The 63857-nt window shown below is 48.2% G+C and overlaps 2 protein-coding genes across 3 annotated transcripts; one reads left to right on the top strand and one right to left on the bottom strand.

Moving 5' to 3' along the window:
- Positions 1 to 4654: 4654 nt before the first annotated feature.
- Positions 4655 to 17692, bottom strand: HEMK1 (HemK methyltransferase 1, mitochondrial release factors N(5)-glutamine). 2 transcript variants are annotated; one of them, XM_075287734.1, is made up of 11 exons: positions 17422 to 17692; positions 12912 to 13106; positions 11543 to 11634; positions 11086 to 11179; positions 9189 to 9311; positions 9004 to 9068; positions 8878 to 8927; positions 8026 to 8131; positions 7831 to 7926; positions 7637 to 7750; positions 4655 to 4942 (listed from the first exon to the last, which is right to left on the bottom strand). In XM_075287734.1, exons 2-11 carry the CDS (start codon positions 13101 to 13103, stop codon positions 4909 to 4911), a joined length of 966 nt encoding a protein of 321 aa, XP_075143835.1. In that variant the 5' UTR covers positions 13104 to 13106; positions 17422 to 17692; the 3' UTR covers positions 4655 to 4908. The 2 variants fall into 2 exon arrangements, with proteins under 2 accessions (XP_075143835.1, XP_075143836.1); XM_075287735.1 differs by lacking the exon at positions 17422 to 17692 and adding an exon at positions 17289 to 17378.
- Positions 17693 to 17843: 151 nt separating this feature from the next.
- Positions 17844 to 30986, top strand: C9H3orf18 (chromosome 9 C3orf18 homolog). The gene is made up of 5 exons (XM_075287575.1): positions 17844 to 18013; positions 18218 to 18429; positions 25248 to 25273; positions 27479 to 27596; positions 28989 to 30986. The coding sequence occupies exons 2-5, from the start codon at positions 18253 to 18255 to the stop codon at positions 29067 to 29069; spliced, it is 402 nt and encodes a 133-aa protein (XP_075143676.1). The 5' UTR covers positions 17844 to 18013; positions 18218 to 18252; the 3' UTR covers positions 29070 to 30986.
- The last annotated feature ends 32871 nt before the right edge of the window (positions 30987 to 63857 follow it).

Below are 63857 nucleotides of genomic sequence, written 5' to 3'. Positions count from 1 at the left end.
AGAATCTACAGCTACAGATACAATGTATCCAGAGAATCTATAGCTACAGATACAATGTATCCAGAGAATCTATAGCTACAGATACAATGTAACCAGAGAATCTATAGCTACAGATACAATGTATCCAGAGAATCTATAGCTACAGATACAATGTAACCAGAGAATCTACAGCTACAGATACAATGTATCCAGAGAATCTATAGCTACAGATACAATGTATCCAGAGAATCTATAGCTACAGATACAATGTAACCAGAGAATCTATAGCTACAGATACAATGTAACTAGAGAATCTATAGCTACAGATACAATGTAACCAGAGAATCTATAGCTACAGATACAATGTAACTAGAGAATCTATAGCTACAGATACAATGTAACTAGAAAATCTATAGCTACAGATACAATGTAACCAGAGAATCTATAGCTACAGATACAATGTAACCAGAGAATCTACAGCTACAGATACAATGTAACTAGAGAATCTATAGCTACAGATACAATGTAACCAGAGAATCTACAGCTACAGATACAATGTAACTAGAGAATCTATAGCTACAGATACAATGTAACCAGAGAATCTATAGCTACAGATACAATGTAACCAGAGAATCTACAGCTACAGTGTATCCAGAGAATCTATAGCTACAGATACAATGTATCCAGAGAATCTATAGCTACAGATACAATGTAACCAGAGAATCTACAGCTACAGATACAATGTATCCAGAGAATCTATAGCTACAGATACAATGTAACCAGAGAATCTATAGCTACAGATACAATGTAACCAGAGAATCTACAGCTACAGATACAATGTAACCAGAGAATCTATAGCTACAGATACAATGTAACCAGAGAATCTACAGCTACAGATACAGTGTATCCAGAGAATCTATAGCTACAGATACAATGTATCCAGAGAATCTATAGCTACAGATACAATGTAACCAGAGAATCTATAGCTACAGATACAATGTATCCAGAGAATCTATAGCTACAGATACAATGTAACCAGAGAATCTACAGCTACAGATACAATGTATCCAGAGAATCTACAGCTACAATGTAACCAGAGAATCTATAGCTACAGATACAATGTAACCAGAGAATCTACAGCTTCAGATACAATGTATCCAGAGAATCTACAGCTACAGATACAATGTATCCAGAGAATCTACAGCTACAGATACAGTGTATCCAGGGAATCTACAGATCCAGATACTATGGGGACAATTTCTTAAGTCTGGTGTATTGTATGTGACTGGCGGAGGGAATAGGAGATTTTTGCGGATGCGGCCAGAATAGAAATCTACGCCAGTGATGAACTCACAAAACTGCCATTAGGTATAACAAATCTGTCAGACCAAGGGGCGACCGCTGAATAGGGATGAGGCTCAGGCTTGCACCAAACATGCCCCAATATCACCCCTCTATTCTGGTGTTCTAGGGTATTGGGAATGATGAATTTGCCTCAATGGTGGCAGGACACTCAGGGATATTGGAGGTTCCCCAGGCTGCGCCCACTGTTTGCCCTAAACTACCTGTCCTCAAATCCTAGATGTTCGGCTACACCCCTGTTCCCGAGCTTCACTCCTTTCATAGGGACTGTGGCAGACACCCCACTGATCCCAAGAATAGAGACACCCTGCCCGTGTCCATGGCACCTATGATTAGGGTCCTGGGGGCCACAACAGTCAGATTTCTCATGAAAGTCTCCATTAAAGGGACGGCAGTCTATTGTTCCCTGTTATCAGCCCATCTGTATCACCGGCACGAAGGTGGGTTCTCGTGTCCTAATAACACATACACAATCATTCTATACAGATCACTCGTAGAGTTATCTACTCTTGGAAAATCTGGGTGACACTGCAGCTACTACTATACGGGTGGTCAGCTTTCCCCATGCTGTTTACTAATCCAGCAGTTGACTAGTTAACACATCCCTGTATTTCTATAACTGGATAGATATGCAGGTCAGCACTCTCGGAAAGCTGGGTGATGCTTGTCAGAGCTGGGCAACATTTGTAGGCTTTGGCGGAAGAGGATGAGACGGTTTCTGGGAATTCTGTCCTGATGGTCTCTCCTCTGTAGGGTACAAGGGGCGGGCTGCAGGATGTGCGCCATTCCTTCCATGAATTTGTCTTCATCCATATTCCAGAAAATCTTCTACAACGAGCTCATAAACATTCACTGGAATCGCTGAATCCTCCGCTCAGACCCATCCCCATTCTGCATCACCTCTGCTCAGGATTCCTGGAGGCGGCACAGCTCGGGGTTTCCTAGAATCCCTGCTCAGACATTATGTGCTGCAGATCACGTAGGACCCCCTCCCAGTGCAGGTATCGCAGAAGGGGGTCCCTGTCCTCGGGGTGAGGGGGCTGCTAAATTACATACTATTGTCCAGACATACACTGCTAACCACAAGCTCAAAAGGAACAGTAAGACAGCCAGGTGGGGACCAGCAGGGGGACACCGCTGCAGCACAAAGACAGTCCGTCCCTGGACACCGCTGCAGCACAAAGACAGTCCGTCCCTGGACACCGCTGCAGCACAAAGACAGTCCATCCCTGGACACCGCTGCAGCACAAAGACAGTCCGTCCCTGGACACCGCTGCAGCACAATGACAGTCCGACCCTGGACACCGCTGCAGCACAATGACAGTCCATCCCTGGACACCGCTGCAGCACAAAGACAGTCCATCCCTGGACACCGCTGCAGCACAAAGACAGTCCGTCCCTGGACACCTCTGCAGCACAAAGACAGTCCATCCCCGGACACCGCTGCAGCACAAAGACAGTCCGACCCTGGACACCACTGCAGCACAATGACAGTCCATCCCTGGAAACTGCTGCAGCACAAAGACAGTCCGTCCCTGGACACCTCTGCAGCACAATGACAGTCCATCCCTGGACACCGCTGCAGCACAAAGACAGTCCATCCCTGGACACCTCTGCAGCACAAAGACAGTCCATCCCTGGACACCTCTGCAGCACAATGACAGTCCATCCCTGGACACCTCTGCAGCACAAAGACAGTCCATCCCTGGACACCTCTGCAGCACAAAGACAGTCCATCCCTGGACACCGCTGCAGCACAATGACAGTCCATCCCTGGACAGCGCTGCAGCACAATGACAGTCCATCCCTGGACACCGCTGCAGCACAATGACAGTCCGACCCTGGACACCTCTGCAGCACAATGACAGTCCATCCCTGGACACAACTGCAGCACAATGACAGTCCATCCCTGGACACCTCTGCAGCACAATGACAGTCCATCCCTGGACACCTCTGCAGCACAGTGACAGTCCGACCCTGGACACCGCTGCAGCACAATGACACTCCGACCCTGGACACCGCTGCAGCACAATGACAGTCCATCCCTGGACACCTCTGCAGCACAATGACAGTCCATCCCTGGACACCGCTGCAGCACAATGACCGTCCGACACTGGACACCGCTGCAGCACAATGACAGTCCGACCCTGGACACCACTGCAGCACAATGACAGTCCGACCCTGGACACCGCTGCAGCACAATGACAGTCCGACCCTGGACACCGCTGCAGCACAATGACAGTGCGACCCTGGACACCGCTGCAGCACAATGACAGTCCGACCCTGGACACCGCTGCAGCACAATGACAGTCCGACCCTGGACACCTCTGCAGCACAATGACAGTCCGACCCTGGACACCGCTGCAGCACAATGACAGTCCAACCCTGGACACCGCTGCAGCACAATGACAGTCCGACCCTGGACACCGCTGCAGCACAATGACAGTCCGACCCTGGACACCGCAATGACAGTCCGACCCTGGACACCGCTGCAGCACAAGGACAGTCCATCCCTGGACACCGCTGCAGCACAATGACAGTCCGACCCTGGACACCGCAATGACAGTCCGACCCTGGACACCGCAATGACAGTCCGACCCTGGACACCGCTGCAGCACAAGGACAGTCCATCCCTGGACACCGCTGCAGCACAATGACAGTCCGTCCATAGACAACGCTGCAGGATGTGAGGGACAAGAGATGTACAGAAGTGGAAATTTTGTCCACCAATCTGCTTGAGCACAGGGCATATACTCTTAAAGGGACGGTCCAGTCTGATATACAGAAGTTTTCATCCTATATAATGTAGAGCTCATAGATCTCTGCTCTCTGTCAGTGAATGGGAAGAATCTAATTTCTACTCTGTAAACATTCCTGCCCTAATACTTATCACATCTTGTCCACAGAGCTGACAGTCCAGCAGCATCATACATGACACACGATTACACACGGAGGGGTGGAGGAGAGTCAGGGAGCGTCTGACAACTACCGGCCCATCACTCATTGCTGAATTCCTGGAAAGCTCTCCAGGGCTATAGACGAACTTTGTCACCCCGGCTTCTAGGAAATGACAATAGTGCACGATTCCCTGGATGGTGGAGGAGGGGCCGAGCAGAGAGCGAGGAGGGGGCTATAAATGTCCAGACTTAAAATCCTTATTATTACCTCCAGGGTGCAACCTACCCAGCCAACCCACACAGCTTATATACAGCTACTCATCTATTACTACTGACAACCAGCCTGTATATATCATGTCTGAGAGGTAGTCACAGCCCCGCCCCCTGTTACTGACATCACTGATTCTCTATATGAAGCAGGAGCTCAGGATGAACAGTCCTAGAGCGCCTGTAGTTTGCGGTGTCTGGTCTCTCGGGGTGTAGTAATACACTTTAGGCCTTGTCTATATATCAGTCACACATTTTACTCTGATGCTGCAGACATTACATTGTACGTGTCTTCCCATGATGCTCTGCTCTCTCCGAGGTCGGCCTGCCAGGGGCAGTCTCTGGTTACAGGGGTTCAGTACCCAATATTGTAACCCGTGTCCACGGTGTCAGTGCAGGGAGCTCATCCGCATCTCCGTAGATGGATAAAGCGAGGCCTGAGGAGATGTACAGACAGGTCAGACACGTAAGCGGCCACAGATGTACAGACAGGTCAGACACATGAGCGGCCACAGATGTACGGACAGGTCAGAAACGCGAGCGGCCACAGATGTACGGACAGGTCAGACACGCGAGCGGCCACAGATGTACGGACAGGTCAGACACGCGAGCGGCCACAGATGTACGGACGGTCAGACACGCGAGCGGCCACAGATGTACGGACAGGTCAGACACGCGAGCGGCCACAGATGTACGGACAGGTCAGACACGCGAGCGGCCACAGATGTACGGACAGGTCAGACACGCGAGCGGCCACAGATGTACGGACAGGTCAGACACGCGAGCGGCCACAGATGTACGGACAGGTCAGACACATGAGCGGCCACAGATGTACAGACAGGTCAGACACGTAAGCGGCCACAGATGTACAGACAGGTCAGACACATGAGCGGCCGCAGATGTACAGACAGGTCAGACACGCGAGCGGCCACAGATGTACAGACAGGTCAGACACGCGAGCGGCCACAGATGTACGAACAGGTCAGACACGTAAGCGGCCACAGATGTACGGACAGGTCAGACACGCGAGCGGCCACAGATGTACGGACAGGTCAGACACGCGAGCGGCCACAGATGTACGGACAGGTCAGACACGCGAGCGGCCACAGATGTACGGACAGGTCAGACACGCGAGCGGCCACAGATGTACGGACAGGTCAGACACGCGAGCGGCCACAGATGTACGGACATGAGCGGCCACAGATGTACGGACAGGTCAGACACATGAGCGGCCACAGATGTACAGACAGGTCAGACACGTAAGCGGCCACAGATGTACAGACAGGTCAGACACATGAGCGGCCGCAGATGTACAGACAGGTCAGACACGCGAGCGGCCACAGATGTACGGACAGGTCAGACACGCGAGCGGCCACAGATGTACGGACAGGTCAGACACGCGAGCGGCCACAGATGTACGGACAGGTCAGACACATGAGCGGCCACAGATGTACGGACAGGTCAGACACATGAGCGGCCACAGATGTACGGACAGGTCAGACACGTCAGCGGCCACAGATGTACGGACAGGTCAGACACATGAACGGCCACAGATGTACAGACAGGTCAGACACATGAGCGGCCACAGATGTACAGACAGGTCAGACACATGAGCGGCCACAGATGTACGGACAGGTCAGACACATGAGCGGCCACAGATGTACGGACAGGTCAGACACATGAGCGGCCACAGATGTACAGACAGGTCAGACACGTGAGCGGCCACAGATGTACAGACAGGTCAGACATGCGAGAGGCCACAGATGTATGAACAGGTCAGACACATGAGCGGCCACAGATGTACAGACAGGTCAGACACGTAAGCGGCCACAGATGTACGGACAGGTCAGACACATGAGCGGCCACAGATGTACGGACAGGTCAGACACATGAGCGGCCACAGATGTACAGACAGGTCAGACACATGAGCGGCCACAGATGTACGGACAGGTCAGACACGTCAGTGGCCACAGATGTACGGACAGGTCAGACACATGAGCGGCCACAGATGTACAGACAGGTCAGACACGTCAGTGGCCAAAGATGTACGGATAGGTCAGACACATGAGCGGCCACAGATGTACAGGCAGGTCAGACACGTCAGCGGCCACAGATGTACTGACAGGTCAGACACATGAGCGGCCACAAATGTACTGACAGGTCAGACACGCGAGCGGCCACAGATGTACAGACAGGTCAGACACATGAGCGGCCACAGATGTACAGACAGGTCAGACACATGAGCGGCCACAGATGTACAGACAGGTCAGACATGCGAGCGGCCACAGATGTACGAACAGGTCAGACACGTCAGTGGCCACAGATGTACGAACAGGTCAGACACATGAGCGGCCACAGATGTACGGACAGGTCAGACACATGAGCGGCCACAGATGTACAGACAGGTCAGACACGTAAGCGGCCACAGATGTACGGACAGGTCAGACACGTGAGCGGCCACAGATGTACAGACAGGTCAGAAACATGAGCGGCCACAGATGTACGGACAGGTCAGACACATGAGCGGCCACAGATGTACGGACAGGTCAGACACGTAAGCGACCACAGATGTACAGACAGGTCAGACACGTCAGTGGCCACAGATGTACGGATAGGTCAGACACATGAGTGGCCACAGATGTACAGACAGGTCAGACACGTCAGCGGCCACAGATGTACGGACAGGTCAGACACATGAGCGGCCACAGATGTACAGACAGGTCAGACACGTCAGCGGCCACAGATGTACGGACCGGTCAGACACATGAGCGGCCACAGATGTACTGACAGGTCAGACACGCGAGCGGCCACAGATGTACGGACAGGTCAGACATGTCAGCGGTCACAGATGTACAGACAGGTCAGACATGTCAGCGGCCACAGATGTACGGACAGGTTAGACATGTCAGCGGTCACAGATGTACGGACAGGTCAGACACATGAGCGGCCACAGATGTACGGACAGGTCAGACACGTGAGCGACCACAGATGTACGGACAGGTCAGACACATGAGCGGCCACAGATGTACGGACAGGTCAGACACGTGAGCGACCACAGATGTACGGACAGGTCAGACACGTGAGCGACCACTGTAAGCCGATGTCCCCCAGAATCTTCCCCAGGCACCTACTTGCCACAGAAATCCTTCACAGTCTGCACGAGGTGTAGTCGTCCCTCTGACTGTTCTTCCAGCCATTTTGTCACCATCTCAGGGTGTCGCGGTTCCCCCTCCAGAAAGACGTCCCTATAGATGAAGAAAGCAGGTGACACCGGAGCTTCTGACCCCCCAGCAGTCCCAGTGGTCACTTCTTTGGGGTCACCTACCCTCTAGGCTGCAGTAGGAGGGGTGCCAGCCGCAGGATCCCCTTCATCACGTCCATCCCATCGAGACCCCCGTCTAAAGCCGAGGGATCTTCATATCTAAGAGTTTAGCAGTGAATATCACTCAAGGTAATAGTGGGGGAGGGGCAAATGTCCAAGAAGCAAAAGAGTCCCCGAAACCCTCCCTGGAGCACCTACCTGAGGATCTCCGGCTCCAGCTGGCTCATATCTTCTGAGAATATATAAGGAGGGTTACTGACCACTGCAGACACCGGCCCCAGGGCCACAAGACGCTCTATGGGATCTGTGTGGTGAGACAGGTTGTCAGAGATATGACTCCCCTCCCCCATCACTGATATAATACACGACTGCAATGCTCTGCAAGCTGGGACTCCCATACACACATGCATGCTGGGCTCAGCTGAGTGGTGCATGTACCCTGACACTGCAACTCCTCTGCCCCCTGCAGATCTATCTGCCACCTCTAGGCCTCTCTGCCCCCTCCAGACCTATCTGCCCCATCTGCTCCCTCCAGGCTTATCTGCCCCATGCAGACCTCTCTGCCCCATCTATCCCCTGCAGACCTCTCTGCCCCATCTGACCCCTCCAGACCTCTCTGCCCCATCTGCCCCCTGCAGACCTCTCTGCCCCATCTGACCCCTCCAGACCTCTCTGCCCCATCTGACCCCTCCAGACCTATCTTCCCCCTCCAGGTCTATCTGACCTATCTGCAGCCTCCAGACCTATCTGCTCCTTGTGCCCCCTCCAGGTCTATCTGCCCCCTCCAGGTCTATCTGCCCCCTGCAGACCTCTCTGCCCCATCTGCCCCCTCTATGTTTTTCTGCCTCTTCAGGCCCCTCTGGCGGCAGCTCATCTCCCTAAGAACATAATGATGGGACATGCTGACATCCATCTGCCCGCTCCTTCTCTCCCCTGTGGGGTTCTGCTGACACCTCTAAGCTTCCATCATGGTGGGGAGCCGCAGACAATACTTCAATGACAACAGTGATCCTGCCCATGACAGTCCCGTGACGCGTGTGCACATCTCACCGCTCAGTATGTCGTGCTGCAGAATGTGAATCCTGTGATGTAGGCGGAGCCTGTAGGGGGGAGGAGCAGTGTTAGGAGCCGGTACAGTATGGTGCGTCTTACCTGCGTCCTCGCCGTGTTCCTCACCTGTGGGCGTTATCCCGGGTCAGACTGATGGCGGATTCGGATTTATCAATGGCGATAACACGCACCTAAGGAACAGACACAAGGAGGTCAGCGTGGACATGGCGGAAGTCAATGAGGTGAAGGCCACTCCCCCCTGACCCTTAGACACGACTGCAGGTAGAGCCCCTCACAGAAAGTGTCATTACCTGCGGGATCCTCCGCAGCAACGCCAAGGACACGGCTCCCGACCCACAGCCAACCTCCAAAATGGCGGCCTCTGTAGAATGGCGCAGCTCCTCGCAGTCCGCCGCCACCAGGCCCACAAGCTCCTGCAGCAGAGACATCAGTATGAACGTCACCAGCACCCATGGGTGGTCAGAGAGGCCCCCCTAATTCTAACCCATTATCAACCCCCTATCTAGGATCCTCCCCTTGTAATTTATAATACTGCAGGGTAAAGTATGAGGGAAAGGAGGTGCAGACTGGAGAGACCAAGGAACTGAGCAGGCTAGAGAGACCAAGGAACTGAGCAGGCTAGAGAGACCAAGGAACTGAGCAGACCGAAGAGATCAAGGAACTGAGCAGACCAAAAAGATCAAGGAACTGAGCAGACCAAAGAGACCAAGGAGCTGAGCAGACCGAAGAGACCAAGGAACTGAGCAGACCGAAGAGACCAAGGAACTGAGCAGACCGAAGAGACCAAGGAACTGAGCAGACTGGAGAGACCAAGGAACTGAGCAGGCTAGAGAGACCAAGGAACTGAGCAGACTGGATAGACCAAGGAACTGAGCAGGCTAGAGAGACCAAGGAACTGAGCAGACTGGAGAGACCAAGGAACTGAGCAGGCTAGAGAGACCAAGGAACTGAGCAGAATGGAAAGACCAAGGAACTGAGCAGACCGAAGAGACCAAGGAACTGAGCAGACCGAAGAGATCAAGGAACTGAGCAGACCGAAGAGACCAAGGAACTGAGCAGACCGAAGAGACCAAGGAACTGAGCAGACTGAAGAGACCAAGGAACTGAGCAGACCGATGAGACCAAGGAACTGAGCAAACCGAAGAGACCAAGGAACTGAGCAGACCGAAGAGACCAAGGAACTGAGCAGACCGAAGAGACCAAGGAACTGAGCAGACCGAAGAGACCAAGGAACTGAGCAGACCGAAGAGACCAAGGGACTGAGCAGACCGAAGAGACCAAGGAACTGAGCAGACCGAAGAGACCAAGGAACTGAGCAGACCGAAGAGACCAAGGAACTGAGCAGACCGAAGAGACCAAGGAACTGAGCAGACCGAAGAGACCAAGGAACTGAGCAGACCAAAGAGACCAAGAAACTGAGCAGACCAAAGAGACCAAGGAACTGAGCAGACCGGAGAGACCAAGGAACTGAGGGGACTGAAGAGACCAAGGAACTGAGCAGACTGGAGAGACCAAGGAACTGAGTGGACCGAAGAGACCAAGGAACTGAGCAGACTGGAGAGACCAAGGAACTGAGCGGACTGAAGAGACCAAGGAACTGAGCAGACTGGAGAGACCAAGGAACTGAGCAGACCGGAGAGACCAAGGAACTGAGCAGACCAAAAAGACCAAGGAACTGAGTGGACCGAAGAGACCAAGGAACTGAGCAGACTGGAGAGACCAAGGAACTGAGCAGACTGGAGAGACCAAGGAACTGAGTAGACCAGAGAGACCAAGGAACTGAGCAGACTGGAGAGACCAAGGAACTGAGCAGAATGGAGAGACCAAGGAACTGAGCAGACCAGAGAGACCAAGGAACTGAGCAGACTGGAGAGACCAAGGAACTGAGCAGACTGGAGAGACCAAGGAACTGAGCAGACTGGAGAGACCAAGGAACTGAGCAGAATGGAGAGACCAAGGAACTGAGCAGACCAGAGAGACCAAGGAACTGAGCAGACCGGAGAGACCAAAGAACTGAGCAGTCTGGACTAATGGAGCGGAGCTGCAGGGTAAAGCATGAGGGAGTGGAGGAGCAGACCGGAGAGACCAAGGAACTGAACAGAGCTGCAGGGTAAAGTATGAGGGAGAGGAGAAGTGACTGCCTATAGCTGTGTCTTAAGGGAGCAGGCGGGCGCTCGTCCCACTTACCTCAGTCTCTGGCCGTGGGATAAGCACTGGGGGTCTCATTTCTAGCGTCATGTCTAGGAAATCCCACTCCCCAATAATGTACTGCACCGGGACCCTGCAGAGGAGGACAAATGGAAGCAATGAGGGACCACAGTGAGATGCCATAAGGCTCTACAACCTGGAATGGAAAGTGCAGCTCTGGATGTGACTGGAGAATAAGACACATGATGTAACATCAGTATAGTGACAGCAGCTCTGGATGTGACTGGAGTATAACACATGATGTAACATCAGTATAGTGACTGCAGCTTTGGATGTGACTGGAGTAGAAGACATGATGTAACATCAGTATAGTGATTGCAGCTTTGGATGTGACCGGAGTAGAAGACATGATTAGTACAACATAATAGATCTGACCCTATTTGCTATGTAATACTGGTCACCAGCCGTGTGTGCCGCTGAGATCGCGCCCGCTCACCTCTTCAGACGTTCTTGCGCCATTTTCTCTACAAGCAGCAGCTGATCCGCAGATACAGGTGAACGGGCTGCGCGGCCTCTGATACTGATAAACTGCAGGAAAAGACAGTGAATGAGCAGGGAGGGGTCTGCTAGAGCCGGGTCAGGGGCTATACAATGCAGACAGTTGGCCAAGTGTGCTTGTTCATTACAGTGGGGAGAGGGGAATAGCTGCTGGCAGGACTGTAATGACTGCACACTCTCTTTTCTGCCCTTGTGCCCTCTGTCTTACCCTCCTGCCCTCGCACCCTCTCCTCTGTCTTACCCTCCTGCCCTTGCACCCTCTCCTCCATCTTATCCTCCTGCCCTCGCACCCTCTCCTCCGTCTTACCCTCCTGCCCTCGCACCCTCTCCTCTGTCTTACCCTCACACCCTCTCCTCCGTCTTACCATCCTGCCCTTACACCCTCTCCTGTCTTACCCTCCTGCCCTCGCACCCTCTCCTCTGTCTTACCCTCACACCCTCTCCTCCGTCTTACCCTCCTGCCCTTACACCCTCTCCTGTCTTACCCTCCTGCCCTCGCACCCTCTCCTCTGTCTTACCCTCACACCCTCTCCTCCGTCTTACCCTCCTGCCCTTACACCCTCTCCTGTTTTACCCTCCTGCCCTCGCACCCTCTCCTCCGTCTTACCCTCCTGCCCTTACACCCTCTCCTGTCTTACCCTCCTGCCCTCGCACCCTCTCCTCCGTCTTACCCTCCTGCCCTTACACCCTCTCCTGTCTTACCCTCCTGCCCTCGCACCCTCTCCTCCGTCTTACCCTCCTGCCCTTACACCCTCTCCTGTCTTACCCTCCTGCCCTCGCACCCTCTCCTCCGTCTTACCCTCCTGCCCTTACACCCTCTCCTGTCTTACCCTCCTGCCCTCGCACCGTCTCCTCCATCTTACCCTCCTGCCCTTGCACCCTCTCCTCCGTCTTACCCTCCTGCCCTTTTACCCTCTCCTCCGTCTTACCCTCCTGCCCTTACACCCTCTCCTGTCTTACCCTCCTGCCCTCGCACCGTCTCCTCCATCTTACCCTCCTGCCCTTGCACCCTCTCCTCCGTCTTACCCTCCTGCCCTTTTACCCTCTCCTCCGTCTTACCCTCCTGCCCTTGCACCTTCTCCTCCGTCTTGCCCTCGCACCCTCTCCTCCGTCTTACCCTCCTGCCCTTACACCCACTCCTCTGTCTTGCCCTCCTGCCCTCGCACCCTCTCCTGTCTTACCCCCCTGCCCTTGCATCCTCTCCTCCGTCTTGCCCTCGCACCCTCTCCTCCGTCTTGCCCTCCTGCCCTTGCACCCTCTCCTGTGTCTTGCCCTCCTCCCCTTGCCCCTCTATGTTCCATCCTCACATTTTTTGCCCCCAGTGCATGCGCCACCAGGATGCGGCTGGAGTCCTGGGCATCAGGGATGCGGTGCTGATAGAAGATGCCCGCCCAGTACGCCGCCAGCTGCCCCGCAGTCACTCCACTTCTTCCTGTCCTTCGTCCTGGCGCTGATCTAGGGACACCTTTGGCCAGAAGCCGTCGTAGTAAAGGATGCATGACCTGCAGAGAGAGCGGGCATGTCATAAAGCGAGATCTGCCCCACAGCTGACACCCTCCTGCCCTCTCACACAACCCCCACAGAGCTCGGTCTTTACCCTGCCACCTCTGCTCATCCTGAGCCTCCTGATTCATGACTGGAATGTCAGAATTACAGTGAAAACATCATTGTCACTGCCCACTTATATGCCATTCAGGGAGTGTGGAAAGCTGGGTACTGGCAGCTCTTACTGCATGACAGAGGCCTCAAGATGGAGGAGCCAGAAAACCTGATCATGTAGATGTGAGCAGAGGAAGTCGCTGACAACACAATGGCGGTTCTAGGAATGAAGGGCGAGGGCTCCGACCTCTACACAACACACCCACAAATCTGTGCCAGGACTACTCATTAGGTAAGTGAGGAAGAAGGCTATCATTATGGCGGTACTATGGGAGCACTATATGGCAGTATGGGTACTGTATGGTAGTATCATTAAGACACTATATGGCAGTATTACGCGGATACAATGGAAGTATTATATGGGTACTATATGGCATATTATTATGTAGATACTGCATGGTGCTATTATGTGGGTACTGTATGGCAGTCTTATGTGGGTATTATAAGGCAGCATGATATGTGTACTATATGGCAGTATTATGTTGGCAATGTATGGCAGTCTTATGTGGGTACTAAAAGGCAGCATTATATGGGTAGTATATGGCAGTATTATGTAGGTACTGTACAGCAGTATTATATGGGTACTGTATGGTAGTATTATGTGGGTACTGTATGGTAGTATTATGTGGGTACTGTACAGCAGTATTATGTGGGTACTGTATGATAGTATTATGTGGGTACTGTATGGTAGTATTATGTGGGTACTGTACAGCAGTATTATATGGGTACTGTATGGTAGTATTATGTGGGTACTGTATGGTAGTATTATGTGGGTACTGTATGGTAGTATTATGTGGGTACTGTATGGTAGTATTATGTAGGTACTGTATGGTAGAATTATGTAGGTACTGTATGGTAGTCTTATGTGGGTGCTGTATGGCAGTATTATGTAGGTACTGTACAGCAGTATTATATGGGTACTGTATGGTAGTATTATGTGGGTACTGTATGGTAGTATTATGTGGGTACTGTACAGCAGTATTATGTGGGTACTGTATGGTAGTATTATGTGGGTACTGTATGGTAGTATTATGTGGGTACTGTATGGTAGTCTTATGTGGGTACTGTATGGTAGTATTATGTGGGTACTGTATGGTAGTATTATGTAGGTACTGTATGGTAGTATTATGTGGGTACTGTATGGTAGTATTATGTGGGTACTGTATGGTAGTATTATGTGGGTACTGTACAGCAGTATTATATGGGTACTGTACGGTAGTATTATGTGGGTACTGTATGGTAGTATTATGTGGGTACTGTATGGTAGTATTATGTGGGTACTGTATGGTAGTATTATGTGGGTACTGTACAGCAGTATTATGTGGGTACTGTATGGTAGTATTATGTGGGTACTATGGACTTTGGAGTGGATATTGAGGTGATCTACAGCCTCGGATTCCTTACCATAATTCAGCCCTTTGGTTTTCCGGCGCAGATTTAGTTGCTGAAAGGGCTGAATCAGCAGCAGATTGCTCGGGAGGACGAGTGGGGCGCCATGTCTATACAGTACACAGTAGCGGTAATCCCTGAGGCGCTGGTGAAGGTGTCGTGTGTTAGAAATCCAATAAAGTGCGTTGTTTAAATTAAACACGTTTGGAGTCAGCGCAGTGTATTCCCGAATTCTGGTTGTTTATCCCTGACACATCTATACAGCACCCTGAAAATCAGGGGCGCCCCTCACTACCTGACAGAGAAGACAATGCAAGGAGATTCCGGCCCAAATTGCAAGACGATTTTCAGGTGGAATCAACCTAAATGTCAACTCCAGTCTCCTCCATGTGAATAGGTCCAAAGAAACACCCAACTGTAAATACCACTGTATGGCGGTAATAACATATGAGCAATGTATGGTAAGAATATAAGAGCACCATATGGCAGTAATAATACAGGAGCACTGTATGGCGGTAAGTATAAAAGAGGTCCGTATGACGATAATTATACAGGAGCACCGAACGGCGGTAATTATACAGGAGCACCGTAAGGCGGTAATAATACAGGAGCACCGTATGGCAGCAATAATATAGGAGCACCGTATGGCGGTAATAATACAGGAGCACCGTATGGCGGTAATAATATAGGAGCACCGAACGGCGGTAATAATACAGGAGCACCGTATGGCGGTAATAATACAGGAGCACCGTATGGCAGTAATAACATAGGAGAACTGTATGGCGGTAAGTATAAAAGAGCTCTGTATGACAATAAATATACAGGAGCACCGTATAGCGGTAATAATACAGGAGCACCGTATGGCAGTAATAATATAGGAGCACTGTATGGTATTAATTATATAGGAGCACCGTATGGCAGTAATAATATAGGAGCACTGTATGGCGGTAAGTATATAAGAGCTCCGTATGACGATAATTATACAGGAGCACCGTATAGCGGTAATAATACAGGAGCACCGTATGGCAGTAATAATATAGGAGCACTGTATGGTGGTAATTATATAGGAGCACCGTATGCCAATAATTATATAGGAACACTGCATGGCGGTAATTATACAGGAGCACCATATGGTGGTAATTATATTGGAGCTCCGTATGACGGCAATTATATAGGAGCAATGTATGGCGGTAATTATATAGGAGCACCGAACGGCGGCAATAATATAGGAGCACTGTATGGTGGTAATTATATAGGAGCACTGTACGGCGGTAATTATATAGGAGCACCGTATGGCAGTAATAATATAGGAGCACTGTATGGTGGTAATTATATAGGAGCACCGTATAACAATAATTATATAGGAGCACTGCATGGCGGTAATAATACAGGAGCACCGTATGGCAGTAATAATATAGGAGCACCGTATGGCAGTAATAATATAGGAGCACTGTATGGTGGTAATTATATAGGAGCACTGTACGGCGGTAATTATATAGGAGCACCGTATGGCAGTAATAATATAGGAGCACTGTATGGTGGTAATTATATAGGAGCACCGTATAACAATAATTATATAGGAGCACTGCATGGCGGTAATAATACAGGAGCACCGTATGGCAGTAATAATATAGGAGCACCGTATGGCAGTAATAATATAGGAGCACTGTATGGTGGTAATTATATAGGAGCACTGTACGGCGGTAATTATATAGGAGCACCGTATGGCAGTAATAATATAGGAGCACTGTATGGTGGTAATTATATAGGAGCACCGTATAACAATAATTATATAGGAGCACTGCATGGCGGTAATAATACAGGAGCACTGTATGGCAGTAATAATATAGGAGCACTGTATGACGGTAATTATATAGGAGCACTGTATGACGGAAATTATATAGGAGCACTGTATGACGGTAATTATATAGGAGCACTGTATGGCGGTAATTATATAGGAGCACTGTATGACGGTAATTATATAGGAGCACTGTATGGCAGTAATTATATAGGAGCACTGTATGACGGTAATTATATAGGAGCACTGTATGACGGTAATTATATAGGAGCACTGTATGACGGAAATTATATAGGAGCACTGTATGACGGTAATTATATAGGAGCACTGTATGGCAGTAATTATATAGGAGCACTGTATGACGGTAATTATATAGGAGCACTGTATGGCAGTAATTATATAGGAGCACTGTATGACGGTAATTATATAGGAGCACTGTATGGCAGTAATATAGGAGCACTGTATGACGGTAATTATATAGGAGCACTGTATGACGGTAATTATATAGGAGCACCGAATGGCGGCAATAATAAAGGAGCACTGTACGGCAGTAATATAGGAGCACCGTATGGCGGTATTACTTGGCTGTTGTATGTCTGTGTTGTTTACATATTCTGCTTTCAGGCCACACCCACTTGTCTTACACCGTTCCTTTTCAGTGCACACCCAGCCGTGTCCTGTAGAGGTCGCTCCCCCCTCCATATCCAGAAAGCTGAGTGCTTACTAATATATCCGCCACCACAGCACACACCCAGCATCTGTCTAACACAATACAATTAGATGAAGTTGAACCACAAGTGGCAGCATGACCTGTGTTTGGCCTTTCAGTTCCACCTACCACAGATAATACACAGTCTATAGGACTGGACTGTAATACAAAGACCGCAGGGGCAGCTTCAGAGAACCGCAGGGGGCGCTGCGGTCACAGAGGAGCGGAATGAGCCCCAATTACCCCGCGGAACTAATCCTACCTGGCAGCTGAAGGGTTAACGCAAGGCGCTCACACGCGGGGACCTCCCACTTCCGGTGTCGTCTCGGAAAGAAGTTCCATCACTTTGGTTCCGACGGATGTTTCCATAGAAGACAAGTCTTTTCTGAATGTGTCTCGTCAGGACGTTTTTCCTCCTCACAGAACTTTCTCCGTTTTCATCCCCGAAGCCTTTGTGATGACGTCAGCCTGCTGTAATGGCTAAGACGATGGTTTTCCCCAGAATGCATCGCACCCCAACTATGGGCGCGCCCTTAATAAATATGGCTGCCTCTTTCGAGCAGGTTTTGTTTACTCATCGATAGTTGGCGCGTGCGCATTGACACGATTACGCTTTAGCGCTCCAATCCCTCCCCTTTACTTGGGTGAGTGGCAGGTCTATGTAACCAATCAGAGCAGAGCTGTGACTGACAGTGGGCGTGGTTAATCATCCAGTCACAGGAGGAGAGCTGGGCCCTATAACAGAAAAGCTCCCCCAGCTGCGGCCTCAGAGGAGGGGACCCGGCCTGGGCCCTAGAGGGCCCCAACAGCGGCTGCACCTCACAGGCTCCTGCTGTCCATGGCCACAACCTCAGGTGAGACACTACAAGGCCCAGCACAACCTCTAGTAGTGGCCATATGAGTGGAGGGACCATAATCAGCTTCTACCTTAGTCACAGCCAGAGCTGCAGATACACTGTGACCTAGGCCTGGGTACCGGCTGCTGCTCTGGATGTGACTGGAGGACCCGCCATCATGTAACATGGCCGCACTCACCTCTTCTGTCTTCTCTCCGGCAGGTTTCCTGTGTGACTATGAGTCCTGACCCCCAGCCATGACCAGTAATAGCAGTGTACTGCCCCCTGTCTACCCGGGGGTCACTACTGAGCCCGCCACTGCTACCCCCCCATATAACAGCACCAGGGGGCCCCCAATCACTGACACCCCCAATGTGGGCACCTGGCTCCTCGCCCTGGGCATCGTGACTGTCATCGGGCTGGCTGTGGCAATGGTAGGTGGGAGTATACCTGACTGAGCCTAGACCATACTGAGGAGCGCAGCTCTGGAGTATAATACAGGATAAGTAATGTAATGTATGTACACAGTGACTGTACCAGCAGAATAGTGAGCGCAGCACTGGAGTATAATACAGGATAAGTAATGTAATGTATGTACACAGTGACTGCACCAGCAGAATAGTGAGCGCAGCTCTGAGGTATAATACAGGATAAGTAATGTAATGTATGTACACAGTGACTGTACCAGCAGAATAGTGAGCGCAGCTCTGGAGTATAATACAGGATAAGTAATGTAATGTATGTGCACAGTGACTGCACCAGCAGAATAGTGAGCGCAGCTCTGGAGTATAATACAGGATAAGTAATGTAATGTATGTGCACAGTGACTGTACCAGCAGAATAGTGAGCGCAGCACTGGAGTATAATACAGGATAAGTAATGTAATGTATGTACACAGTGACTGCACCAGCAGAATAGTGAGCGCAGCTCTGGAGTATAATACAGGATAAGTAATGTAATGTATGTACACAGTGACTGTACCAGCAGAATAGTGAGCGCAGCACTGGAGTATAATACAGGATAAGTAATGTAATGTATGTACACAGTGACTGTACCAGCAGAATAGTGAGCGCAGCTCTGGGGTATAATACAGGATAAGTAATGTAATGTATGTACACAGTGACTGTACCAGCAGAATAGTGAGCGCTGCTCTGGAGTATAATACAGGATAAGTAATGTAATGTATGTACACAGTGACTGTACCAGCAGAATAGTGAGCGTAGCTCTGGAGTATAATACAGGATAAGTAATGTAATGTATGTACACAGTGACTGCACCGGCAGAATAGTGAGCACAGCTCTGGAGTATAATACAGGATAAGTAATGTAATGTATGTACACAGTGACTGCACCAGCAGAATAGTGAGCGCAGCTCTGAGGTATAATACAGGATAAGTCATGTAATGTATGTACACAGTGACTGTACCAGCAGAATAGTGAGCGCAGCACTGGAGTATAATACAGGATAAGTAATGTAATGTATGTGCACAGTAACTGTACCAGCAGAATAGTGAGCACAGCTCTGGAGTATAATACAGGATAAGTAATGTAATGTATGTACACAGTGACTGCACCGGCAGAATAGTGAGCGCAGCTCTGGAGTATAATACAGGAGAAGTAATGTAATGTATGTACACAGTGACTGTACCAGCAGAATAGTGAGCGCAGCTCTGGAGTATAATACAGGATAAGTAATGTATGTACACAGTGACTGTACCAGCAGAATAGTGAGCGCAGCTCTGGAGTATAATACAGGAGAAGTCATGTAATGTATGTACACAGAGACTGTACCAGCAGAATAGTGAGCGCAGCTCTGGAGTATAATACAGGAGAAGTCATGTAATGTATGTACACAGTGACTGCACCAGCAGAATAGTGAGCGCAGCTCTGGAGTATAATACAGGATAAGTAATGTATGTACACAGTGACTGTACCAGCAGAATAGTGAGCGCAGCTCTGGAGTATAATACAGGAGAAGTCATGTAATGTATGTACACAGTGACTGCACCAGCAGAATAGTGAGCGCAGCTCTGGAGTATAATACAGGATAAGTAATGTAATGTATGTACACAGTGACTGCACCGGCAGAATAGTGAGCGCAGCTCTGGAGTATAATACAGGATAAGTAATGTAATGTATGTACACAGTGACTGCACCAGCAGAATAGTGAGCGCAGCTCTGGAGTATAATACAGGATAAGTAATGTAATGTATGTACACAGTGACTGTACCAGCAGAATAGTGAGCGCAGCTCTGGAGTATAATACAGGATAAGTAATGTAATGTATGTACACAGTGACTGCACCAGCAGAATAGTGAGCACAGCTCTGGAGTATAATACAGGATAAGTAATGTATGTACACAGTGACTGCACCAGCAGAATAGTGAGCGCAGCTCTGGAGTATAATGCAGGATAAGTAATGTAATGTCTGTACACAGTGACTGCACCAGCAGAATAGTGAGCGCAGCTCTGGAGTATAATACAGGATAAGTAATGTAATGTATGTACACAGTGAGTGCACCAGCAGAATAGTGAGTGCAGCTCTGGGGTATAATACAGGATAAGTAATGTAATGTATGTACACAGTGAGTGCACCAGCAGAATAGTGAGTGCAGCTCTGGGGTATAATACAGGATAAGTAATGTAATGTATGTACACACTGAGTGCACCAGCAGAATAGTGAGCGCAGCTCTGGAGTATAATACAGGATAAGTAATGTAATGTATGTACACAGTGACTGCACCAGCAGAATAGTGAGCGCAGCACTGGAGTATAATACAGGATAAGTAATGTATGTACACAGTGACTGTACCAGCAGAATAGTGAGCGCAGCTCTGGAGTATAATGCAGGATAAGTAATGTAATGTATGTACACAGTGACTGTACCAGCAGAATAGTGAGCGCAGCTCTGGAGTATAATACAGGATAAGTAATGTAATGTACACAGTGACTGTACCAGCAGAATAGTGAGCGCAGCTCTGGAGTATAATACAGGATAAGTAATGTAATGTACACAGTGACTGTACCAGCAGAATAGTGAGCACAGCTCTGGAGTATAATACAGGATAAGTAATTTAATGTACACAGTGACTGCACCAGCAGAATAATGAGCGCAGCTCTGGGGTATAATACAGGATAAGCAATGTAATGTATGTACACAGTGACTGTACCAGCAGAATAGTGAGCGCAGCTCTGCAGTATAATACAGGATAAGTAATGTAATGTAATGTACACAGTGACTGCACCAGCAGAATAGTGAGTGCAGCTCTGGAGTATAATACAGGATAAGTAATGTAATGTAATGTACACAGTGACTGCACCGGCAGAATAGTGAGCACAGCTCTGGAGTATAATACAGGATAAGTAATGTAATGTATGTACACAGTGACTGCACCAGCAGAATAGTGAGCGCAGCTCTGGAGTATAATACAGGATAAGTAATGTAATGTATGTACACAGTGACTGCACCAGCAGAATAGTGAGCGCAGCGCTGGAGTATAATACAGGATAAGTAATGTATGTACACAGTGACTGTACCAGCAGAATAGTGAGCGCAGCTCTGGAGTATAATGCAGGATAAGTAATGTAATGTATATACACAGTGACTGTACCAGCAGAATAGTGAGCGCAGCTCTGGAGTATAATACAGGATAAGTAATGTAATGTACACAGTGACTGTACCAGCAGAATAGTGAGCGCAGCTCTGGAGTATAATGCAGGATAAGTAATGTAATGTATGTACACAGTGACTGTACCAGCAGAATAGTGAGCACAGCTCTGGAGTATAATACAGGATAAGTAATGTAATGTACACAGTGACTGCACCAGCAGAATAATGAGCGCAGCTCTGGGGTATAATACAGGATAAGTAATGTAATGTATGTACACAGTGACTGTACCAGCAGAATAGTGAGCGCAGCTCTGCAGTATAATACAGGATAAGTAATGTAATGTAATGTACACAGTGACTGCACCGGCAGAATAGTGAGCACAGCTCTGGAGTATAATACAGGATAAGTAATGTAATGTATGTACACAGTGACTGCACCAGCAGAATAGTGAGCGCAGCTCTGGAGTATAATACAGGATAAGTAATGTAATGTATGTACACAGTGACTGCACCAGCAGAATAGTGAGCGCAGCTCTGGAGTATAATACAGGAGAAGTAATGTAATGTATGTACACAGTGACTGCACCAGCAGAATAGTGAGCGCAGCTCTGGAGTATAATACAGGAGAAGTAATGTAATGTATGTACACAGTGACTGTACCAGCAGAATAGTGAGCGCAGCTCTGGATTATAATACAGGATAAGTAATGTAATGTATGTACACAGTGACTGCACCAGCAGAATAGTGAGCGCAGCTCTGGAGTATAATACAGGATAAGTAATGTAATGTATGTACACAGTGACTATACCAGCAGAATAGTGAGCGCAGCTCTGGGGTATAATACAGGATAAGTAATGTATGTACACAGTGACTGTACCAGCAGAATAGTGAGCGCAGCTCTGGAGTATAATACAGGATAAGTAATGTAATGTATGTACACAGTGACTGTACCAGCAGAATAGTGAGCGCAGCTCTGGAGTATAATACAGGATAAGTAATGTATGTACACAGTGACTGTACCAGCAGAATAGTGAGCGCAGCTCTGGAGTATAATACAGGAGAAGTCATGTAATGTATGTACACAGAGACTGTACCAGCAGAATAGTGAGCGCAGCTCTGGAGTATAATACAGGAGAAGTCATGTAATGTATGTACACAGTGACTGCACCAGCAGAATAGTGAGCGCAGCTCTGGAGTATAATACAGGATAAGTAATGTATGTACACAGTGACTGTACCAGCAGAATAGTGAGCGCAGCTCTGGAGTATAATACAGGAGAAGTCATGTAATGTATGTACACAGTGACTGCACCAGCAGAATAGTGAGCGCAGCTCTGGAGTATAATACAGGATAAGTAATGTAATGTATGTACACAGTGACTGCACCGGCAGAATAGTGAGCACAGCTCTGGAGTATAATACAGGATAAGTAATGTAATGTATGTACACAGTGACTGCACCAGCAGAATAGTGAGCGCAGCTCTGGAGTATAATACAGGATAAGTAATGTAATGTATGTACACAGTGACTGTACCAGCAGAATAGTGAGCGCAGCTCTGGAGTATAATACAGGATAAGTAATGTAATGTATGTACACAGTGACTGCACCAGCAGAATAGTGAGCACAGCTCTGGAGTATAATACAGGATAAGTAATGTATGTACACAGTGACTGCACCAGCAGAATAGTGAGCGCAGCTCTGGAGTATAATACAGGATAAGTAATGTAATGTATGTACACAGTGACTGCACCAGCAGAATAGTGAACGCAGCTCTGGAGTATAATACAGGATAAGTAATGTATGTACACAGTGACTGCACCAGCAGAATAGTGAGCGCAGCTCTGGAGTATAATACAGGAGAAGTAATGTATGTACACAGTGACTGTACCAGCAGAATAGTGAGTGCAGCTCTGGAGTATAATACAGGATAAGTAATGTAATGTATGTACACAGTGACTGCACCAGCAGAATAGTGAGCGCAGCTCTGGGGTATAATACAGGATAAGTAATGTAATGTATGTACACAGTGAGTGCACCAGCAGAATAGTGAGCGCAGCTCTGGAGTATAATACAGGATAAGTAATGTAATGTATGTACACAGTGACTGCACCAGCAGAATAGTGAGCGCAGCTCTGGAGTATAATACAGGATAAGTAATGTAATGTATGTACACAGTGACTGCACCAGCAGAATAGTGAGCGCAGCGCTGGAGTATAATACAGGATAAGTAATGTATGTACACAGTGACTGTACCAGCAGAATAGTGAGCGCAGCTCTGGAGTATAATACAGGATAAGTAATGTAATGTACACAGTGACTGTACCAGCAGAATAGTGAGCGCAGCTCTGGAGTATAATACAGGATAAGTAATGTATGTACACAGTGACTGTACCAGCAGAATAGTGAGCGCAGCTCTGGAGTATAATACAGGATAAGTAATGTAATGTACACAGTGACTGCACCAGCAGAATAATGAGCGCAGCTCTGGGGTATAATGCAGGATAAGTAATGTAATGTATGTACACAGTGACTGTACCAGCAGAATAGTGAGCGCAGCTCTGGAGTATAATACAGGATAAGTAATGTAATGTACACAGTGACTGCACCAGCAGAATAATGAGCGCAGCTCTGGGGTATAATACAGGATAAGTAATGTAATGTATGTACACAGTGACTGTACCAGCAGAATAGTGAGCGCAGCTCTGCAGTATAATACAGGATAAGTAATGTAATGTAATGTACACAGTGACTGCACCAGCAGAATAGTGAGCGCAGCTCTGGAGTATAATACAGGATAAGTAATGTAATGTAATGTACACAGTGACTGCACCAGCAGAATAGTGAGCGCAGCTCTGGGGTATAATACAGGATAAGTAATGTAATGTATGTACACAGTGACTGTACCAGCAGAATAGTGAGCGCAGCTCTGGAGTATAATACAGGATAAGTAATGTAATGTACACAGTGACTGCACCAGCAGAATAGTGAGTGCAGCTCTGGAGTATAATACAGGATAAGTAATGTAATGTAATGTACACAGTGACTGCACCAGCAGAATAGTGAGCGCAGCTCTGGAGTATAATACAGGATAAGTAATGTAATGTATGTACACAGTGACTGTACCAGCAGAATAGTGAGCGCAGCTCTGGAGTATAATACAGGATAAGTAATGTAATGTATGTACACAGTGACTGTACCAGCAGAATAGTGAGCGCAGCTCTGGAGTATAATACAGGATAAGTAATGTAATGTATGTACACAGTGACTGTACCAGCAGAATAGTGAGCGCAGCTCTGGAGTATAATACAGGATAAGTAATGTAATGTAATGTACACAGTGACTGCACCAGCAGAATAGTGAGCGCAGCTCTGGGGTATAATACAGGATAAGTAATGTAATGTATGTACACAGTGACTGTACCAGCAGAATAGTGAGTGCAGCTCTGGAGTATAATACAGGATAAGTAATGTAATGTATGTACACAGTGATTGTACCAGCAGAATAGTGAGCGCAGCTCTGGAGTATCCCCTGCAGTGGGTCTGTGTGTGGTTTAGTCTTGATGGTTATGGCCTCAGTTTCTGTCTCCTCTCCAGTTTCTCCTCTGACTTCTCTGTCTCTCTCGTCTCTTGCTCCGCTGCTCCAGGTTCTGTACATCAGGAAGCAGAAGAGGTGAGCAGCTTCCTGCCATTACTCCCTAATACGTCTCGGCCTCTGATCACTGATCTCACAGAGCACGGCGGCGGAGGGGATTAGCTCTGGGTGTATTTCTGTATATTAGTGGCTTAGATTGATTGGTTCGGTCTCTCCTGGGTGAATGGTTCATGTGATCTGATTTATTGGCCGTGTCTGTTCTGTATGGATGGATTATGGTGCAGGATTGATTGGTCGTGTCTGCTTATGTTCCTGTATTGATCGGCCATGTTCGCTGTCACCTCACTGTAAGCGGAATCTTTCCCTGTCATTGATCAGCCTGAGAACGTCCCGTCCACCCCGCAGGGGGCGCTCTTGCTTCTTATTTCATCCTTACATGTCCTGTGTTGTGTAGACTGTGAATTCAATTTCTCACAAAGTGACATGAAGGTGCACTACAGCGACCAGGAATACACGTACAGCGTACGCAGAGGCCAGAGTCTGGTGACTGTATATAAGCTGCGTATATATCGCCCCCTATATCTAAGGCCCATATACAGAATACTCAGCTCTTCTCTTTCTCTTACTCTCTCCTCTGTTCTTTTATTGCCTCTGTCTCTTCCTCTCTCTGTTCGTTGCTCTTATCCCTCTTCCTCTGACTCTTTCTCCTCTCTCTCTGTTCGTTGCTCTTATCCCTCTTCCTCTGACTCTTTCTCCTCTGTCTCTGTTCGTTGCTCTTATCCCTCTTCCTCTGACTCTCTCTCCTCTGCCTCTGTTCGTTGCTCTTATCCCTCGTCCTCTGACTCTTTCTCCTCTGCCTCTGTTCGTTGCTCTTATCCCTCTTCCTCTGACTCTCTCCTCTGTCTCTGTTCGTTGCTCTTATCCCTCTTCCTCTGACTCTCTCTCCTCTGTATCTGTTCGTTGCTCTTATCCCTCTTCCTCTGACTCTCTCCTCTGTCTCTGTTCGTTGCTCTTATCCCTCTTCCTCTGACTCTCTCTCCTGTCTCTGTTCGTTGCTCTTATCCCTCTTCCTCTGACTCTCTCCTCTGTCTGTTCGTTGCTCTTATCCCTCTTCCTCTGACTCTCTCCTCTGTCTCTGTTCGTTGCTCTTATCCCTCTTCCTCTGACTCTCTCCTCTGTCTGTTCGTTGCTCTTATCCCTCTTCCTCTGACTCTCTCCTCTGTCTCTGTTCGTTGCTCTTATCCCTCTTCCTCTGACTCTCTCCTCTGTCTCTGTTCGTTGCTCTTATCCCTCTTCCTCTGACTCTCTCCTCTGTCTCTGTTCGTTGCTCTTATCCCTCTGACTCTCTCTCCTCTCTCTGTTCGTTGCTCTTATCCCTCTTCCTCTGACTCTTTCTCCTCTCTCTGTTCGTTGCTCTTATCCCTCTTCCTCTGACTCTCTCTCCTCTGCCTCTGTTCGTTGCTCTTATCCCTCTGACTCTCCTCTCTCTGTTCGTTGCTCTTATCCCTCTTCCTCTGACTCTCTCTTTCTCCTCTCTCTCTGTTCGTTGCTCTTATCCCTCTTCTTCTGACTCTCTCTTTCTCCTCTCTCTCTGTTCGTTGCTCTTATCCCTCTTCTTCTGACTCTCTCTTTCTCCTCTCTCTCTGTTCGTTGCTCTTATCCCTCTTCTTCTGACTCTCTCTTTCTCCTCTGTCTCTGTTCGTTGCTCTTATCCCTCTTCTTCTGACTCTCTCTTTCTCCTCTGTCTCTGTTCGTTGCTCTTATCCCTCTTCTTCTGACTCTCTCTTTCTCCTCTGTCTCTGTTCGTTGCTCTTATCCCTCTTCCTCTGACTCTCTCTTTCTCCTCTGTCTCTGTTCATTGCTCTTATCCCTCTTCTTCTGACTCTCTCTCCTCTGCCTCTGTTCGTTGCTCTTATCCCTCTGACTCTCTCTCCTCTCTCTGTTCGTTGCTCTTATCCCTCTTCTTCTGACTCTCTCTTTCTCCTCTGTCTCTGTTCGTTGCTCTTATCCCTCTTCTTCTGACTCTCTCTTTCTCCTCTGTCTCTGTTCGTTGCTCTTATCCCTCTTCCTCTGACTCTCTCTTTCTCCTCTGTCTCTGTTCATTGCTCTTATCCCTCTTCTTCTGACTCTCTCTCCTCTGCCTCTGTTCGTTGCTCTTATCCCTCTGACTCTCTCTCCTCTCTCTGTTCGTTGCTCTTATCCCTCTTCCTCTTCCTCTGACTCTCTCTCCTCTGCCTCTGTTCGTTGCTCTTATCCCTCTTCCTCTGACCCCTCCTCTTCCAGGCTGGAGAAGCTTCGCCATCAGCTGATGCCCATGTACAACTTTGACCCAGCTGAAGAACAGGAAGATTTGGAGCAAGAACTCCTGGAACCGAACCGAGATCTGCAACCCCAGGGAAAGGTGAGTGCTTGTCCTGTACAGATCAGTCGATGGCGCTGTGACCCTCAGTTTGTGGGGAGCAGAGGGGCAAACTGTGCAAAGCCTGTCACCCCCTCCCCCCACTTTGACAGGACCCTGAACCTTGTGCACCCCGGACCCCTCTGATGTAGTCGGCGCTGCCAGGATTAGTCTTGGTTGTGGATATGACGTCTCCACATATATCCCTTGTTATGTGTGTGCCCCGGCGAGTAATGGCTGATAGCAGAGGAGAATAGCCTGTAATCCAGGGTCACCTGCACAGCTCATATTTATCTCCCTGATGTGGCGGCGCCACCTGCTGTTAGATAATGGGAACTGCAGTCTGAGATCTCTAGAACAAGTGCAACGGAAATCTGCATTCACCAAGCTGGGAAATCCTTCTGCCTTCTCAGTGCAGCAACTAATGGGGTCATGGAAGAGTCCTGTGATAATGCCCAGTGATGGGAGTGCTGCCGGGGGGGTCTCCTCTCTTGGCTGTCCACTCCTCCCACCACCGCCATAGACTGCAGACGCCCCTTCTTATGTCTTCCTATGACAATGGTTTCCTTCTCGCTGCTCTCCCCTATAGATTGTCAGATTTGTGGGGTGCGCAGTGACTTCTAGTTGTCCTATGGACAGATTCTCCTGTACCTGAGGATTTCTGCGGCTCCTCCGCACTGACCATGGACCTCTTGGCGTCTTCTCTGACCAGCGCTCTCCTTGTCAGTGATTTGTTAGGTGGTCGGCCGTGTCTTGTAGGTTTGCAGGTGTAGGACACTTTCTCCATGTTTGGACGATGGATTGTCCCGGGCTCCTCGGGAGATGTTCTTTTACCCTGACCTTGCTTTACACTTCTCCACAACTTTATCTCTGATCTGTCTGGTCAGTTCCTTGGTGTTCATGATGCTGTTTGGTCACTAGTGTTCTCTAAGAAACCACTGAGGCCTTCACAGAACAGATATATACTGTATATATTAGCATGTGCCCGCGACTTTGCCTGCGGTTTGGGTGTGGCGCTGAGCCGCTTCTATGTAGTGAATTCCTGTTGGTTATGATGTGCCGCACCCCTTAGGCCCTTGCCCCCCCAAGGTCTGGCTACTTACTGCGTGCACCGTCCCCCCCCCCCCTCCTCCGCGCACCTGGCCCCATCCCCCCCCCCCCACGCCCTCTCGCGCCCATGCCCCTCCTTCCCTGTGGCGCACTCGCCGCCGCCACTCCCACTTGTGGTTTTGCAGGGCTCTGTATGAGAGTACATGGGCTGTCTCTAGACTCTGTGTGTGCTGTCTCTTTTCTGTAATGTGGAGTTGCTGTGCGCTCTGTATCTCGCTGTTCATCTGTGTGCAGCACATAATCCGTGTTGTCTGATGGCGTTTTTTTATCTGCCTTGTCTATCAGGTTCTGCTCACCAGTCTGTGCCCGCTGCAGAGACCGACCCGCCTGGTGTTTACTGACGTCGCCAACTCTATCAGCGCCTGAGGAAGCTTCATGACATGTCCAGCCGGGTCAGTGTCACCGCGACTCACCGTCTGTCTGTGTCACCCTGCCCTGGAGATGTCACCCAGCTCGTCGCCGCTGCGGGCCCAGTCATGTAAAGGCCGAAATAACTTGGCAAAATACACAATGCTCTGCAGGAGGGCTGACGGCGGATGTGCGCTGCTGTGCAGGGAAATACAGCGGCCCAATGTGCACAGGACCTAAACAGCAGAGGGTTAATTATATATCATCCTCCAAATTACATGTACCCCCTATTTCTGAGAGAGTCCTCTTTAGAGGTGCTCCGCTTGTACAGTAATATACACCGCACACAGAGTGCTCTGCTTATACAGTAATATACACCGCACACAGAGTGCTCTGCTTATACTGTAATATACACCGCACACAGAGCGCTCCGCCTGTACTGTAATATACACCGCACACAGAGCGCTCCGCCTGTACTGTAATATACACCGCACACAGAGCGCTCCGCCTGTACAGTAATATACACCGCACACAGAGCGCTCCGCCTGTACAGTAATATACACCGCACACAGAGCGCTCCGCCTGTACAGTAATATACACCACACATGAAGTGCTCCGCCTGTACAGTAATATACACCGCACACAGACCGCTCCGCCTGTACAGTAATATACACCGCACACAGACCGCTCCGCCTGTACAGTAATATACACCGCACACAGACCGCTCCGCCTGTACAGTAATATACACCGCACACAGACCGCTCCGCCTGTACAGTAATATACACCGCACACAGACCGCTCCGCCTGTACAGTAATATACACCGCACACAGACCGCTCCGCCTGTACAGTAATATACACCGCACACAGACCGCTCCGCCTGTACAGTAATATACACCGCACACAGAGCGCTCCGCCTGTACAGTAATATACACCGCACACAGACCGCTCCGCCTGTACAGTAATATACACCGCACACAGACCGCTCCGCCTGTACAGTAATATACACCGCACACAGACCGCTCCGCCTGTACAGTAATAAGGTGCCCTGCGCTGCTGGTTAGGAGGCTATACATAGTCCTGGGCCCCTGTTTTTCCCAGTGTCCGGCACGTTGGTACATCATGGCATGAACATGAAAGCAGTGAATACCCGAAAGCGGAATATTTAACTCTGCCTGTATGTACAGATGTTGCACACGGTGTATTGGGGAGACTCTGCACCCCCTGTCTGTACTATTGCAGATCCCCAACAAACGCAGGACCCTTTCCTGTGCATATGCCTTAATCTCACTATAGTGCACTCCACCCCTCGCCCTCGTGCCCACCGCCCCTTCATTCTGCAGTCGGTGGAACCTTTTGGTTCTGGAGATCAAGCGGTTTAACCCCTGAGTTGCTGCAGGCTGATGTGGCAGCGCCATCTTGTACCGTTCTCATCGGATCATTATTCGATATTTATTTCTTGCGCTCTTTTGTGCTTCATTAAACATTCCTGGTAGCCCTTGGGTGGTCCCGGGTCTTCCTGTGGCCCATCACATTGGCACTCTTGTGCCGCATCCCGCACTGCCACCTCCTGGCCAGTCTGACAGCAGCGGCGCACAACGATACAAGTGTCTTCTTGCACCTTAATCTGCACTCCTGGGGCGGCCGGGGGATTCTCTTGTATTTGGTGTCGTTTAGTCTTCTGTGTCTGCACAGGGGCAGATTAAAGAGATTAATTGTGAATAAGATGGCTGCACCCTTCGTCTTATTGTAGACCCCGCCTGTCAGCCCGCTGCGCTCCTCCTCTAAAATCAGCGTTGTACAGGGCGCAGAGTGCTTGCCCCAGTTGTATCCGGCCTGAACTAAGACGTTTTACCTGCACTGATACATTGTAACAAACCGTCAAAGCAAAAAGACTTAATGGGTCAAACTTATTAAAGGAGTTCTCTGCTGTCTAATATTGTTGGCCTATCCTTAGTATTAGATGTTTGGGGACGTCACAAGCCGCTGTTCACTCGCCTTCCAAAATGTAGCGGAGCCTTTAAGTACATCAGCGGTTCCATAACCTACTGCTACAAAACATAGCAAGGCCTGGCATGTCCTGGAGCAGCTGATCTGCGGGGGCCCTGGATGTCGGCCCCTCATAGAACTAATAATATAACTTCCTCTAAAGAATTGACTATGAATATTAGAAGGTGGAGAACCCCTTTAAGACTGAGGTTTACTAGAAAAGGGTCCGACAAACACAGGGTACGACTGGGGATGAGGGGCAAATTTAGTGCAAGAACGGGCCTTGTGCCAAACGTCACAGTATCAGCCGTCTATGCCAGAAAGCTGTGTCTGCTGTAACACATAGTAGCAAACCTGATGCTGTAATAGCAGGACTAGGCCGGGATTGTCACCGGTCCATGACAGCAGCCATGAGGCCTGAAGGGAACAAGTATAATGTGTCAGGCAGACTCCACCCTGAGGGGACGGGGTCATGTAGTTCATGGCTGTGCTGGGTGTTGTAGTGCAGTCTGGATAGATCATCATAGTTGGGGCGTTATATGCTGGGAAGGGGGATGATGGGGATACAGCCGACTATATGTCATCTGATAGAACCAGAGTATATACCGCTCATGGAGTAATAATACTAAATAGAGATGAGCGAGTACTGTGCAAAACTCCCGGAACGAATAGCACGCACCCATAGGAATGAATGGAAGTAGCCGGCACGCAGGGGGTTAAGCGGCCGGCCGTCGGCAACGTCGGCGTACCGGCCACTTCCATTCATTCCTATGGGTGCGTGCTATTCGAAACGGGCCTAAGAGCTTACAATCTATGGGGAGATAGAGAGGACACGAGGAGTGAGGGCCCCGCTCACAGGAGCTTACAATCTATGAGGAGATAGAGAGGAGGACACAAGAGGAGAGAGGACCCCGCTCACAAGAGCTTACAATCTATGGGGAGATAGAGAGGACACAAGAGGAGTGAGGACCCCGCTCACAAGAGCTTACAATCTATGAGGAGATAGAGAGGACACAAGAGGAGTGAGGACCCCGCTCACAAGAGCTTACAATCTATGGGGAGATAGAGAGGAGGACACAAGAGGAGTGAGGACCCCACTCACAAGAGCTTACAATCTATGGGGAGATAGAGAGGACACAAGAGGAGTGAGGACCCCGCTCACAAGAGCTTACAGTCTATGAGGAGATAGAGAGGACACAAGAGGAGTGAGGACCCCGCTCACAAGAGCTTACAGTCTATGAGGAGATAGAGAGGAGGACACAAGAGGAGTGAGGACCCCGCTCACAAGAGCTTACAGTCTATGAGGAGATAGAGAGGACACAAGAGGAGAGAGGACCCCGCTCACAAGAGCTTACAATCTATGAGGAGATAGAGAGGAGGACACAAGAGGAGTGAGGACCCCGCTCACAAGAGCTTACAATCTATGAGGAGATAGAGAGGACACAAGAGGAGTGAGGACCCCGCTCACAAGAGCTTACAATCTATGAGGAGATAGAGAGGACACAGGAGGAGAGAGGACCCCGCTCACAAGAGCTTACAATCTATGAGGAGATAGAGAGGACACAGGAGGAGAGAGGACCCCGCTCACAAGAGCTTACTATGTATGGGGAGATAGAGAGGAGGACACGAGGAGTGAGGACCCCGCTCACAAGAGCTTACAATCTATGAGGAGATAGAGAGGACACAAGAGGAGTGAGGACCCCGCTCACAAGAGCTTACAATCTATGAGGAGATAGAGAGGACACAGGAGGAGAGAGGACCCCGCTCACAAGAGCTTACAATCTATGAGGAGATAGAGAGGACACAGGAGGAGAGAGGACCCCGCTCACAAGAGCTTACTATGTATGGGGAGATAGAGAGGAGGACACAAGAGGAGTGAGGACCCCGCTCACAAGAGCTTACAATCTATGAGGAGATAGAGAGGACACAAGAGGAGTGAGGACCCCGCTCACAAGAGCTTACAATCTATGAGGAGATAGAGAGGACACAGGAGGAGAGAGGACCCCGCTCACAAGAGCTTACTATCTATGGGGAGATAGAGAGGAGGACACAAGAGGAGTGAGGACCCCGCTCACAAGAGCTTACAATCTATGAGGAGATAAGAGAGGACACAAGAGGAGTGAGGACCCCGCTCACAAGAGCTTACAATCTATGAGGAGATAGAGAGGAGGACACAAGAGGAGTGAGGACCCCGCTCACAAGAGCTTACACTCTATGAGGAGATAGAGAGGACACAAGAGGAGTGAGGACCCCGCTCACAAGAGCTTACAATCTATGAGGAGATCGAGAGGACACAAGAGGAGTGAGGACCCCGCTCACAAGAGCTTACAATCTATGGGGAGATAGAGAGGACACAAGAGGAGTGAGGACCCCGCTCACAAGAGCTTACAATCTATGGGGAGATAGAGAGGACACAAGAGGAGTGAGGACCCCGCTCACAAGAGCTTACAATCTATGAGGAGATAGAGAGGACACAAGAGGAGTGAGGACCCCGCTCACAAGAGCTTACAATCTATGAGGAGATAGAGAGGACACAAGAGGAGTAAGGACCCCGCTCACAAGAGCTTACAATCTATGGGGAGATAGAGAGGACACAAGAGGAGTGAGGACCCCGCTCACAAGAGCTTACAATCTATGAGGAGATAAGAGAGGACACAAGAGGAGTGAGGACCCCGCTCACAAGAGCTTACAATCTATGGGGAGATAGAGAGGACACAAGAGGAGTGAGGACCCCGCTCACAAGAGCTTACAATCTATGAGGAGATAAGAGAGGACACAGGAGGAGTGAGGACCCCGCTCACAAGAGCTTACAATCTATGGGGAGATAGAGAGGACACAAGAGGAGTGAGGACCCCGCTCACAAGAGCTTACAATCTATGGGGAGATAGAGAGGACACAGGAGGAGTGAGGACCCCGCTCACAAGAGCTTACAATCTATGGGGAGATAGAGAGGACACAAGAGGAGTGAGGACCCCGCTCACAAGAGCTTACAATCTATGAGGAGATAGAGAGGACACAAGAGGAGTGAGGACCCCGCTCACAAGAGCTTACAATCTATGAGGAGATAGAGAGGACACAAGAGGAGTGAGGACCCCGCTCACAAGAGCTTACAGTCTATGAGGAGATAGAGAGGACACAAGAGGAGTGAGGACCCCGCTCACAAGAGCTTACAATCTATGGGGAGATAGAGAGGAGGACACAAGAGGAGTGAGGGCCCCGCTCACAAGAGCTTACAATCTATGAGGAGATAGAGAGGACACAAGAGGAGTAAGGACCCCGCTCACAAGAGCTTACAGTCTATGAGGAGATAGAGAGGACACAAGAGGAGTGAGGACCCCGCTCACAAGAGCTTACAATCTATGGGGAGATAGAGAGGAGGACACAAGAGGAGTGAGGACCCCGCTCACAAGAGCTTACAATCTATGAGGAGATAAGAGAGGACACAAGAGGAGTGAGGACCCCGCTCACAAGAGCTTACAGTCTATGAGGAGATAGAGAGGACACAAGAGGAGTGAGGACCCCGCTCACAAGAGCTTACAATCTATGACGAGATAGAGAGGAGGACACAAGAGGAGTGAGGACCCCGCTCACAAGAGCTTACAATCTATGGGGAGATAGAGAGGACACAAGAGGAGTGAGGACCCCGCTCACAAGAGCTTACAATCTATGGGGAGATAGAGAGGACACAAGAGGAGTGAGGACCCCGCTCACAAGAGCTTACAATCTATGAGGAGATAGAGAGGACACAAGAGGAGTGAGGACCCCGCTCACAAGAGCTTACAATCTATGAGGAGATAGAGAGGACACAAGAGGAGTAAGGACCCCGCTCACAAGAGCTTACAATCTATGAGGAGATAGAGAGGACACAAGAGGAGTAAGGACCCCGCTCACAAGAGCTTACAGTCTATGAGGAGATAGAGAGGACACAAGAGGAGTGAGGACCCCGCTCACAAGAGCTTACAATCTATGGGGAGATAGAGAGGACACAGGAGGAGAGAGGACCCCGCTCACAAGAGCTTACAGTCTATGAGGAGATAGAGAGGACACAAGAGGAGTGAGGACCCCGCTCACAAGAGCTTACAATCTATGGGGAGATAGAGAGGACACAGGAGGAGTGAGGACCCCGCTCACAAGAGCTTACAATCTATGGGGAGATAGAGAGGAGGACACAAGAGGAGTGAGGACCCCGCTCACAAGAGCTTACAATCTATGAGGAGATAAGAGAGGACACAAGAGGAGTGAGGACCCCGCTCACAAGAGCTTACAGTCTATGAGGAGATAGAGAGGACACAAGAGGAGTGAGGACCCCGCTCACAAGAGCTTACAATCTATGACGAGATAGAGAGGAGGACACAAGAGGAGTGAGGGCCTTGTTCACAGGTGACCAATCCATGTAACTATCAGAACTGCGACATCTCCACGGCATATGATGGTGCTCCTACGATTCCTTAATTGGAGAGGTAAACACTAGTCTGGATGTGACTCAGTTCACACCAAGAGAATGAGGATACAATGCGTCCCAGGACACGAGCACCTTCCTGTTATTCTGCATAGATGACGAGTCGCTTCGCACAAATACAAATTCTTCTGGAGAATCCACAGCCGGTGCCGGGTTGTGATGTATTTGGCTGCGGCCCCTACAAGGAGCTGGACAGTGGGCGGACCCTGAGTCCTGCAATCCTAAATAAGACACCAATATTCTCATCCTAGAAAATCCCTTTAAAACGTTGTACAGCCCCTTTAAGTCATTAAGACATGGCTGTAATGCCCCTTAAAGTCATCCAGGCTCCCCTGCACTTCATCACGGCTGCACCAGCGGCTGCGAGGTGTGAATGTGGCCTGAAGACGGTGTCTGTACTGCTACAGATTGGTATTGTATGGCAATGTCCACACAAGGCGTTCTGACTCTGGATTACTGGATTATATGATGAGTGATATTCAGGTTACCTGTGTGATAGGTCTCCAGGGGATCACCAATAAACGTGCACTGCTCTGTATGTGTGGGAGCACCATCTCCTGGTGGAAGAAATGGAGGAAGATTGGTTGGAGTAACTAAAGTAGTCCTGTCTGGGGTCTGTATTTATTGTAGAGTCTGGTGAAGGAAAGAGGGATCTAGAGTGGAATCTGGAGGAGGACAGAGGGGTCTAGGGGAGGACAGAGGGGTCTGGAGGAGGACAGAGGGGTCTGGAGGGGGACAGAGGTGTCTGGAGGAGGACAGAGGTGTGGGGTCTAGGGGAGGACAGAGGGGTCTAGGGGAGGACAGAGGGGTCTGGAGGAGGACAGAGGGGTCTAGAGAGGGGTCTGGAGGGGGACAGAGGGGTCTGGAGGAGGACAGAGGGGTCTAGAGAGGGGTCTAGGGGAGGACAGAGGGGTCTGGAGGGGGACAGAGGGGTCTAGGGGAGGACAGAGGGGTCTGGAGGAGGACAGAGGGGTCTGGAGGGGGACAGAGGTGTCTGGAGGAGGACAGAGGGGTCTAGGGGAGGACAGAGGGGTCTGGAGGAGGACAGAGGGGTCTAGGGGAGGACAGAGGGGTCTGGAGGGGGACAGAGGTGTCTGGAGGAGGACAGAGGGGTCTAGAGAGGAGTCTGGAGGGGGACAGAGGGGTCTGGAGGAGGACAGAGGGGTCTAGAGAGGGGTCTAGGGGAGGACAGAGGGGTCTGGAGGGGGACAGAGGGGTCTGGAGGGGGACAGAGGGGTCTAGGGGAGGACAGAGGGGTCTGGAGGAGGACAGAGGGGTCTGGAGGGGGACAGAGGTGTCTGGAGGAGGACAGAGGGGTCTAGGGGAGGACAGAGGGGTCTGGAGGAGGACAGAGGGGTCTGGAGGAGGACAGAGGGGTCTGGGAGAGGACAGAGGGGTCTGGGAGAGGACAGAGGGGTCTGGAGGAGGACAGAGGGGTCTGGAGGGGGACAGAGGTGTCTGGAGGAGGACAGAGGGGTCTGGAGGAGGACAGAGGGGTCTGGGAGAGGACAGAGGGGTCTGGGAGAGGACAGAGGGGTCTGGGAGAGGACAGAGGGGTCTGGAGGAGGACAGAGGGGTCTGGAGGGGGACAGAGGGGTCTGGAGGAGGACAGAGGGGTCTAGAGAGGGGTCTGGAGGGGGACAGAGGGGTCTGGAGGAGGACAGAGGGGTCTAGAGAGGGGTCTAGGGGAGGACAGAGGGGTCTGGAGGGGGACAGAGGGGTCTGGAGGAGGACAGAGGGGTCTAGGGGAGGACAGAGGGGTCTGGAGGAGGACAGAGGGGTCTGGAGGAGGACAGAGGGGTCTGGAGGGGGACAGAGGGGTCTGGAGGAGGACAGAGGGGTCTGGAGAGGGGTCTGAAGGGGGACAGAAGTGTCTGGAGGAGGACAGAGGTGTCTGGAGGAGGACAGAGGGGTCTGGAGGGGGACAGAGGGGTCTGGAGGAGGACAGAGGGGTCTGGAGGAGGACAGAGGGGTCTGGAGGAGGACAGAGGGGTCTGGAGGAGGACAGAGGGGTCTAGGGGAGGACAGAGGGGTCTGGAGGAGGACAGAGGGGTCTAGGGGAGGACAGAGGGGTCTGGAGGGGGACAGAGAGGTCTGGAGGAGGACAGAGGGGTCTGGGGGAGGACAGAGGGGTCTGGGGGAGGACAGAGGGGTCTGGGGGAGGACAGAGGGGTCTGGAGGAGGACAGAGGGGTCTGGAGGGGGACAGAGGGGTCTGGGGGAGGACAGAGGGGTCTGGGGGAGGACAGAGGGGTCTGGGGGAGGACAGAGGGGTCTGGAGGGGGACAGAGGGGTCTGGAGGGGGACAGAGGGGTCTGGAGGAGGACAGAGGGGTCTGGAGAGGAGTCTGGAGGAGGACAGAGGGGTCTGGAGGGGGACAGAGGGGTCTGGAGGGGGACAGAGGGGTCTGGAGGAGGACAGAGGGGTCTGGGGGAGGACAGAGGGGTCTGGAGGGAGGACAGAGGGGTCTGGAGGGAGGACAGAGGGGTCTGGAGGGAGGACAGAGGGGTCTGGAGGGAGGACAGAGGGGTCTGGAGGGAGGACAGAGGGGTCTGGAGGGAGGACAGAGGGGTCTGGAGGGAGGACAGAGGGGTCTGGAGGGAGGACAGAGGGGTCTGGAGGGAGGACAGAGGGGTCTGGGGGAGGACAGAGGGGTCTGGAGGAGGACAGAGGGGTCTGGAGGAGGACAGAGGGGTCTGGAGGAGGACAGAGGGGTCTGGGGGAGGACAGAGGGGTCTGGGGGAGGACAGAGGGGTCTGGAGGGAGGACAGAGGGGTCTGGAGGGAGGACAGAGGGGTCTGGAGGGAGGACAGAGGGGTCTGGAGGAGGACAGAGGGGTCTGGAGGGAGGACAGAGGGGTCTGGGGGAGGACAGAGGGGTCTGGGGGAGGACAGAGGGGTCTGGGGGAGGACAGAGGGGTCTGGGGGAGGGCACAGGGGTGTGGAGGGGTCAGGAGGGGGGACAGAGGGGTCTGGGGGAGGACAGAGGGGTCTGGGGGAGGACAGAGGGGTCTGGGGGAGGGCACAGGGGTGTGGAGGGGTCAGGAGGGGGGACAGAGGGGTCTGGGGGAGGACAGAGGGGTCTGGAGGAGGACAGAGGGGTCTGGAGGAGGACAGAGGGGTCTGGAGGGGGACAGAGGGGTCTGGGGGAGGACAGAGGGGTCTGGAGGGGGACAGAGGGGTTTGGAGGGGGACAGAGGGGTCTGGAGGGGGACAGAGGGGTCTGGAGGGGGACAGAGGGGTCTGGGGGAGGACAGAGGGGTCTGGAGGGGGACAGAGGGGTCTGGAGGGGGACAGAGGGGTCTGGAGGGGGACAGAGGGGTCTGGAGGGGGACAGAGGGGTCTGGAGGGGGACAGAGGGGTCTGGGGGAGGACAGAGGGGTCTGGGGGAGGACAGAGGGGTCTGGGGGAGGACAGAGGGGTCTGGAGGGGGACAGAGGGGTCTGGGGGAGGACAGAGGGGTCTGGGGGAGGACAGAGGGGTCTGGGGGGGGACAGAGGGGTCTGGAGGGGGACAGAGGGGTCTGGGGGAGGACAGAGGGGTCTGGGGGAGGACAGAGGAGTCTGGAGAGGGGTCTGGAGAAGGACAGAGGGGTCTGGAGGAGGACAGAGGGGTCTGGGGGAGGACAGAGGGGTCTGGGGGAGGACAGAGGGGTCTGGGGGAGGACAGAGGGGTCTGGGGGGGGGACAGAGGGGTCTGGAGAGGAGTCTGGAGGGGGACAGCTCTCGTGTGTTGCTATCCATATACATAATGGGATAGTTTATAGGAGCGACTTCACCAGAAATAACTAAGCTGCCTGATTTGGGGGAGGGGCAGAATCATTGGTAAAAAATCAGCGGGCGCCGAGTCTGCTTGTGATTGGCTGCTCGTGGCTGATGATGTCACAGATATTTTTGGCTGACTACCGGCACAGCTGATTTATTTTTGGCAGAGTAAATTCAGCCGTCGCTCATACACAATAGATTTTCATGGGCGGCTACAGAGCTGGGACCGGGGGTGCTTTGTATTAGTCCCCAAGGTCTGAGGGTGTCCATGTGGGTGAAGAAGAAGAAGGCGGGTGTGCAGGGATCCAGAACAAGTGACACCAGAAGTGTCTGTGCAGCCCTGTGAGTAACACCAAGATGGGTCATCTGCGGATGGAAACCAGGCAAACGTGGGGAGAGTATACAAACTATACGCATATGTCTGTGGGCGAAAGCAAACTCAAGACTCCTGTGCTGCAAGGCAAGCCTGCTAACCACTGAGCCTTTGTGCTAGCCACTGAGCCATTGTGATGACTACTAAGCCACCATGATAACCACTGAGCCACCGTTCTAGCTACTGAGACACTGTGCTAATCACTGAGCCATTGTGCTAAGCACTGAGCCACTGTGCTGACCACTAAGCCCTCGTGCTAACCACTGAGCCACCGCTCTAGCTACTGAGCCACAGTTCTAGCCACTGAACCATGTGGTAACCACTGACCTTCCCATGTCCCAGCATGCTCTGTCCACCCTTCTATAAGCCGCTTTCAGGCCTGTTGTGATGTTACTGGTGCAGTATGCAGGGTGAGCACATGGTGGCGCCCTGGTCTCACAGTCCTCGCTGTCTGCAGCGGGGTTAATGTGCGCCACACACGTCTCTTGGTTGCGGTTGTTTTTCAAGTGTTGTGAGAGGCTGCCAGAGTGCGGTAAATTACCTATTTCAAGATGGATGGCAGCTCGGAGTGCTCTTAAATTAAGGCGCACCTGTCGCTGGCGAGCTGCAGAGACTGCCATATTGTGAGGAGAAGCGATACTAAGAGAGACACTATAGAAATAGTCAGTATACTGCCAGCCATAAAATAACCCTATATGTCTCCCAGCATGCCCCAGGACAGAGCGCGGCATCATAGTACCCCTATAATAGCCCTAATAATACCCTTATAATATCCCTAATAATACCCCTATAGGACCCCTGATAGTACCCCTATAATATCCCTAATAATACCCCTATAGGACCCCTGATAGTACCCCTATAATATCCCTAATAATACCCCTATAATATCCCTAATAATACCCCTATAGGACCCCTGATAATACCCCTATAGTATATCTTATAATACCCCTATAGTATATCTTATAATACCCCTATAGGACCCCTGATAGTACCCCCTATAGTATCCCTTTCAGTACACATATAGCACTGTTGATGGTACTTTATAGAACCCTATAGTATCCTTGATAATACCCCCATAGCACCCCTGACTGTATCACTATAGTATGCTTTATAGTACCCATATAACACTCCTAATAATACCCCTTATAGAACCCTATAGTATCTCTTATAGTACCAATATAGCATCCCGATAGAACCCCTGTATGAGTGCATTATCCCTGTACCGTTTCATCACTTTGTGTATTATACCTGGGTGTAGTGCAGTATAGCGGTGGTATATATGAGTGTAGTGCAGTATAGCGGTGTTATACCTGGGTGTAGTGCAGTATAGCGGTGGTATATATGAGTGTAGTGCAGTATAGCGGTGTTATACCTGGGTGTAGTGCAGTATAGCGGTGGTATACCTGGGTGTAGTACAGTATAGCAGTGTTATACCTGGGTGTAGTGCAGTATAGCGGTGGTATACCTGGGTGTAGTACAGTATAGCAGTGTTATACCTGGGTGTAGTGCAGTATAGCGGTGGTATACCTGGGTGTAGTACAGTATAGCAGTGTTATACCTGGGTGTAGTGCAGTATAGCGGTGGTATACCTGGGTGTAGTGCAGTATAGCGGTGGTATACCTGGGTGTAGTGCAGTATAGCGGTGGTATACCTGGGTGTAGTACAGTATAGCGGTGGTATACCTGGGTGTAGTGCAGTATAGCGGTGGTATACCTGGGTGTAGCGCAGTATAGCGGTGGTATACCTGGGTGTAGTGCAGTATAGCGGTGGTATACCTGGGTGTAGTGCAGTATAGCGGTGGTATACCTGGGTGTAGTGCAGTATAGCAGTGGTATACCTGGGTGTAGTGCAGTATAGCGGTGGTATACCTGGGTGTAGTGCAGTATAGCGGTGGTATACCTGGGTGTAGTGCAGTATAGCGGTGGTATACCTGGGTGTAGTGCAGTATAGTGGTGTTATACCTGGGTGTAGTGCAGTATAGTGGTGTTAAACCTGGGTGTAGTGCAGTATAGCAGTGTTATACCTGGGTGTAGTGCAATATAGCGGTGGTATACCTGGGTGTAGTGCAGTATAGCGGTGGTATACCTGGGTGTAGTGCAATATAGCGGTGGTATACCTGGGTGTAGTGCAGTATAGCGGTGGTATACCTGGGTGTAGTGCAGTATAGCGGTGGTATACCTGGGTGTAGTGCAGTATAGCGGTGGTATACCTGGGTGTAGTGCAGTATAGCGGTGGTATATATGAGTGTAGTGCAGTATAGCGGTGGTATACCTGGGTGTAGTGCAGTATAGCAGTGGTATACCTGGGTGTAGTGCAGTATAGCGGTGGTATATATGAGTGTAGTGCAGTATAGCGGTGGTATACCTGGGTGTAGTGCAGTATAGCGGTGGTATACCTGGGTGTAGTGCAGTATAGTGGTGTTATACCTGGGTGTAGTGCAGTATAGCAGTGGTATACCTGGGTGTAGTGCAGTATAGCAGTGTTATACCTCGGTGTAGTGCAGTATAGCGGTGGTATATATGAGTGTAGTGCAGTATAGCGGTGGTATATATGGGTGTAGTACAGTATAGCAGTGTTATACCTGGGTGTAGTGCAGTATAGCGGTGGTATACCTGGGTGTAGTACAGTATAGCGGTGGTATACCTGGGTGTAGTGCAGTATAGCGGTGGTATACCTGGGTGTAGCGCAGTATAGCGGTGGTATACCTGGGTGTAGTGCAGTATAGCGGTGGTATACCTGGGTGTAGTGCAGTATAGCGGTGGTATACCTGGGTGTAGTGCAGTATAGTGGTGTTATACCTGGGTGTAGTGCAGTATAGCGGTGGTATACCTGGGTGTAGTGCAGTATAGTGGTGTTATACCTGGGTGTAGTGCAGTATAGCAGTGGTATACCTGGGTGTAGTGCAGTATAGCGGTGGTATACCTGGGTGTAGTGCAGTATAGCGGTGGTATACCTGGGTGTAGTGCAATATAGCGGTGGTATACCTGCGTGTAGTGCAGTATAGCGGTGGTATACCTGGGTGTAGTGCAGTATAGCGGTGGTATACCTGGGTGTAGTGCAGTATAGCGGTGGTATACCTGGGTGTAGTACAGTATAGCGGTGGTATATATGAGTGTAGTGCAGTATAGCGGTGGTATACCTGGGTGTAGTGCAGTATAGCGGTGGTATATATGAGTGTAGTGCAGTATAGCGGTGGTATACCTGGGTGTAGTGCAGTATAGCGGTGGTATATATGAGTGTAGTGCAGTATAGCGGTGGTATACCTGGGTGTAGTGCAGTATAGCGGTGGTATACCTGGGTGTAGTGCAGTATAGTGGTGTTATACCTGGGTGTAGTGCAGTATAGCAGTGGTATACCTGGGTGTAGTGCAGTATAGCAGTGTTATACCTCGGTGTAGTGCAGTATAGCGGTGGTATATATGAGTGTAGTGCAGTATAGCGGTGTTATACCTGGGTGTAGTGCAGTATAGCGGTGGTATATATGAGTGTAGTGCAGTATAGCGGTGTTATACCTGGTTGTAGTGCAGTATAGCGGTGGTATACCTGGGTGTAGTACAGTATAGCGATGTTATACCTGGGTGTAGTGCAGTATAGCGGTGGTATACCTGGGTGTAGTGCAGTATAGCGGTGTTATACCTGGGTGTAGTGCAGTATAGCGGTGGTATATATGAGTGTAGTGCAGTATAGCAGTGTTATACCTGGGTGTAGTGCAGTATAGCGGTGGTATATATGGGTGTAGTACAGTATAGCAGTGTTATACCTGGGTGTAGTGCAGTATAGCGGTGGTATATATGAGTGTAGTGCAGTATAGCAGTGTTATACCTGGTTGTAGTGCAGTATAGCGGTGGTATACCTGGGTGTAGTACAGTATAGCGATGTTATACCTGGGTGTAGTGCAGTATAGCGGTGGTATACCTGGGTGTAGTGCAGTATAGCGGTGTTATACCTGGGTGTAGTGCAGTATAGCGGTGGTATATATGAGTGTAGTGCAGTATAGCAGTGTTATACCTGGGTGTAGTGCAGTATAGCGGTGGTATATATGGGTGTAGTACAGTATAGCAGTGTTATACCTGGGTGTAGTGCAGTATAGCGGTGGTATATATGAGTGTAGTGCAGTATAGCAGTGTTATACCTGGGTGTAGTACAGTATAGCGGTGGTATACCTGGGTGTAGTGCAGTATAGCGGTGGTATATATGAGTGTAGTGCAGTGTAGCGGTGGTATACCTGGGTGTAGTGCAGTATAGCAGTGGTATACCTGGGTGTAGTGCAGTATAGCAGTGTTATACCTCGGTGTAGTGCAGTATAGCGGTGGTATATATGAGTGTAGTGCAGTATAGCGGTGGTATATATGGGTGTAGTACAGTATAGCAGTGTTATACCTGGGTGTAGTGCAGTATAGCGGTGGTATACCTGGGTGTAGTACAGTATAGCGGTGGTATACCTGGGTGTAGTGCAGTATAGCGGTGGTATACCTGGGTGTAGTGCAGTATAGCGGTGGTATACCTGGGTGTAGTGCAGTATAGCGGTGTTATACCTGGGTGTAGTGCAGTATAGCAGTGGTATACCTGGGTGTAGTGCAGTATAGCGGTGGTATACCTGGGTGTAGTGCAGTATAGCGGTGGTATACCTGGGTGTAGTGCAGTATAGCGGTGGTATATATGAGTGTAGTGCAGTATAGCAGTGTTATACCTGGGTGTAGTACAGTATAGCGGTGGTATACCTGGGTGTAGTGCAGTATAGCGGTGGTATACCTGGGTGTAGTGCAGTATAGCGGTGGTATACCTGGGTGTAGTGCAGTATAGCGGTGTTATACCTGGGTGTAGTGCAGTATAGCAGTGTTATACCTGGGTGTAGTGCAGTATAGCAGTGGTATACCTGGGTGTAGTGCAGTATAGTGGTGTTATACCTGGGTGTAGTGCAGTATAGCAGTGGTATACCTGGGTGTAGTGCAGTATAGTGGTGTTATACCTGGGTGTAGTGCAGTATAGCAGTGGTATACCTGGGTGTAGTGCAGTATAGTGGTGTTATACCTGGGTGTAGTGCAGTATAGCAGTGGTATACCTGGGTGTAGTGCAGTATAGTGGTGTTATACCTGGGTGTAGTGCAGTATAGCGGTGGTATACCTGGGTGTAGTGCAGTATAGTGGTGTTATACCTGGGTGTAGTGCAGTATAGCAGTGGTATACCTGGGTGTAGTGCAGTATAGTGGTGTTATACCTGGGTGTAGTGCAGTATAGCGGTGGTATACCTGGGTGTAGTGCAGTATAGTGGTGTTATACCTGGGTGTAGTGCAGTATAGTGGTGTTATACCTGGGTGTAGTGCAGTATAGCAGTGGTATACCTGGGTGTAGTGCAGTATAGCGGTGGTATACCTGGGTGTAGTGCAGTATAGCGGTGGTATACCTGGGTGTAGTGCAGTATAGCGGTGGTATACCTGGGTGTAGTGCAGTATAGCGGTGGTATATATGAGTGTAGTTCAGTATAGCGGTGGTATACCTGGGTGTAGTGCAGTATAGCGGTGGTATACCTGGGTGTAGTGCAGTATAGCGGTGGTATATATGAGTGTAGTGCAGTATAGCGGTGGTATACCTGGGTGTAGTGCAGTATAGCGGTGGTATACCTGGGTGTAGTGCAGTATAGTGGTGTTATACCTGGGTGTAGTGCAGTATAGCAGTGGTATACCTGGGTGTAGTGCAGTATAGCGATGTTATACCTGGGTGTAGTGCAGTATAGCGGTGGTATACCTGGGTGTAGTGCAGTATAGCGGTGGTATATATGAGTGTAGTGCAGTGTAGCGGTGGTATACCTGGGTGTAGTGCAGTATAGCGGTGGTATATATGAGTGTAGTGCAGTATAGCAGTGTTATACCTGGGTGTAGTGCAGTATAGCGGTGGTATATATGGGTGTAGTACAGTATAGCAGTGTTATACCTGGGTGTAGTGCAGTATAGCGGTGGTATATATGAGTGTAGTGCAGTATAGCAGTGTTATACCTGGGTGTAGTACAGTATAGCGGTGGTATACCTGGGTGTAGTGCAGTATAGCGGTGGTATATATGAGTGTAGTGCAGTGTAGCGGTGGTATACCTGGGTGTAGTGCAGTATAGCGGTGGTATACCTGGGTGTAGTGCAGTATAGTGGTGGTATACCTGGGTGTAGTGCAGTATAGCGGTGTTATACCTGGGTGTAGTACAGTATAGCAGTGTTATACCTGGGTGTAGTGCAGTATAGCGGTGGTATATATGAGTGTAGTGCAGTGTAGCGGTGGTATACCTGGGTGTAGTGCAGTATAGCGGTGGTATATATGGGTGTAGTACAGTATAGCAGTGTTATACCTGGGTGTAGTGCAGTATAGCGGTGGTATATATGAGTGTAGTGCAGTATAGCGGTGGTATACCTGGGTGTAGTGCAGTATAGCGGTGTTATACCTGGGTGTAGTGCAGTATAGCGGTGGTATATATGAGTGTAGTGCAGTATAGCGGTGGTATACCTGGGTGTAGTGCAGTATAGCGGTGGTATACCTGGGTGTAGTGCAGTATAGTGGTGGTATACCTGGGTGTAGTGCAGTATAGCGGTGTTATACCTGGGTGTAGTACAGTATAGCAGTGTTATACCTGGGTGTAGTGCAGTATAGCGGTGGTATATATGAGTGTAGTGCAGTGTAGCGGTGGTATACCTGGGTGTAGTGCAGTATAGCGGTGGTATATATGGGTGTAGTACAGTATAGCAGTGTTATACCTGGGTGTAGTGCAGTATAGCGGTGGTATATATGAGTGTAGTGCAGTATAGCGGTGGTATACCTGGGTGTAGTGCAGTATAGCGGTGTTATACCTGGGTGTAGTGCAGTATAGCGGTGGTATATATGAGTGTAGTGCAGTATAGCGGTGGTATACCTGGGTGTAGTGCAGTATAGCGGTGGTATACCTGGGTGTAGTGCAGTATAGCGGTGGTATACCTGGGTGTAGTGCAGTATAGCGGTGGTATACCTGGGTGTAGTGCAGTATAGTGGTGTTATACCTGGGTGTAGTGCAGTATAGCGGTGGTATACCTGGGTGTAGTGCAGTATAGCGGTGGTATACCTGGGTGTAGTGCAGTATAGCGGTGGTATATATGAGTGTAGTGCAGTATAGCGGTGGTATATATGGGTGTAGTACAGTATAGCAGTGTTATACCTGGGTGTAGTGCAGTATAGCGGTGGTATACCTGGGTGTAGTACAGTATAGCGGTGGTATACCTGGGTGTAGTGCAGTATAGCGGTGGTATACCTGGGTGTAGCGCAGTATAGCGGTGGTATACCTGGGTGTAGTGCAGTATAGCGGTGGTATACCTGGGTGTAGTGCAGTATAGCGGTGGTATACCTGGGTGTAGTGCAGTATAGTGGTGTTATACCTGGGTGTAGTGCAGTATAGCGGTGGTATACCTGGGTGTAGTGCAGTATAGTGGTGTTATACCTGGGTGTAGTGCAGTATAGCAGTGGTATACCTGGGTGTAGTGCAGTATAGCGGTGGTATACCTGGGTGTAGTGCAGTATAGCGGTGGTATACCTGGATGTAGTGCAATATAGCGGTGGTATACCTGCGTGTAGTGCAGTATAGCGGTGGTATACCTGGGTGTAGTGCAGTATAGCGGTGGTATACCTGGGTGTAGTGCAGTATAGCGGTGGTATACCTGGGTGTAGTGCAGTATAGCGGTGGTATACCTGGGTGTAGTGCAATATAGCGGTGGTATACCTGGGTGTAGTGCAGTATAGCGGTGGTATACCTGGGTGTAGTGCAGTATAGCGGTGGTATACCTGGGTGTAGTGCAGTATAGCGGTGGTATACCTGGGTGTAGTGCAGTATAGCGGTGGTATATATGAGTGTAGTGCAGTATAGCGGTGGTATACCTGGGTGTAGTGCAGTATAGCGGTGGTATACCTGGGTGTAGTGCAGTATAGCGGTGGTATATATGAGTGTAGTGCAGTATAGCGGTGGTATACCTGGGTGTAGTGCAGTATAGCGGTGGTATACCTGGGTGTAGTGCAGTATAGTGGTGTTATACCTGGGTGTAGTGCAGTATAGCAGTGGTATACCTGGGTGTAGTGCAGTATAGCGATGTTATACCTGGGTGTAGTGCAGTATAGCGGTGGTATACCTGGGTGTAGTGCAGTATAGCGGTGTTATACCTGGGTGTAGTGCAGTATAGCGGTGGTATATATGAGTGTAGTGCAGTGTAGCGGTGGTATACCTGGGTGTAGTGCAGTATAGCGGTGGTATATATGAGTGTAGTGCAGTATAGCGGTGGTATATATGAGTGTAGTGCAGTATAGCAGTGTTATACCTGGGTGTAGTGCAGTATAGCGGTGGTATATATGGGTGTAGTACAGTATAGCAGTGTTATACCTGGGTGTAGTGCAGTATAGCGGTGGTATATATGAGTGTAGTGCAGTATAGCAGTGTTATACCTGGGTGTAGTACAGTATAGCGGTGGTATACCTGGGTGTAGTGCAGTATAGCGGTGGTATATATGAGTGTAGTGCAGTGTAGCGGTGGTATACCTGGGTGTAGTGCAGTATAGCGGTGGTATACCTGGGTGTACTGCAGTATAGCGGTGGTATACCTGGGTGTAGTGCAGTATAGCGGTGTTATACCTGGGTGTAGTGCAGTATAGCGGTGGTATATATGAGTGTAGTGCAGTGTAGCGGTGGTATACCTGGGTGTAGTGCAGTATAGCAGTGGTATACCTGGGTGTAGTGCAGTATAGTGGTGTTATACCTGGGTGTAGTGCAGTATAGCAGTGGTATACCTGGGTGTAGTGCAGTATAGTGGTGTTATACCTGGGTGTAGTGCAGTATAGCAGTGGTATACCTGGGTGTAGTGCAGTATAGTGGTGTTATACCTGGGTGTAGTGCAGTATAGCGGTGGTATACCTGGGTGTAGTGCAGTATAGTGGTGTTATACCTGGGTGTAGTGCAGTATAGCAGTGGTATACCTGGGTGTAGTGCAGTATAGTGGTGTTATACCTGGGTGTAGTGCAGTATAGCGGTGGTATACCTGGGTGTAGTGCAGTATAGTGGTGTTATACCTGGGTGTAGTGCAGTATAGTGGTGTTATACCTGGGTGTAGTGCAGTATAGCAGTGGTATACCTGGGTGTAGTGCAGTATAGCGGTGGTATACCTGGGTGTAGTGCAGTATAGCGGTGGTATACCTGGGTGTAGTGCAGTATAGCGGTGGTATACCTGGGTGTAGTGCAGTATAGCGGTGGTATATATGAGTGTAGTTCAGTATAGCGGTGGTATACCTGGGTGTAGTGCAGTATAGCGGTGGTATACCTGGGTGTAGTGCAGTATAGCGGTGGTATATATGAGTGTAGTGCAGTATAGCGGTGGTATACCTGGGTGTAGTGCAGTATAGCGGTGGTATACCTGGGTGTAGTGCAGTATAGTGGTGTTATACCTGGGTGTAGTGCAGTATAGCAGTGGTATACCTGGGTGTAGTGCAGTATAGCGATGTTATACCTGGGTGTAGTGCAGTATAGCGGTGGTATACCTGGGTGTAGTGCAGTATAGCGGTGGTATATATGAGTGTAGTGCAGTGTAGCGGTGGTATACCTGGGTGTAGTACAGTATAGCAGTGTTATACCTGGGTGTAGTGCAGTATAGCGGTGGTATATATGAGTGTAGTGCAGTATAGCAGTGTTATACCTGGGTGTAGTACAGTATAGCGGTGGTATACCTGGGTGTAGTGCAGTATAGCGGTGGTATATATGAGTGTAGTGCAGTGTAGCGGTGGTATACCTGGGTGTAGTGCAGTATAGCGGTGGTATACCTGGGTGTAGTGCAGTATAGTGGTGGTATACCTGGGTGTAGTGCAGTATAGCGGTGTTATACCTGGGTGTAGTACAGTATAGCAGTGTTATACCTGGGTGTAGTGCAGTATAGCGGTGGTATATATGAGTGTAGTGCAGTGTAGCGGTGGTATACCTGGGTGTAGTGCAGTATAGCGGTGGTATATATGGGTGTAGTACAGTATAGCAGTGTTATACCTGGGTGTAGTGCAGTATAGCGGTGGTATATATGAGTGTAGTGCAGTATAGCGGTGGTATACCTGGGTGTAGTGCAGTATAGCGGTGTTATACCTGGGTGTAGTGCAGTATAGCGGTGGTATATATGAGTGTAGTGCAGTATAGCGGTGGTATACCTGGGTGTAGTGCAGTATAGCGGTGGTATACCTGGGTGTAGTGCAGTATAGTGGTGGTATACCTGGGTGTAGTGCAGTATAGCGGTGTTATACCTGGGTGTAGTACAGTATAGCAGTGTTATACCTGGGTGTAGTGCAGTATAGCGGTGGTATATATGAGTGTAGTGCAGTGTAGCGGTGGTATACCTGGGTGTAGTGCAGTATAGCGGTGGTATATATGGGTGTAGTACAGTATAGCAGTGTTATACCTGGGTGTAGTGCAGTATAGCGGTGGTATATATGAGTGTAGTGCAGTATAGCGGTGGTATACCTGGGTGTAGTGCAGTATAGCGGTGTTATACCTGGGTGTAGTGCAGTATAGCGGTGGTATATATGAGTGTAGTGCAGTATAGCGGTGGTATACCTGGGTGTAGTGCAGTATAGCGGTGGTATACCTGGGTGTAGTGCAGTATAGCGGTGGTATACCTGGGTGTAGTGCAGTATAGCGGTGGTATACCTGGGTGTAGTGCAGTATAGTGGTGTTATACCTGGGTGTAGTGCAGTATAGCGGTGGTATACCTGGGTGTAGTGCAGTATAGCGGTGGTATACCTGGGTGTAGTGCAGTATAGCGGTGGTATATATGAGTGTAGTGCAGTATAGCGGTGGTATATATGGGTGTAGTACAGTATAGCAGTGTTATACCTGGGTGTAGTGCAGTATAGCGGTGGTATACCTGGGTGTAGTACAGTATAGCGGTGGTATACCTGGGTGTAGTGCAGTATAGCGGTGGTATACCTGGGTGTAGCGCAGTATAGCGGTGGTATACCTGGGTGTAGTGCAGTATAGCGGTGGTATACCTGGGTGTAGTGCAGTATAGCGGTGGTATACCTGGGTGTAGTGCAGTATAGTGGTGTTATACCTGGGTGTAGTGCAGTATAGCGGTGGTATACCTGGGTGTAGTGCAGTATAGTGGTGTTATACCTGGGTGTAGTGCAGTATAGCAGTGGTATACCTGGGTGTAGTGCAGTATAGCGGTGGTATACCTGGGTGTAGTGCAGTATAGCGGTGGTATACCTGGATGTAGTGCAATATAGCGGTGGTATACCTGCGTGTAGTGCAGTATAGCGGTGGTATACCTGGGTGTAGTGCAGTATAGCGGTGGTATACCTGGGTGTAGTGCAGTATAGCGGTGGTATACCTGGGTGTAGTGCAGTATAGCGGTGGTATACCTGGGTGTAGTGCAATATAGCGGTGGTATACCTGGGTGTAGTGCAGTATAGCGGTGGTATACCTGGGTGTAGTGCAGTATAGCGGTGGTATACCTGGGTGTAGTGCAGTATAGCGGTGGTATACCTGGGTGTAGTGCAGTATAGCGGTGGTATATATGAGTGTAGTGCAGTATAGCGGTGGTATACCTGGGTGTAGTGCAGTATAGCGGTGGTATACCTGGGTGTAGTGCAGTATAGCGGTGGTATATATGAGTGTAGTGCAGTATAGCGGTGGTATACCTGGGTGTAGTGCAGTATAGCGGTGGTATACCTGGGTGTAGTGCAGTATAGTGGTGTTATACCTGGGTGTAGTGCAGTATAGCAGTGGTATACCTGGGTGTAGTGCAGTATAGCGATGTTATACCTGGGTGTAGTGCAGTATAGCGGTGGTATACCTGGGTGTAGTGCAGTATAGCGGTGTTATACCTGGGTGTAGTGCAGTATAGCGGTGGTATATATGAGTGTAGTGCAGTGTAGCGGTGGTATACCTGGGTGTAGTGCAGTATAGCGGTGGTATATATGAGTGTAGTGCAGTATAGCGGTGGTATATATGAGTGTAGTGCAGTATAGCAGTGTTATACCTGGGTGTAGTGCAGTATAGCGGTGGTATATATGGGTGTAGTACAGTATAGCAGTGTTATACCTGGGTGTAGTGCAGTATAGCGGTGGTATATATGAGTGTAGTGCAGTATAGCAGTGTTATACCTGGGTGTAGTACAGTATAGCGGTGGTATACCTGGGTGTAGTGCAGTATAGCGGTGGTATATATGAGTGTAGTGCAGTGTAGCGGTGGTATACCTGGGTGTAGTGCAGTATAGCGGTGGTATACCTGGGTGTAGTGCAGTATAGCGGTGGTATACCTGGGTGTAGTGCAGTATAGCGGTGTTATACCTGGGTGTAGTGCAGTATAGCGGTGGTATATATGAGTGTAGTGCAGTGTAGCGGTGGTATACCTGGGTGTAGTGCAGTATAGCGGTGGTATATATGAGTGTAGTGCAGTGTAGCGGTGGTATACCTGGGTGTAGTGCAGTATAGCGGTGGTATATATGGGTGTAGTACAGTATAGCAGTGTTATACCTGGGTGTAGTGCAGTATAGCGGTGGTATATATGAGTGTAGTGCAGTATAGCGGTGGTATACCTGGGTGTAGTGCAGTATAGCGGTGTTATACCTGGGTGTAGTGCAGTATAGCGGTGGTATACCTGGGTGTAGTGCAGTATAGCGGTGGTATATATGAGTGTAGTGCAGTATAGCGGTGGTATATATGAGTGTAGTGCAGTATAGCGGTGGTATATATGAGTGTAGTGCAGTATAGCGGTGGTATATATGAGTGTAGTGCAGTATAGCGGTGGTATACCTGGGTGTAGTGCAGTATAGCGGTGTTATACCTGGGTGTAGTGCAGTATAGCGGTGGTATATATGAGTGTAGTGCAGTATAGCGGTGTTATACCTGGGTGTAGTGCAGTATAGCGGTGGTATACCTGGGTGTAGTACAGTATAGCAGTGTTATACCTGGGTGTAGTGCAGTATAGCGGTGGTATATATGAGTGTAGTGCAGTATAGCGGTGGTATACCTGGGTGTAGTGCAGTATAGCGGTGGTATATATGAGTGTAGTGCAGTATAGCGGTGGTATATATGGGTGTAGTACAGTATAGCAGTGTTATACCTGGGTGTAGTACAGTATAGCGGTGGTATACCTGGGTGTAGTGCAGTATAGCGGTGTTATACCTGGGTGTAGTGCAGTATAGCGGTGGTATACCTGGGTGTAGTGCAGTATAGCGGTGTTATACCTGGGTGTAGTACAGTATAGCAGTGTTATACCTGGGTGTAGTGCAGTATAGCGGTGGTATATATGAGTGTAGTGCAGTATAGCGGTGGTATACCTGGGTGTAGTGCAGTATAGCGGTGGTATATATGAGTGTAGTGCAGTATAGCGGTGGTATACCTGGGTGTAGTACAGTATAGCAGTGTTATACCTGGGTGTAGTACAGTATAGCGGTGGTATACCTGGGTGTAGTGCAGTATAGCGGTGGTATATATGAGTGTAGTGCAGTATAGCGGTGGTATATATGAGTGTAGTACAGTATAGCGGTGGTATACCTGGGTGTAGTGCAGTATAGCGGTGGTATACCTGGGTGTAGTGCAGTATAGCGGTGGTATATATGAGTGTAGTGCAGTATAGCGGTGGTATATATGAGTGTAGTGCAGTATAGCGGTGGTATACCTGGGTGTAGTACAGTATAGCAGTGTTATACCTGGGTGTAGTGCAGTATAGCGGTGGTATATATGAGTGTAGTGCAGTATAGCGGTGGTATATATGAGTGTAGTGCAGTATAGCGGTGGTATACCTGGGTGTAGTACAGTATAGCGGTGGTATACCTGGGTGTAGTGCAGTATAGCGGTGGTATATATGAGTGTAGTACAGTATAGCGGTGGTATACCTGGGTGTAGTGCAGTATAGCGGTGGTATATATGGGTGTAGTGCAGTATAGCGGTGGTATATATGGGTGTAGTACAGTATAGCAGTGGTATACCTGGGTGTAGTGCAGTATAGCGGTGGTATATATGGGTGTAGTACAGTATAGCAGTGTTATACCTGGGTGTAGTGCAGTATAGCGGTGGTATATATGAGTGTAGTGCAGTATAGCGGTGGTATATATGAGTGTAGTGCAGTATAGCGGTGGTATATATGAGTGTAGTGCAGTATAGCGGTGGTATACCTGGGTGTAGTACAGTATAGCGGTGGTATACCTGGGTGTAGTGCAGTATAGCGGTGGTATATATGAGTGTAGTGCAGTATAGCGGTGGTATACCTGGGTGTAGTACAGTATAGCGGTGGTATACCTGGGTGTAGTGCAGTATAGCGGTGTTATACCGCGGTATTGCGCTGTACGTTGTGGCTGAGCAGTCGGAGATGTGGCTGCACCTGATACTTCATCCTCGGAGACGCTGTAATTATTCCCCTCATTACATGTGACAATCGCTGGGCCTCGCGTCGCCTCGTCTGAGATACGACGATAATTAGTTGTCATTACACGTCACTAATTACCGCCAGAACTCTTTATTAAAGAGGACAGTCACATTGTGACCGGGGAAGGGGTAGAGAGACAGCGGACCCCGGGAGTCACTGATCCCAGCAGCCAGGAAGGGGTTAACAATCTCCTTATTACTTTGATTTCCAGATTGAGGAGTCACCCATCCCCCAATACCCGGCCCCCTCTCCTCTCATAGAGGCCAAGTATGTGAGGGGCCCCGGAGGGCAGTGGTGGAAGGGCCACAGCCCAGTCTGTCCGACAAACTACTGGGTGATTGGGCGGTGACCCTGCGAGGGGTTCAGCTTATGTGATGGAGCTTCTGTGTACACTCCGCCTGTGATGTCATCATCTCTACATGAAAACAGCTTGATGACATCACTACATGGGTGCGCTATGTCATAGCTCCTCTGTCTCTCACTTCTTCTTCCCCATCCTGTGATGTCATGATTTGCACAGGTCAGTAGTTTGATGACATCACTATGCAATATGATGTCACAGCTGCTCTAGGCTTCCCTTCCATCTTCTAGCTCTCCTTTGCCCTTTCCCCCTCCCTGTGATGTCATCATCTGTGCGGGGTTATAATTTGATGACATCACTGTCCTTAGCTCCCCTGGACTTCTCCATCTCATGCTGTCACTCCCCTCCATCTTCTCAGTCTCCATTGCCCTCTATCCAGTGATGTCATCATTTGTGCAGGGTAATAGTTTGCTGACATCATAGTCCCAGTCCCCTATGTCATAGCTCGCCTGCACTGCCCTGGTCCCCTCCATCTTCCTGCTCTCTATTGGGAAGCATGCGGTAGAACTGCTGCTCACCATGGCGGTGAGATGATGATGATGGCGGTGAGATGGTGGCCATGCGATGATGATAGTGGTGCAATGATGGCGGTGCAATTTTGGAGGTGGCAGTGTCATGAAATCGCTGGCGTTGCGATGTTGGCGGTGATGGTGCAGCTGTTCTGAGCATGTAAACATGAGGTTTTGCCTTGCGGATCTGTGCGTGTTCTGCTCCGACCTTCGCTGCTTTCGCTCTGCGTCCTGATTGTTTCTTTTTTCCCCCTGAGCTCATTGAGCAGATTTTTTACATTTCACTCATTTTTTGCCATTTTGGTCGTGGCTAAGGTTCAGTGTTGTATCTTGTGCGCTCCATACTGCACCCGTCCTGTGCCTCATCCTGCGCCCAAACCTGCGCCAGTCCTGCACCTTTCCTGCACCCGTCCTGTGCCTCATCCTGTGCCCCATGCTGGGCTCGTCCTGCACTCATCCTGCTGGGCTCGTCCTGTACCCGTCCTGCACCAGTCCTGCACCTGTCCTGCACCCGTCCTGCACCTTTCCTGCACCCGTCCTGTGCCTCATCCTGTGCCCCATGCTGGGCTCGTCCTGCACTCATCCTGCTGGGCTCGTCCTGCACCCGTCCTGCACCTGTCCTGCACCCATTCTGCACCCGTCCTGCGCCTGTCCTGCGCCCCACCATCTTCTTCCCTGACTTTGTTCTTTGTCGCTTGCAGTGTCCTCGATGCTCCGGAAAGGTTAATTTCATGTAAATTCTGGGATTTTCTGGGCGCCAGAAGACGAGGACTCCACCTCCGGAATATTAATTTATCAGAGCTGAGACTAATTGCATAATAATGATGTTTTCAACTCAGCCTCGTCTTCTGTCGAGAGGCAGATTTAGTGAGGAACGCGTGGATCGGTATATAATTCTGTCAACAGATTGTGGCGCTGATCCAGAAAATATTAACCCCCCCCCAGGGGCGCGTGGACGCCATATACTGTATACATTCCCTGCAGTGCTCACCATATACAGGGTGGCCATAATATAACCTCAGGTGTTTGGAGTCGTGTGCAGGCTGACCCCCTGCAGTGCTCGCTATATATGTACAGTGTTGGCCACAAGTATCGCCCCCCCTGCAGTCCTGTCAGATAATCCTCGGTGTCCCCCAGATAATGATTACACAGCACAAACTCTTATATAGTATATAAGTGACACAGGGTATATACAGTATAAGTATCGCCCCCTGCAGTCCTGTCAGATAATCCTCGCTGTCCCCCAGATAATGATTACACAGCACAAACTCTTATATAGTATATAAGTGACACAGGGTATATACAGTATAAGTATCGCCCCCTGCAGTCCTGTCAGATAATCCTCGGTGTCCCCCAGATAATGATTACACAGCACAGACTCTTATATAGTATATAAGTGACACAGGGTATATACAGTATAAGTATCGCCCCCTGCAGTCCTGTCAGATAATCCTCGGTGTCCCCAGATAATGATTACACAGCACAAACTCTTATATAGTATATAAGTGACACAGGGTATATACAGTATAAGTATCGCCCCCTGCAGTCCTGTCAGATAATCCTCGCTGTCCCCCAGATAATGATTACACAGCACAGACTCTTATATAGTATATAAGTGACACAGGGTATATACAGTATAAGTATCGCCCCCTGCAGTCCTGTCAGATAATCCTCGGTGTCCCCCAGATAATGATTACACAGCACAGACTCTTATATAGTATATAAGTGACACAGGGTATACACAGTATAAGTATCGCCCCCTGCAGTCCTGTCAGATAATCCTCGCTGTCCCCAGATAATGATTACACAGCACAGACTCTTATATAGTATATAAGTGACACAGGGTATATACAGTATAAGTATCGCCCCCTGCAGTCCTGTCAGATAATCCTCGCTGTCCCCCAGATAATGATTACACAGCACAAACTCTTATATAGTATATAAGTGACACAGGGTATATACAGTATAAGTATCGCCCCCTGCAGTCCTGTCAGATAATCCTCGCTGTCCCCCAGATAATGATTACACAGCACAGACTCTTATATAGTATATAAGTGACACAGGGTATATACAGTATAAGTATCGCCCCCTGCAGTCCTGTCAGATAATCCTCGCTGTCCCCCAGATAATGATTACACAGCACAGACTCTTATATAGTATATAAGTGACACAGGGTATATACAGTATAAGTATCGCCCCCTGCAGTCCTGTCAGATAATCCTTGCTGTCCCCCAGATAATGATTACACAGCACAGACTCTTATATAGTATATAAGTGACACAGGGTATATACAGTATAAGTATCGCCCCCTGCAGTCCTGTCAGATAATCCTCGGTGTCCCCAGATAATGATTACACAGCACAGACTCTTATATAGTATATAAGTGACACAGGGTATATACAGTATAAGTATCACCCCCTGCAGTCCTGTCAGATAATCCTCGCTGTCCCCAGATAATGATTACACAGCACAGACTCTTATATAGTATATAAGTGACACAGGGTATATACAGTATAAGTATCGCCCCCTGCAGTCCTGTCAGATAATCCTCGCTGTCCCCAGATAATGATTACACAGCACAGACTCTTATATAGTATATAAGTGACACAGGGTATATACAGTATAAGTTTCGCCCCCTGCAGTCCTGTCAGATAATCCTCGCTGTCCCCAGATAATGATTACACAGCACAAACTCTTATATAGTATATAAGTGACACAGGGTATATACAGTATAAGTATCGCCCCCTGCAGTCCTGTCAGATAATCCTCGCTGTCCCCAGATAATGATTACAAGCACAGACTCTTATATAGTATATAAGTGACACAGGGTATATACAGTATAAGTATCGCCCCCTGCAGTCCTGTCAGATAATCCTCGGTGTCCCCAGATAATGATTACACAGCACAAACTCTTATATAGTATATAAGTGACACAGGGTATATACAGTATAAGTATCGCCCCCTGCAGTCCTGTCAGATAATCCTCGCTGTCCCCCAGATAATGATTACACAGCACAAACTCTTATATAGTATATAAGTGACACAGGGTATATACAGTATAAGTATCGCCCCCTGCAGTCCTGTCAGATAATCCTCGCTGTCCACCAGATAATGATTACACAGCACAAACTCTTATATAGTATATAAGTGACACAGGGTATATACAGTATAAGTATCGCCCCCTGCAGTCCTGTCAGATAATCCTCGCTGTCCCCCAGATAATGATTACACAGCACAGACTCTTATATAGTATATAAGTGACACAGGGTATATACAGTATAAGTATCGCCCCCTGCAGTCCTGTCAGATAATCCTCGCTGTCCCCAGATAATGATTACACAGCACAGACTCTTATATAGTATATAAGTGACACAGGGTATATACAGTATAAGTTTCGCCCCCTGCAGTCCTGTCAGATAATCCTCGCTGTCCCCAGATAATGATTACACAGCACAAACTCTTATATAGTATATAAGTGACACAGGGTATATACAGTATAAGTATCGCCCCCTGCAGTCCTGTCAGATAATCCTCGCTGTCCCCAGATAATGATTACAAGCACAGACTCTTTGGTAATATCTTCAGTTATTTTGCTTGCAATGAAAAAACACAAAAGAGAATGAAAAAAAAAGTCACATCATTGATCATTTTACACAAAATTCCAGAACTTGTGCGGACAGAAGTATTGGCGCCCTCAGCCTAATACTTGGTCGCACAACCTTTAGACACAATAACTGCGCACAACCGCTTCCGCTAACCAGCAATGAGTTTCTTACAAGGCTCTGCTGGAATCTTAGACCCTTCTTCTTTGGCAAACTGCTCGCGGTCCCCCCTGAGATGTGAAGGGGGCCTTCTCCAAACTGCCACCAAGAGATCTCTCCCCCTCCCCCACAGGTGTTCTATGGGATTCAGGGCTGGACTCATTGCTGCCACTTTACAAGTCTCCAGGGCTTTCTCTCACCACCATTTTCTAGTGCTGACCTGAAGTGTGTTTTGGGTCCTTGTCCTGCTGGAAGAGCCCTGACCTCTGAGGGAGACCCCGCTTTCTCACACTGGGCCCTACATGATGCTGTACAATGTGTTGGTAGTCTTCAGACTTCATAATGCCATGCACACGGTCAAGCAGTCCAGTGCCAGAGGCAGCAAAGCCACCCCAAACCATCAGGGACCTCCGCCATGTCTGACTGTAGGGGGCGTCTTCTTCTCTTTTTCCCTGTAATCTCTATGTTGAGGCCTTCTCCTACTTTTGTCTCCTCTGACCAGAGAACATTCTTCCAGAACGGTTTTGGCTTTCTCAGGTAAGTTTTGGCAAACTGCAGCCTGGCTTCTGTCTGTGGGTAAGAAGTGGGGTCTTCCTGGGTCTCCTACCATACAGTCCCTTCTCATTCAGACGCTGACGCTGGATAGTACGGGGTGACACTGTTGTACCCTCGGACTGCAGGGCAGCTTGGACTTGTTTGGATGTTAGTCGAGGTTCTTTATCCGCCATCCGCACAATCTTGTGGTGAAATCTCTTGTCAATGTTTCTTTTCCGTCCACATCTAGGGAGGTTAGCCACAGGGCCATGGGCTTTACACTTCTTACTGACACTGCGCTCGGTAGACACAGGAACATTCAGGGCTTTGGAGATGGACTTGTAGCCTTGAGATTGCTCAGGCTTCCTCACAATTTTGCTTCTCAGGTCCTCAGACAGTTCTTTGGTCTTCTTTCTTTTCTCCATGCTCAATGTGGTCACACAAGGACACAGGACAGAGGTGGAGTCAACTTTAATCCATTTCAACTGGCTGCAAGTGTGATTTAGTTATTGCCACCACCTGTTAGGTGCCTCAGGTAAGTAACAGGTGCTGGTAATTACACAAATAACAGAAGCTCACATGATTTCTCAAACAGCGCCAATACTTTTGTCCACCCCTTTTTTATGTTTGCTGTGGAATTATATCCAGCTTGGCTTTTTGACAATTCTTTTTCTGGTTTTCCATTGAAGACAAATTAAATGAAGAAAATACCAAAGAATTTGTGACTGCAATCATTATCTGGAAGAACACGAGGATTATCTGACAGAACTGCAGGGGGGGCCTATACTTTTGGCCAACACTGTATATATAACATACACCCCCCTGCAGTGCTCACCATATATATTTCAGACATCCCCTGCAGTGTTCGCCCGCTACCTAGTCATCTTCTAATCCTGAATTACTGACTTGTTGAATAGAATTCCAGAGGAACAATGAAGACTGACACACAGAAACCAGCAGAGCAGAAGCAAAGTATAGATCTGTCAACCACTCTATGTCTGTAGAAAGCTGGGTGACCCCATGTACATACAGACTGATCCGGGGCCCCTGGGGATTACCCCTAGATAGTGGGTGGAGATGAATCCTTCTCTGTCCGCCCCTGCTCTGGGATCACTGTATAGCAGCTGCATAGGCAGCGGCCACAGTCACAACCTGACATTATGGGGTCATTACTGTCACGGCTGCCCTGTAACCAGAGAAGGATCATCCAGATGATATGAGTATAGTATTATTAGTAATAATAGTGGTAGTAATAGTATTATTAGTAGTAATAGTGGCAGTAATAGTATTAGTATTATTAGTAGTAATAGGGGTATTAATAGTAGTATTATTAGTAGTAATAGTATTAGTATTATTAGTAATAGCGGTAGTAATTGTATTAGTATTATTAGTAGTAATAGGGGTATTAATAGTAGTATTATTAGTAGTAATAGTATTAGTATTATTAGTAGTAATAGTGGTAGTAATAGTATTAGTATTATTAGTTGTAATAGTGGTAGTAATAGTAGTAGTATTATTAGTATTATTAGTAGTAATAGCGGTAGTAATAGTATTAGTATTATTAGTAGTAATAGCGGTAGTATAGTATTATTAGTAGTAATAGCGGTAGTAATAGTATTAGTATTATTAGTAGTAATAGCGGTAGAAATAGTATTAGTATCAGTAGTAATAGCGGCAGTAATAGTATTAGTATTATTAGTAGTAATAGCGGTAGTAATAGTAGTAGTAATAGTGGTAGTATAGTATTAGTATTATTAGTAGTAATAGTGGTAGTAATAGTATTAGTATTATTAGTAGTAATAGCGGTAGTAATAGTAGTAGGATTATCAGTGGTAATAGTGGTAGTATTACTATTATTAGTAGTAATAGTGGTAGCAATAGTATTAGTATTATTAGTTGTAATAGTGGTAGTAATAGTAGTAGTATTAGAATTATTAGTAGTAATAGCGGTAGTAATAGTATTAGTATTATTAGTAGTAATAGTAGTAGTAGTAATAGCGGTAGTAATAGTATTAGTATTATTAGTAGTAATAGCGGTAGAAATAGTATCAGTAGTAATAGCGGTAGTAATAGTATTAGTATTATTAGTAGTAATAGCGGTAGTAATAGTATTAGTAGTAATAGCGGTAGTAATAGTATTAGTATTATTAGTAGTAATAGCGGTAGTAATAGTATTAGTATTATTAGTAGTAATAGTGGTAGTATAGTATTATTAGTAGTAATAGGGGTAGTAATAGTAGTAGTATTATTAGTAGTAATAGCGGTAGTAAAAGTATTAGTATTATTAGTAGTAATAGTGGTAGTAATAGTATTATTAGTAGTAATAGGGGTAGTAATAGTAGTAGTATTATTAGTAGTAATAGCGGTAGTAATAGTATTAGTATTATTAGCAGTAATAGCGGTCGTAATAGTATTAATATTATTAGTAGTAATAGTGGCAGTAATAGTATTAGTATTAGCAGTAATAGCGGTAGTAATAGTATTAGTATTATTAGTAATAGTGATAGTATTAGTATTATTAGTAGTAATAGTGATAGTATTACTATTATTAGTAGTAATAGTGGTAGTTATAGTAGTATTAGTAGTAGTAATAGCGGTAGTAAGAGTATTAGTATTATTAGTAGTAATAGGGGTAGTAATAGTAGTAGTAGTATTAGTAGTAATAGCGGTAGTAATAGTAGTAGTAATAGTGGTAGTATAGTATTAGTATTATTAGTAGTAATAGTGGTAGTAATAGTAGTAGTATTATTAGTAGTATTAGTATTATTAGTAGTAATAGTGGTAGTAATAGTATTAGTATTATTAGTAGTAATAGCGGTAGTATAGTATTATTAGTAGTAATAGCGGTAGTAATAGTATTAGTATTAGTAGTAATAGCGGTAGAAATAGTATTAGTATCAGTAGTAATAGCGGCAGTAATAGTATTAGTATTATTAGTAGTAATAGCGGTAGTAATAGTATTAGTAGTAATTACGGTAGTAATAGTAGTAGTAATAGTGGTAGTATAGTATTAGTATTATTAGTAGTAATAGTGGTAGTAATAGTAGTAGTATTAGTATTATTAGTAGTAATAGCGGTAGTAATAGTATTAGTATTATTAGTAGTAATAGCGGTAGTAATAGTATTAGTAGTAATAGCGGTAGTAATAGTAGTAGTAATAGTGGTAGTATAGTATTAGTATTATTAGTAGTAATAGTGATAGTATTACTATTATTATTAGTAATAGTGGTAGTTATAGTAGTATTAGTAGTAGTAGTAATAGCGGTAGTAATAGTAGTAATAGTGGTAGTATAGTATTAGTATTATTAGTAGTAATAGTGGTAGTAATAGTATTAGTATTATTAGTAGTAATAGGGGTAGTAATAGTAGTAGTAGTATTAGTAGTAATAGCGGTAGTAATAGTAGTAATAGTGGTAGTATAGTATTAGTATTATTAGTAGTAATAGTGGTAGTAATAGTATTAGTATTATTAGTAGTAATAGTGGTAGTAATAGTAGTAGGATTATTAGTAGTAATAGTGGTAGTAATAGTAGTAGTATTAGTAGTAATAGCGGAAGTAATAGTAGTAGGATTATTAGTAGTAATAGTGGTAGTATTAGTATTATTAGTAGTAATAGTATTAGTATTATTAGTAGTAATAGTGGTAGTATTAGTAGTAATAGTGGTAGTAATAGTATTAGTATTATTAGTAGTAATAAGGGTAGTAATAGTAGTATCATTAGTAGTAATAGCGTTAGTAATAGTATTAGTATTATTAGTAGTAATAGTGGTAGTATAGTATTAGGATTATTAGTAGTAATAGTGGTAGTAATAGTAGTAGTAATAGTGGTAGTAATAGTATTAGTATTATTAGTAGTAATAGTGGTAGTAATAGTATTAGGATTATTAGTAGTAATAGTCGTAGTAATAATAGTAGTATTATTAGTAGTAATAGCGGTAGTAATAGTATTAGTATTATTAGTAGTAATAGTAGTAGGATTATTAGAATTAATAGTGGTAGTAATAGTAGTAGTATTAGTAGTAATAGCGGTAGTAATAGTAGTATTATTATTAGTAGTAATAGGGGTAGTAATAGTAGTATTATTATTAGTAGTAATAGGGGTAGTAATAGCAGTATTAGTAGTAATAGTGGTAGTAATAGTATTAGTAGTAATAGTGGTAGTAATAGTAGTAGTATTATTAGTAGTAATAGTGGTAATATAGTATTAGTATTATTAGTAGTAATAGGGGTAGTAATAGTAGTAGTATTATTAGTAGAAATAGGGATAGTAATAGTAGTAGTATTATTAGTAGAAATAGCGGTAGTAATAGTATTAGTATTATTAGTAGTAATAGTGATAGTATTAGTATTATTAGTAGTAATAGTGGTAGTTATAGTAGTATTAGTAGTAATAGTGGTAGTATAGTATTAGTATTATTAGTAGTAATAGCGGTAGTAATAGTATTAGTATTATTAGTAGTAATAGTGGTAGTAATAGTATTAGTATTATTAGTAGTGGTAGTAATATTAGTAGGATTATTAGTAGTAATAGTGGTAGTAATAGTAGTATTATTAGTAGTAATAGTGGTAGTATAGTATTAGTATTATTAGTAGTAATAGGGGTAGTAATAGTAGTAGTATTATTAGTAGAAATAGCGGTAGTAATAGTATTAGTATTATTAGTA

This window comes from Leptodactylus fuscus, chromosome 9, assembly GCF_031893055.1.
Source record: "Leptodactylus fuscus isolate aLepFus1 chromosome 9, aLepFus1.hap2, whole genome shotgun sequence".
NCBI classification, from domain to species: domain Eukaryota; kingdom Metazoa; phylum Chordata; class Amphibia; order Anura; family Leptodactylidae; genus Leptodactylus; species Leptodactylus fuscus.
Note: the sequence above shows the minus strand (reverse complement) of the source record. Positions and strands in the feature narration are given on the sequence as shown.

Bases quoted from the DNA above. Each gene is read 5' to 3' on its own strand.
- C9H3orf18 (XM_075287575.1), top strand. From the start codon at position 18,253: ATGACCAGTAATAGCAGTGTACTGCCCCCTGTCTACCCGGGGGTCACT. The intron at 18,430-25,247 runs GTAGGTGGGAGT...CCGCTGCTCCAG, and splicing joins TCGGGCTGGCTGTGGCAATG to GTTCTGTACATCAGGAAGCA. The intron at 25,274-27,478 runs GTGAGCAGCTTC...CTCCTCTTCCAG, and splicing joins TACATCAGGAAGCAGAAGAG to GCTGGAGAAGCTTCGCCATC.
- HEMK1 (XM_075287734.1), bottom strand. From the start codon at position 13,103: ATGCATCCTTTACTACGACGGCTTCTGGCCAAAGGTGTCCCTAGATCA. The intron at 9,312-11,085 runs GTAAGTGGGACG...TCTCTGCTGCAG, and splicing joins TCCCACGGCCAGAGACTGAG to GAGCTTGTGGGCCTGGTGGC. The intron at 7,927-8,025 runs GTAGGTGCTCCA...CTAAACTCTTAG, and splicing joins CTGGAGCCGGAGATCCTCAG to ATATGAAGATCCCTCGGCTT.